The sequence below is a fragment of the Phoenix dactylifera genome, unplaced genomic scaffold (genome assembly GCF_009389715.1).
Source record: "Phoenix dactylifera cultivar Barhee BC4 unplaced genomic scaffold, palm_55x_up_171113_PBpolish2nd_filt_p 000928F, whole genome shotgun sequence".
In the NCBI taxonomy this organism is placed as follows: domain Eukaryota; kingdom Viridiplantae; phylum Streptophyta; class Magnoliopsida; order Arecales; family Arecaceae; genus Phoenix; species Phoenix dactylifera.
The window spans coordinates 96,839-168,927 of record NW_024068288.1 but is presented as its reverse complement, the minus strand read 5'-3'; the positions used below and the strand labels follow the sequence as shown (position 1 = coordinate 168,927).

The window sequence follows — 72,089 nt, the reverse complement described above, 5'->3', positions numbered from 1 at the left end:
GGACCCTATTTGGGCCGTACCCATTATGGGCCCAACTTGGGCTCAGTTCAGTTGTATGGGGCCCTATGGGGCCGTGTCCAATAGTATTTTAGATTTTGCTTCGCCCTGAAATTAACAAAGAAATTTATTATATCTAAACAGATGCACCTGATCTGTTTGTTTGAAGTAGGATTTAAGCAAGAAAAGGTAAGTAATTTAATACCTCAAAGTGTATTTTTCAAAGTATTTGATAAAATAATTATTAGTGATTGAATTTTGAGATATATTTTTTACCTATCAAAATGGGTCATGCATATTAAATATCATTTGAAATTTATGTTATATGTTATGAAATCTGAAAAATATGACTAGGCAAATGTTGAAAAATCTATTTTGTATACATATATGTATTCTCAGCATGGCTATGATCTGGCCCCGCCAATGGAGATTATTCGTTGGCCCTGTCTACTTGTATCTGTAAGAGACTGGTTTCGACACCATACTACTGGTGATTAGAATAGTAGTGTTTGGACACCGTACCACCGGTGTTTCATAATAGTGGTGTTTGGACACCGTACCACCGGTGTATAATAATAGTGGTGTTTGGCACTTTGTGTGACCCATGCCACTGAGTTTCGTGGCCATAACCTACATATGCTGGGATTTCTGTATCAGAGTTTTTGTGAAAATGATGATGAGTTTTGAAAAGAAAAAAAATGTATTTATCTGTTTTTTAATTTTCAATCATTATTTTGTGTTTTGATTAATTACCTGATATGCTTTGACCCCACTCTGGGGTATTATGTTGCTTACTGGGCTAGCGTAGCTCATTATCCTATTTTATTTGTTTTTCAGATCTAGAAGTTTGATCGCACGGTATTGGGGAGTGCGATAGATTTTGGGAGTTTTTGCTAAAATTAGAATTTTGATTAGTCAAGTTAAAATATTTGAACTACGTTGATATATGCAAATTTTGGAAACTTTGCAAGATTATTTTGTATATATATGTATATATATAATGCTTAAGCAATTTTTAAGCACTTGTGCTAGCTTTGATATGTTCCAGTGCCTTGCGCGCCCGTGCGGCCCGCCGCGCGGGCGTGCGGCATCTGCCGCGCTCCGGGCACGGGCTCGGGGCGTGACAGATAATGAAGCCAAGCGGAAGATAATGCTTTTGGAGATGGATTGACACAATATCTTCTCCTTGACTTGCACATGTGGAAGGATATCATGATGTGGTCGAGGAGATTTTTGCATAAATAAACCCAATATTTCATGCAAGAACAGCATTATACTGAGTATAATATTAGATTTTGGGTTGTAAGCGGAAATATACTGAGTATAATATTTGATTTTGGGTTGTAAGCCATTCCCATGTTTCCCCCTTCGATCTTCAGTAAGAGAATTTGGGAAGAAGATGGAAACTTCCAGTCGAAAGCTTTGCTTTATGCTCTTCATCATCTTGAACATCCTCTTAAATTTCTTATCTAACTCCTTGTTTTTGCTCCTCCTTGTTTTTCAAATGAAGAGAAATGACAAGCCATAACAGAGAAATGGAGATGATAATTTTATTGTAAGCCCACCAAAGATAGTTTAACATGATATTGAAATTTTCCATGAAAGAACTATAAGATCAAAATATTAAATTCTAATCTTGCGCAGGATGCATTCCTCCTTCTAAGCCATGAATTCATTTCAGGCCCTGCTCTATAAACGCCAGCCATACCTCCATATCTCCCAGACCTTGGTAGAAGCTCGGAAGAAGGCATGGCATGCACTAAACTCTCAGTTGTAATGCTTCTCCTGCTATCTGGTATTTATTTCATTCCCTTGGTAGTATGTGTATTTATGTGTGTGGACTAACTATAAGCCTAGAAACTAACTCATTTATTCCCTTGGTAGTATGTGTATTTATTGTTTGATGCCACAAAAAACATATAGCCTTGTTTTGGGAGGTGCAAATTAGCATGGGCACCGCGCCATGCAACTACTCCGTCGTGAAGACGTTGACAATGAGAAGCTGCCACCCAAGTGCAACTGCTGCAACCTTTTCGAAGATTGTACCCTCCACCTATAGGATGGGTCTCAAATATCTTGTTGAATTGGCCTTCAAAAGCTTAAGCTAATTAAATATCAGTAATATATGAAACATTTATCTAAATAAAGGATCTAAATATGGCCATGTACTATGATCACCATTATTAGTTGCCGGTGGAGCCAAGATTATTCCATAGAGATGCCAGAAATAAACTTGTAACATGTATTTTTCTTTTTATTTCAAAATTATATGCATATAAAATTGTAGTTTATATTTAAATTACTCAAAAGCTTAACATGGCATAATATCAATCAATTAGATTGATTTGTGAGAATAAAATTCTGGAATGGTGCTTGAAATTGATTGTCTAGGCCCAAAAAGAAAACTACAAGTGAGGCCTAGGGCTGGCCATGGAGAAATTATTAGGTGGATCGGATACATCATAGAACTAGGATGAAATCATCTTAGATAGATTCACTTCATCCTAAATCCATGATGCACCTAGTCCATCTAATAATTTCATCTGGCCACGATTGGAAAAAAATAAGCATGTTATGAGCTTCAGTTAAACTAAGGTTGAAAACCGAATAATAGATCAAACCTATTTCTAGAGTGGTACGTGTGTACTTTATGACTCATTTCAATCTATAGCTGAAGTCGCTAGCCATCAAATGAGACTGAAAATGATCGGCTATGCGGTCTATTTCAAATAAGAACTTGGCTGACTAGTACAATCCACATTACATGTACCAAAATATGGGGGTAATCCTCCAAACGAGGGATATCCCATGCAGTACATGTCGTGCCAAAGAGAGAAAGTAGAGCCAACTATGGGCCCAGATGATAAATTGCAAGCTCATGCAAACATCAGATGCTAAATGTAAACTTCATCGGATCAATCAGATGCAAATACATGAGGCATTACATGTTAAACCTCTAACATATATAAATACAGAGGAGCATTAATTTTGTAATTCCATTCAAGAAAAATGTTTCTCAAATGAACTAAATTGCCCTAGACAAAGATAAGGTTGATTTTGCTTTCTAAAAATAATTTGAGATAATACCGTAATCAAACATGAAATCATACGGCACGCAGTCAACCCTCCACCAAAGTCCACTATAGCTGCTGCATTCAAAGAAGAATGAAGAAGATGTCGATTTTGCTTTCTAAAGATTATCTAAGATGATACCAGAATCTTTCACAACATCATATACAATACAGTTAGATTTGGAAAAATCCACCACTCATCTCATTGAGGAAACTTGATGCTTTATCTTAGCCATCACTATTCACCATTGAATTTCCAAGATGAATTGTCAAATTTTTTGTGCCTCGGACATAGCACATTAATTATCCATTAGTGTTAGGACTAAGAACATAAAATCATATCAGGTATATAAATACATGCTGGACCTCCATCTTCAAAACAAGCTTACAAGAGATGGCATGCATTAAACTCTCAATTATGATGCTTCTCCTACTTTCTGCTATTACTCTCTTCTCATATGTGGGTATGTCTATAATTATACATGGACCGGCAAGAAACTAATCAATTTATTTTCTTTACATGCTTGGTGTTTGATGCTAAATGGCATGGTCTTGTTTGCCGAGCTGCAAAGCAACACCTGTAAAAATCCAGACCTCGCCCAAAATAGCCAGCCATAAGGTATTATTTGGGTTCCTTGACCCTGTATAAGTATCCAAGATCTATCGAGCGAATAACCAATGTGGGACTAAACACATGCATGCATGGATCCTTACATACTCCCCCTATTTAAGCCCTCATATCCTCGTCAGGCTAAAAGTTTAAATCTATTTAAATATAATCACAAACACCACGATCGTCTCATGGTCAACCTCAATAAAATCGTGCTGTAGTGTCTCCTAGTCTGCATAGATCATGGATCTCGTCTGCTCTAATACTGTCACGCCCCCGCCCCGAGATCGCGAGCCGGGGGTCGCGCCAACCGCCGCACACCCGTAGGAAACTCTCCCCACGAGCATGCAAGGCATCTAAACCAAACACCTCAATTATGTAATTCCAAAATAATTTAACTGAATAAATGCAATCTTATTCCATTGACTAACTCAAGTCATAAGGTCTCACAAGTCTAAATACGCAGCGGAATAATCATTTACCAACATGCAGAAACCTAGTTCTTAAATAATAAAAGTCCACCAATCATAATAAATGTCCATAGTAACAAATCAACTTAATTAACCCTAATCTAAGATAACTTGTGCCACAATCCTGCTAGGCGCTCTCCCAATTTGAATCCCCAATAGTCTAGTTCTCGGAATCTGTAAAACAACAAGAGATGGTATAATGAGCTAGACAGCCCAGTAAGTAATGAACACTCTAACTAGATAAATCAAGCAGTAATATGTGAAAAATAAATATAAATGCAGTTCCAAAGTACAAGTCAAATATGTCTTAAATTCATAAGATTCTTTTCACGGTTTCGAGATTCTTTCACATATTCAATTCATCTTCTCAATCCTGAACTATGACCACATGTTCCCTGTAGCAGGGTCATCAACACCGACTATTCTTCTTGCGGTGAGTCCTTCAGGACAATCAATTGCCAACGTATCTGCCCCCATTGGCGGGGTCCTCAACATAGCCAGGTCGAAGTTCAATTAGTCCTCTATTTCATAATTCAGTCATGAAAACATGCAGTGTCAAAACCAAATATTGTTCATATCTTATGTTATTTCAATTTATCAGATTCAACTCAACAGCCAGGAACTATGGCCACATGTTTCCTGTGGCAGGGTCATATCACCGACTATTCTTCTTGCGGTACCAATATATTAGTCCCCATTGACAGGGCTCGACTGCAAGTATGAATCTATCTCAAGTCATTATCTTTTCTTACATTATGTTCAGTGTTTCAAGCCGAAAAATACAATGTCAGATCAATTAAATACAATTCAACCAGAGGCAAATACGTCCAATCAGAGTCATACAATATTCTAAAATTATACATATAATCCTTGCATCAAATTCGTAATCGCAAATAATTCGATTCGTAAAACAGATATTTACTTTGCCGATAAATCTAGGAAAGAGGTTACATCACTTACCTTGCGAACGCGATCCACAATAAATCTAATTAATTCCGCAAATCCCTCGCAGAACCTAATATTCAAAAACCATTTTCTTCTTTTAAAATTCATCACAATATATATATACAAAGACTTAAATTTTTAATATCCTCCCATGGGTGGCCCTGCAGGAGTGCCTAGCACCCCGAGTGTGGGTTCATACCCGTAAACCACCCCCCTCTCTTATTCATTTTTTTTTTCTCCTTTCTTCTTTTCTCTCCCGACTCCCCTCTTCTCCTTCGGTGAAACAGGGGGTCCCCAAAATTTTCGTACCTGCAGTTTCAAAAAGTTGAGGGTATTTCTGCTTCATCTCATCTTCCAGTTCCCAGGTAGCTTCTCTTTCTGTATGATGGCTCCACTGCACCTTGACATAAGGTATAACACGGTGTCTCAAAACTTGATCTTTTCTGTCCACTATCCGCACTGGACGCTCTTTATATGATAGATCTTCTCTAACTTGTAACGGCTCAAGCTCCGTGGCACTACTTGGGTCTGGTATATATTTCTTCAATATTGAGACATGGAAAACATCGTGTACACCAGCCAGAGAAGGCGGCAAGGCAAGTCTATAAGCCACCTTACCAATTCTTTCTAAGATCTCGAACGGACCAACAAATCTGGGATTCAATTTTCCTCGAATACCGAATCTTGCAACTCCCTTTGTAGGTGATATTTTAAGAAATACATGGTCACCAACTTGAAATTCTAATTCTCGTCTTCAATTATCCGCATAACTCTTCTGTCTACTTTGTGCAGTCCGAAGGCGATCTCTGATTAGCTGAATTTTCTCAACTGTCTGTTGTATAAGTTCAGGGCTCAACAACCTTCGTTCACCAATATCATCCCAACAAATTGGCGAACGACATTTTCTTCCGTATAAGGCTTCATAAGGCGCCATCTGTATGCTACTCTGATAACTGTTGTTATATGCAAACTCTATCAGAGGTAGATGCTCATCCCAAGAACCCTTCATATCTATGACGCAAGCTCTCAACATATCCTCGAGAATCTGAATGGTCCTCTCAGACTGACCATCGGTCTAAGGGTGAAAGGCAGTACTAAAACATAATTTTGTCCCCAAAGCCTTATGCAAGCTTTTCCAAAATTGTGATACAAATCTAGTATCTCGATCCGACACAATGGATACTGGAATACCGTGCAGTCTCACAATTTTTTTAATGTATAATTTGGCTAGCCTTTCCAGACCGAACCCCACTTTGATAGGTAAAAAGTGTGCCGATTTGGTTAGCCTATCCACTATCACCCATACTGCATCATTAGAACTGGGAGTCTTTGGCAGTCCTGTTACAAAATCCATAGAAATTTGTTCCCACTTCCATATTGGAATGTCAAGAGGCTGAAGCGGTCCTGCAGGTCTTTGGTGTTCAGCTTTAACCTGCTGACATACTAGACATTGTGCCACGAATTGAGCAATTTCTCTTTTCATGTTGTTCCACCAATACAATTCCCTTAAATCTCTATACATCTTAGTTCCTCCTGGGTGCACTGTATATCCAGATTGATGGGCTTCTTTAAGAATTTCCTGTTTGATTTCTAAATCCATAGGTACACAAATTCTATTCCGATACCTCAAAGATCCGTCCTCATGAATCATGAATTCAGATATATCTCCTGCTTCTATCAACTTCCGAATCTTCAATAACTGCTGGTCATTACCCTGAGCTGTCTTGATCCTCTCTATGAGTGTCGGCTGAACCTGCACATAAGCCAATTGAGTCCTTGTGCCAGGTACTCGGATTTCTAGTTCAAGTTTCCTCACATCTTCCAAAATTTGTAGTTGGCTAGTAATCAAAGTAGCCATATTTCCTATTGACTTTCTGCTCAAGGCATTTGCAACAACGTTAGCTTTTCCAGGATGATAATTTATCGTTAAATCATAGTCCTTCAACAGTTCCAGCCATCTTCTTTGTCTCAAATTCAATTCCTTCTGGGTAAATATATATTTCAAACTTTTGTGATCTGTAAACACCTCGCATCGTACTCCGTAAAGATGATGTCTCCAAATCTTGAGAGCAAAAATCGCAGCTGCTAACTCCAAATCATGAGTAGGATAATTTTGCTCATAAGATTTTAATTGTCTAGAGGCATAGGCTACTACCTTACCATGCTGCATCAAAACACAGCCGAGTCCCTTCCTTGAAGCATCACTATAAATTGTGAATCCATCATCACCTGTAGGTATAGTAAGAATAGGTGCTGTAACCAATCGCCTCTTTAATTTCTGAAAGCCTCGTTCACATTCTTCAGTCCATTCAAACTTAACTCCTTTTTGAGTTAAACGAGTCAAAGGTATAGCTATAGAGGAAAATCCTTCCATAAATCGTCTATAATAGCCTGGCATTCCTAGAAAGCTGCGAATCTCAGAAACATTAGTAGGCCTGTTCCATTGTACTACAGCTTCCACTTTTGCTGGATCCACAGAAATCCCATCTCCGGATATGATATGCCCCAAAAACAATATCTCATTCAACCAAAACTCACACTTCTTTAATTTAGCATAGAGCTTCTCCCTTCTTAAGAGTTGAAGTACGCTTCGTAAATGTTCCTCATGTTCTTCTTTTCCTTTTGAATAAATTAAAATGTCATCAATGAACACCACCACAAATCGATCTAGAAAAGATTTAAATATTCTGTTCATTAAGTCCATGAAAGCTGCTGGGGCATTCGTCAATCCAAAAGGCATCACCAAGAATTCATAATGTCCATAACGAGTTCTGAATGCAGTCTTGGGTACATCTTCCGCTTTGATCTTTAGCTGATGATATCCTGTGCGGAGATCAATCTTAGAGAAAACATGTGCACCTTGCAACTGGTCAAATAAATCATCTATTCGAGGCAAAGGGTACTTGTTCTTTATAGTGACTTTATTCAATTCTCTATAGTCAATGCAGAGTCTCATGCTTCCATCTTTCTTTTTCACAAGAAGCACTGGAGCTCCCCAAGGTGACACACTAGGTCGTATAAAACCCTTGTCCAGTAAATCTTGCAACTGATCTTTCAATTCTTTTAATTCAGCTGGGGCCATTCGATAAGGAGCTTTAGAAATCGGACCTGAACCGGGTACAAGATCAATAGTGAATTCAATTTCTCTGTCCGGTGGCAATCCTGATAACTCCTCGGAAAAGACGTCCGAAAATTCATTCACTATAGGAATATCCTCTATCTTTAGTTCATCTTGTTGTATATCAATTACTGAGGCCAGATAACCTGTGCATCCTTTCCTTAACATTCGTCCAGCTTGCAAAGCCGAGATAATATGAGGAAAAGCAGTTCTCTGGTTCCCACAGAAACTGAATGCCGGTTCCTCCGAAATTTGGAAATTTACCCTCTTGCCATGACAGTCCACTGAGGCATGATAGGTAGCAAGCCAATTCATCCCCAGAATGACATCAAAATCCCGCATATCAAGTACAATTAGATCCACAGGTAACTCCCTATCTATTATTTCGATTTTGCATGCCTTGCATATAACATCAGTGCTCAACATACCACCTACTGGTGTCTCCACATAGAACTTAGTGGTCATAGATTCACACAATATATTATGTGTTTTGATAAAGCTTGAGGATATAAATGAATGTGTGGCACCCGGATCAAATAGGACATAAGCATAAATATCGAATACGGCAATAGTACCTGTCACCACTGCATTAGAAGCTTGTGCATCCTGCTGTGTAAGTGCGAACACCCTTCCTTGAGTCTTTGGCCTCTGGCTTCCTTCCATTGCCTGCGTAGATTTAATCTCGTTTCTTTGTGGGCAATCTGCAATTTTATGACCTTTCTGTCCGCAATGAAAACAAGAACCTGTAACCCAGGGACAATTTGCAAATTCATGATTACCGCCACATCTTGAACACTTTCCATTCTCATTTTTGGGATTTCTATCTTTATTTGGCTTCTGAGCTGGATTCTTGAAATTCTTGTTTCCCCCTTTAAATTCAGCAGGTCTGTTTCTTTTCTTTTGGTTTCTTTCTCTTTCAGCAAAAGCTTCGTTGACTTCCCTTTCAATGATTAAAGCTTTATTCACCACAGCTGCATAGGTAGTCAACTCATAAGGTACCACTTGCTTCCTAATTTCAGTCTTCAATCCCATCTCAAACTTGTGCACTCGGTCTTGCTCATCCTCTACCAATTTCGGAACAAATTTGGCTAGTTCTGTGAATTTGGCTTCATATTCGGCCACTGTCATGCCCCTTTGCTTCAAATGGATAAATTCTTGTTCCTTCTGTGTCCTGACACTCCGAGGAAAATATTTATCATAAAAGGCTTTTCGAAATTTATCCCAAGTGAGAGGTTCCCCATCATGCTCAAATTTATGCTCCAACATCTGCCACCAATTAAATGCTTCTCCCTGCAACATGTATGATGCAAACAGAATTTTTTCATCGTCCCGGCATCGTAAGACAGCAAATGCTTTTTCTATCTCCGTAAGCCAATTGTCTGCTTCCAAAGGTTCTGTAGTCCCCTGAAAAGCTGGAGGAGCCAGCCTCTTAAACTCAGCTATGCTGTTACGATGTTCACACTGTTCCCCTCGTCCTTGTTGAGGCTGTGTCTGGAGCAACTGTGCTTGTTGTTGGAGCAACTGCTGTTGCACCTGCTGTTGCATTTGCATGAGGCCCACCATGGTCTGCATAACTTGGCTTAAGCCCGGTTCCTGTCCCGTTTGAGGGCTCATGACTCCCTCCTGCTGAGGGATACTCGTAGCTCGTTGGGGTGTGCTGTCAGCGTGCCGGTTCGGTGTCTCATTCGTAGCACCAATAGTAGTCTTTTTCGCCCCGACGTTGAGGCATCCTGACCTATATGCATCAAATCACATCAAATTCATAAAAAGAAAGTTCACCGAATAATATATATATATATATATATTATATAAGAATAATCGTCACATTCTTTACATCTAACGTCCCAATGTCCCTAGTGTCTACCCACCTATACTCATATCGGGTATGATTCTTTGTCTTAGATTCTATCAAAGTCCGCTCTGATACCACTTAAGTTGTCACGCCCCCGCCCCGAGATCGCGAGCCGGGGGTCGCGCCAACCGCCGCACACCCGTAGGAAACTCTCCCCACGAGCATGCAAGGCATCTAAACCAAACACCTCAATTATGTAATTCCAAAATAATTTAACTGAATAAATGCAATCTTATTCCATTGACTAACTCAAGTCATAAGGTCTCACAAGTCTAAATACGCAGCGGAATAATCATTTACCAACATGCAGAAACCTAGTTCTTAAATAATAAAAGTCCACCAATCATAATAAATGTCCATAGTAACAAATCAACTTAATTAACCCTAATCTAAGATAACTTGTGCCACAATCCTGCTAGGCGCTCTTCCAATTTGAATCCCCAATAGTCTAGTTCTCGGAATCTGTAAAACAACAAGAGATGGTATAATGAGCTAGACAGCCCAGTAAGTAATGAACACTCTAACTAGATAAATCAAGCAGTAATATATGAAAAATAAATATAAATGCAGTTCCAAAGTACAAGTCAAATATGTCTTAAATTCATAAGATTCTTTTCACGGTTTCGAGATTCTTTCACATATTCAATTCATCTTCTCAATCCTGAACTATGACCACATGTTTCCTGTGGCAGGGTCATCAACATCGACTATTCTTCTTGCGGTGAGTCCTTCAGGACAATCAATTGCCAACGTATCTACCCCCATTGGCGGGGTCCTCAACATAGCCAGGTCGAAGTTCAATTAGTCCTCTATTTCATAATTCAGTCATGAAAACATGCAGTGTCAAAACCAAATATTGTTCATATCTTATGTTATTTCAATTTATCAGATTCAACTCAACAGCCAGGAACTATGGCCACATGTTCCCTGTGGCAGGGTCATATCACCGACTATTCTTCTTGCGGTACCAATATATTAGCCCCCATTGACAGGGTCCTCAACATAGCTCGACTGCAAGTATGAATCTATCTCAAGTCATTATCTTTTCTTACATTATGTTCAGTGTTTCAAGCCGAAAAATACAATGTCAGATCAATTAAATACAATTCAACTAGAAGCAAATACGTCCAATCAGAGTCATACAATATTCTAAAATTATACATATAATCCATGCATCAAATTCGTAATCGCAAATAATTCGATTCGTAAAACAGATATTTACTTTGCCGATAAATCTAGGAAAGAGGTTACATCACTTACCTTGCGAACGCGATCCACAATAAATCTAATTAATTCCGCAAATCCCTCGCAGAACCTAATATTCAAAAACCATTTTCTTCTTTTAAAATTCATCACAATATATATATACAAAGACTTAAATTTTTAATATCCTCCCTTGGGTGGCCCTGCAGGAGTGCCTAGCACCCCGAGTGCGGGTTCATACCCGTAAACCACCCCCCTCTCTTATTCTTTTTTTTTCTCCTTTCTTCTTTTCTCTCCCGACTCCCCTCTTCTCCTTCGGTGAAACAGGGGGTCCCGTGACCCCCCCTTCTTCTTTCCTTTTTTTTTTTTTTTCTTTTCCCTTCTTCTCCCGAATCCCCTCTTCTTCTTCGGCGAGACAGGGGACCCGTGAGCCCCCGCCCCCTCTTCTTCTTCCCTCTCGGTCGGACCCAAGGCAGCCGCGGTGGCTGGCCTTGGCAGCAGCAGGAGGTGGCGGAGCAAGCCCGGCCACCCCCGGCGACTGGCGGCGGCGAACACGCCGACGGCTAGGGCAGCCGTTTTGGAGCCAAATCCGGCGATCGGCCGGCCCCAACCCCCAACACATCATGGCCAAGCATCAAGCAAGGAGAAGGAGAAGTTTACCTTAGCCCCCGACGAAGATCCGGCGCCTCTATTCTCCGGCGGCAAGGAAGAAGGAGACCACCCGGTGTTGTGGCTCCTCTCTCTCTCTCTCTCTCTCTCTCTCTCTCTCTCTTCCTCTCTCTCGGTGGCCACACGAAGAAGAACCCCCCCCCTGCGTGCGGCGGCTCTCTCTTTCGGTAGGTTCAAAGGAGGAGAGGAAGGAGAAGGAAGCCCTAAAACAGGGCTCCTCCTTCTTCTTCGGGATGGAGGTTCCATCCCGCTGCGTTGCACGTGAGGCCAAGATTCGGGACTGGGCCGGTCGGGTGGACCGGGCCCAGTTCCGGGTTCTTACAAATACTATTTGTAACAATCTAGGACCTCATCCAAAATGGCTAGCCGGAAGATATTATTTGGGTTTCTTGATCGGTGTAAGTACTAAAGATCTATTCAGTGAAGTAGAACTAAACACACGTCTGTACGGATCCTTATAGCACCAGAGCCATGGCCTGCTCTCAATATTGCCCTGAAGTTGAGTATGTCACCTGCACTTCTTCTGGCGATAAGAAGCTGCCATCAAGGTGCAACTGCTGCAGTTCTCCCAAAGACTACACACTTCAGCTTTCGGATGGGACTCAGGTGTCATACTCTTGAGATGGCCTTCAAAAGCTTGTACAGGACATCAATTTAACTCTGATGTAAGGAAATAATTTAGATTCACATGGCTACGTACTACAATCGCCTTACAGGGTTTTGGGTGTATCATTGTCTATTATGTCCTTTGTGAACTTATATAAAGTTATCCTTTGCTCTTAAATTTCTTGCGGCTGAAGCTCAGGACCTAGCATGCGCTTATTACCTGGAGAATTTTCGTATTGAAAGTTTTTAATTACAGCCTCAGCACTTTTCTTTTTTTTTTTTTAATAAAATAGAGAACATTAGAGCAAAATATTGTTCTTTTGGATCATCACCACAATTTTGTGTGCGACCGTCTAACAAAGATATTGTATTAAACGATATAAAATAATAACTGTTATGCCGCTAAATTAAGAACAATCAGTTGTTGGAACCCAATTCTCACCATAAACATTGAAAGAGAGAACCACATGATATACAGCATTACTTAAATTTGTCTATTTTTGATCACTTGATGTTTGGAACAGAGATCTTCAAAATATTCTAAATAATTTAAAATGGTACATCATATCCAATAATTCCGATCATTAGCATTAAAGCCGCATCTTTCAAATTTAACTTTAAAATCTGATGGGTTAAAAATTTCATAGGCATTCAAAAAGACAGCTGAATAGTTATAAAACCTTACAGATTTATGCTTGTAAAATCATGCAGATCAATAAAGACATCTTGCAGCTGAACAGCTGAATAACTATAAACTCTGCTCACCAACTCGAGCGATTTTTTTTTTAAAAGGCCACCTGAATAAGTCACTGTGAAATAGGACATATTTGTCCTTTTTTTCTTCTAAAAATGGTCCATTTCTAAGTTGACCGGACATTATACCCCCGACTCAAATTAATGCGCACACAATCTAAATTGAAGCGCACACGGAAAAAAAAAAAAGAAAGCAACAAAATACACACTTCCACAATTCAAATCATTATCACCAGGAACAAATACTTAAATGCTTATGACAAGTCAAACCCTTAAAAGGTCAAAAAAAAAAAAAATCCTTAAAAGGTACAAAATATATCCCATAGATCCACTTATAAAATGAAGATATCCAGACCATTTGAGAGCACGAATAAATAAGATAAATCTTCTTTTTCCTGGGTAACTCAACAATAATAGCCTGATAAGTTCCAGTAGTTTGAAAATTCAGCAAGATAAGGAATTGCTTTCATCACTTCATCCGTCAGAAGCCGCTTCACAGCTCATCAGCATGTGTAGCAACGTGGGTTGGGTAGCTACAGAGCACATCAGCCCATGTGCTTTGCCCAACCGTGAGTTTTTTCACAACTGAGACCACCTCCTCAATGCTTACACGGATCTGTTCCTTGCTGTCCCTCTCACGTATGGTCACACTAGTAGCCGAATCAACAGTTATGGCAAAGGGGACACCAAGCTCATCCGTCCTGGCATAACGTTTCCCTATAGACGTGCCTGCAGAAAACACCAGCAAAATCGTAATTTATAAGCAGCTTAGTCTAATGCTGAATCATATGAACCACTAATCCACTGATGCGGACTTTCAAAGCTACAATTTCTGCATAGTGTTCTAGGTAAGTAGACAATCACAACAATCAGTATATTTAAATGTCATGCAATCATCTACCAAACTCTCAATCCACAAGGCAAGTTCTAGCGGCCTCACAGTAAGTTGATGATAAAACATTTGAGAACCTACCAGTAAGATTAATTGGGAAAAAAAAAACCTGTCTTAGAATCCATGGGAAGAGAAGTAACATTACCCACCACAGCCTATGAAATAATGGCATTCCAGAACTCTTGACTAAAACCGGAGTTTAGTTATTATCAGATGCTAATATTTTATAGGCATACCTGTAGCATCCAATTTATATGAGATCCCAGCCGCCATTAGTGATTCAGCTATGAGTTTGGCCACTTCATCAAACTGCTGAGACTTGATTAATGGGAAAACAGTACACTTAATCGGAGCCACTAGAGGAGGGAAGCAGAACACATTCAGCCGTTCATCCTCTGATCTGCCTGGTCTTATGTAGAAAGAATGCTCAAAGAGACAGTAGATTATTCGTCCAATACCAAAAGATGGCTCAATCACGGATGCGGTAAAATAACCCATTTGATGTTCCTTTCTTTCCATACTGATAGATACCATGTTTTTCTTTATCACTACCGATTTTCCAAGTGTACAGACTTGGAAGTCCACCTCTCCTTTATCATCAAAAGCTTCTTTCATTTCTAGTGCTTCTTTTTCACTCATGGCCTATCCAAAGAGCTTGTTAGAAGCTATAAATGAAAAGGATAAGTAATTAGCAGCATGGAATATGTGCAAAGGTTACCTCCAATGCTTCAACAACCATTCTTTGGTTCCCCTTAAATGCAAGATCTAGTTCTTCTTTTGATGGGGTAATAACTAGCTTCTGAAATTTATTTAAAAAATCAAACAATAAGCAAGTTGAAAATAGGAACGTCAGTATCTTCTGGACAATAGATAGAAAAAGTGCAACGTAACTTCTGCAGCAAAGTATGGAGGTCAGTGATTTGCCATTCCAAATGTGGAATTAGACATTAAAAAAAAAAGTGGAAAAGAAAATCCTACCTCCACCTCTCTAGGTTCTGAGGACTTCGCACAGGCAAACAGAGGGACACAACTTTTCTCCTGTTGAACAACATAATAAAATCATCATACTTCACAATCAATCTACAAAGCTTTAATCAGCCGATAGATAAAAACTAGAATAAATAATCGATAAGAAGAGCGAAAGCTCTGGCGAAAGAATGGCATGCATAAGCATAAGAAGATTGTGTTTCTATGCAACTAAAAGTAAACAATAGCTAAGATGGCTCTCTCAGGTAAGGCTGGACAAGACATGAAAATAACAATCAACTTTTGAAAAGAGGCACAGCCATGAGCTTGTAATGTTCTAAAGAAGCAAATCTGAAGGCCATTTACAGAGGTTGAGCAAGCCGTTGAAACCCAGCTGCTGATGTTCATAGTTAAGAGAGGAAACAAAAAATACCAAAGAGAAAGTGGAGTAGATAGCATGTTTAAGATTTATCATATTTTTCTAGCAAAAAAAAAAGATTTATCACAATTTCTTCGACAGTTTAATTTCCTCTCCTCACTCTCAATGCCACACCCTAGATACCGCTTCTTGACCCTATCTCATTTCAATTATAAGATATATAACTAACAAGTGAAGCCTAATAGCAGGTCAGGTACAGGTCCCATAATAAATGAGTTGGTATGGGTTTATTGTTTTCAAACGTTGTGGGTTGTATGGGCTGAGAGTTTTAATGACGATCCAAATTCAATCCAATCACAAATCAACCAGACCCAATGCATTGCTAACTAGTCCTCTCGCTTGTTTAAAAGAAGAATAGTTTTGTAAGAGGTGCATAAGATTATAATTTGTCACAATCAGAACTCATCACGGCATTCTTAAGCGCAAACAGGTCTTGATTACATACCGAATGAGCTCGTAAATCATAAGCAGATCTATCAGCAATCCCAACACATTCAATCCAGCCATAGGAGCATTCTATTTCCGCATCCCAACAGTCTGCAGCATAGTGAGCCATCTCATTTGGCAGATGCTGCCTGAAGCGCAATCTATCTTTGTCAATTCCCAGACGAGTCAAGAAAAGATACACCCGTCCTATGAAATAACCAAGTGTCTCATTGTTGATTATTCCCTACAAAAAGAAATTAAAACAATATTTAAAAGAAACTAAACCAAATGAAGAATAGAGATGTCAAAATAAAATAAAGGTAAAGGAAGAAACGATCAGCACAAAGGTGATAATAAGGTAGCCAAAGAAACCAACCTTTGAAACAGCTTCACTAAGGATCATTGACTTGGCTGATTTCCCAGCTAGTTGCTCCTCCCTGGGGAACATCAAAAGCTCCAGGTTGGCAACATGAACAAACTTCGGGTGGGATTTGTCCTCAGGATCCACAAAGTGCTCTATCTCAGCTAGTGTGAACTCACGGACTCTTAAAAGACCTTGACGAGGTGAAATCTACTCATCATAGAAAATAAGTTATGTCAGACCGACAGTTGAACATGAAACAAAGGCCTGTAAGTCTGTAACATGAACAAGAAGTATAGGAGACAGAACGCTCATGGTTTCTACTAGCATAACTTTTGAATTAAGAGAATAGCATCAAATATATTTAATTATTCGCCCAAATTACTGCATTTATTTTCCTTCAACTGAAAAAAGCACAAAATCATCTCATACTCTGACAAAATATCAAAAATCAAAATGGGAGAAACAAGATCTGATGAATAATAAAGCGAAGCCTTGCCACAAAAAAAAAACGAATTCACTTTTCCAACGTTACAGAGGGAACATGTCTATTTTAGCAAATGAGGAAACAGTGCAATCATTCATTCAGTTCTTTAAACTGACAGTTATATCACCAGAATCGAGATAAAAAATGCATTAAATTTTCAACCAATCCTCAGCTAATTCAGTAAAATTTGATAATGATTGTTTACGCCAAGAACTTTTGGTGGGAAGCTTAAATCAAGAACTAGGTTGGTTTGTCATCAAAACTCAGTTGCCTACTACATTAACAACGTGCTCCACAACAAAGTTAGCACAATGTTTGCCATTTGATCTAATTATTTTTCCTTCATAATTCAGTTGTGTACCTCATCCATACTGTCAAGTAGTTAATTTCCCAACCATTTACAAGCATTGCTGTTTCCCTGTACTGCTTCTTCCAGTTGTGCAGCAGCAATATCACAAGTACAAAAAATTTAGAAATGAAGCACCCCAGAGCAAAATTCTTGCAATTAAAAATTCATAGAACAAGAATGTCTCTACAGAAGATTGTTTATGAAGATATGGCAAATGGTGAACCTTCAAACCTGCAATTGAAGGTGCACCATATCCTAAGAATCTCGTCGAGAAGGTTTCAAGCATTGATGATCCAACGCTGGAGCAGCTTCCAAACAATCAAGAGATGAGTAGCAATCTCTCAAGGGTTGTGACCATATTACAGCATTTTGACGATCTATTTCTTGTTGATTTTGTGTATTAATGAAAGAATACCATCAATCAGATGATCAAAAGCTTTATGGCTGAAGATCCAAGGGCACCGAAACAACCAGTTGAGAATACAATCACAAGAAAATTTAATATTAATTTCCATCATCGAGTCTTGGAGATGCAGAGATGAATCAAAAGTGTCAAAGCAACATCAAGATCTCGAGCATGACATCCATGCAGTGGAAACAAATCATAAAGTCAAGGGCCTAGATCAGGCAGCAAATTTTTCCATTATGATGATCTAAACCCTCATCCAACTACTTGGAGCATCAATGGACATATTGGAGCATCAAAATTATTTAATGGTCCAAAATTAATCGTGTATCAAGTTTCTATTTGTTTAACATTTAATTACAAAAATGGATATGAGATTAAATTGGCCCTTAAATTACTTGACCTACAAGTTACTTGGGTTCTAAGTTCCATGTTTTGTAATATATGTGATTGGTGGGTCCTTGCATGTCTTTTTTATTAGGTTACTTCATCCCCAAGTCACACAGTGTATCGGCAAATAAAAGGGTGGTCATGAGTTGTATTGTATGAGTTTGTGAAAGTGATTTCTCTCCTCTCTCTCTCTCTCTCTCTCTCTCTCGCCCTACCTCTAGTGTCTTTTATTCCCCTCTCCCTATTCATCTCTCAACTCCTTTACTTCTCATGTATTTCCCTTCTTCAAAAACCTGTGAATATATGTATTATTGCCTGAATTAAATTTCAAGTCAACATCAAACCTTCTCCTTTAATCCTAAAACCCCTAGAAACTTTTTTTTCTAACAACAAACACTATCCCTAAACCCTAGGATGGACCTAGAAAGCTTCCCTCTTTCCTTCAATCCATTAAAGTGTTCATTCTGCCCAGTTTTCTGCAATAGAACAGCAAGGCAACAAATTAGCTATTCCCCAATTCCTCCCACCATGCTATTGCAGGTCATCCCCTAAGTTGTCCTACATCAGTACGCATACAAAGCAATATCTCACTTCACATATGCATTCGAAGTTTCGAACTATTCTTTTATTAGAAACCACAAACCCAGGTTCTATCTTTCACAAGTTAAATGACCAAGAAAGCCAAGCGATCTATAAATTCAAGCTAAAGCAATACAAATATGTAGTGCTATATCTTTTTCTTATTTATGTGCTGGGTAGCATCCAAATTTTACAAATCAAAATGTCTTGAAAATGTTGTTTATTACTGATGAGTGGTAATACAAAATATTTCTTGTACTACTGAATGCGTGTTAAAATGCTATTTTACCAAATATAATGCAAAATGAAAAATCCAATGACATAAATGAAGTAGATAGACTAGAGAAAGATTGTCTGTTGTACTAAGTGGAGCTGCCTATTCAGCCACCTAGGCTCTAGGGCTAAGCTATTACCTAGGGTCACTTGGACAGTTTGACAATCCGGATTTCCTAACTTTGATGGAAAGGCAAAAAAGTAGTCATGAAAATAAATTAAAAGAAAATTAAAATACAGTAAAATAGGAAGAGCACAAGAAGAGACAACAGTGATCACCCTAGGCCGTATGGCTAAACTATCACCTATTGCCTAGGCCGTATGGCTAAACTATCACCTATTGCTTGGCCAGTTAAACAACCATGATTGCTTAACTTTTATGAAAAAAGCAATACATCTATGGAAATAAATTGCAAATTAAAAAAAATGAGAAGAGATTGTAAACCAAGGTGCCGAATTTAATAACTACAAGTTGCAGCCAATTTGTTTTCAAATTTGTAAGTTGTCCTTCTCATATAAGGCCCTGTTTGGGAGAGCTTTTGGAGGGCCAGAAAGCCCTCCAAAAGTACTTTTAGATGAAAAAATGTGTTTGGTAAATTTTTCAAAAAGCTGTTTCAGCTTTTGCGGGAAACTGTAAACAGCTTTTGGGAGGAAGCTCCAATTTGGAGCTTTTGGGAGGAAGCTGTTTCAGAGAGAGAGGTCCACGGTGCCTCCCCTTACAGAGAGAGGATCTCTCTCTGTTACAGAGAGAGAGGATCTCCCTCTATAACACAGAGAGATCCTCTCTCTGTACGCTTAATGATCTCGCGGTCCACGGTGGACCGCGAGATCCTCTCTCTGTTGCAGGGAGGGAGTTCTGGTGGACGGCGAGCTCTTTTCCCTCTTTGTTACAGAGGGAGAGAGAGAAAGAACAGAGAGAGAAATCTCTGTTACAAAGAGAGATTTCCCTCTGTGGTTCGGGTGGACCAAATTTTTCCTCTCTGGTTCGGGTGGACCAAGTTTTTCCTCTCTGTTACAGAGAGAAAGATAGATTTGTATTTAGAATTTTAATGGAGTTTGGTAATATTATTGTTGCCTTCTAACTTATGATTGGATCATTCTCTGTCAGGTACTGTCACCTAGTGGCTCAGAAATTTGCAATCTCCATTGCACTTTGAAGTTTTAAGAAGTAAGAATACTCCTTTTATCCTTAATTAGCCAAAATATTTTTTGCTTATACTTTTGACTTAAAATCCAAATTACTACTTACATTGTCATTCTTCAACAAAATTCACTGCTAGTGATTCCAAGAATGGACATTTGATGAATATTGAAGCATGTTTTAATTAAAAGATCTTACACCTTATTGTCATTTTAGTGGTGCATACTATTGTTACTAATACTTCCAATATTGCCAAGAAGATATTGGGTACTCAACATCGTATTTGGCTAATATTGGGAACTTGACAATGTAATATGTTTTGAGTTTTTACACAGCAGCCCAACATAGAAAAGTTCTGGCTGGTTTTATATAACATGTACATGGCTTGGGTTGGTCATATTGTACCCATCAAACATGCAATGCATTCATAAAGATTTGTTTATTATAAATTGGCTGAATAGTGTGGGGTAGATTATGAATCTTATGTTTTTTCATATTATTAAAATTCTCATGATGTGGGCACCTCAAAATCCTCTTAGAATACCTCCTTGCAGTACAGGAGGTACTGCATTTAAATCCCCCACTGGTTCCCTAGAGATCCAATGAAGAATAATGTTGGTGGCTAGTTCTTGTTGGCCTGAGCGTAGTTAGTGCAAGCAACAAAGTGCAGTTAGGCACAGGTTTACATAATGCAGCACAATGTATGGCTTCACGCAATTTATAAACAAAATGAATTTTAGAGCAAACGTTATTTTCCTGCCTTTGGTTTCCTATTAATCTGATCTTATTTCCAATAGAAAGAGAGTCCTACAAGATCTGGAAGTTGAAATTTAAAAAGAAAGGAGATCATGGTACGTAGGCAAATTTTTCCTGAGATCATGGCAAAAATGCTGCTACCTAGTTAGGAATGGGAAGAGTAAGTTTATACATGGTAATGGCAATTTCTTTATTTAGTATCATAATAGCCATCCATCAAATCCTTGATTCTATCAAATAATTGACATTCATTAGACATAGAGTTCTATTAAGAAGACTAGCTTGACCAAATACAGAGAAAGTATACAATAAAGAGTACATGGGTCTTCTAAGACTAGCCTCAAAATGGTCAAGAACATAGACGAAACCAGTAAAGCCTGAGATCCATTTAAGAACTGTGCAAGCTGGTGAAAATGCTTATAGTCATGGAATGCCGTACCGGCCCGTACCGGCCGGTACCGGAACCACAAGAAAACCGGTATCTCCGGTTTTCTTGTGCGAACCGGCCGGTACCGCTTGGTACCGGCCTCGTACCGGTGCGAACCGGCCGGTTCGCACCGGTACGAATTTTTTTTTTTATGAACCACAGCGCGAGGCGCTGTGGTTTTTGGCTCGTGGTACCGGCCGGTACTGTACCGATACCGGCCGGTACGTACCGGACCGGGCCGGTACGTACCGGACCGGGCCGGTACCGTACCGGTCCGGCCCGCCACCGGTACGCCGACCGGTACCGGTACGGCGGACCTTACTTATAGTTCTATCAAATAATTGCCTCTTATTGCATGCCTTGTCTAATATCTCATTGTTTTTCTAATATGCTTTACAAGGTGTTTTATTCATATGGATGAAATCATGACTTATGATTGACAAAATGTTTCATGTCTTTGTTGTTGCATTGTAAGAAGAACAAATGTCTAAGAAGAGCCAACATACCCTTGCTGGTCCATCAACCCAAGATGAGAAGAAGAGGAAGGCCATTTGGAATGAAAAATTGATAGAGGAGTTTATCGATATATGTATTGGTGAAGTTGAAGCTGGTAATCGCCCAGGAACACATTTCAATAGGTTAGGGTGGGCCATTATAATTAAGAAATTCTATGAGAAGACAAGAAATCAATATGACTACAAAAAATTTAAAAATAAGTGGGATAATCTGAAAGCAAATTGGAGCATTTGGATGAAATTGGTGGGAAAGGAAACAGGGCTTGGATGGGATCCTGTTAGAAATACAATAGATGCACCAGATGCATGGTGGGAAAAAAAAATGCAGGCACATGTACCACTAGTTTAATATTTGTAAGATTTTTTATACTAACCTATAAACTACTATTGACAACTATATGTTGTTAACTTGCAGGAGATTCCTGATGCAGCTAAGTTTCGAGAACGTGGTCTACAACATGCCATAAAATTGGATAGGTTATTTAGAGGTACTAGTGCCACTGGGGAGGGGGCCTGGGCACCAGCTTTACTGGTGCAGGAGGATGTTGAGGACGCAATTGAAGTATATGAGAGGTTGGATGGGGTTAATAATGATACATTTGAGGGCTTAGGTGACTCAGATGAGGACCATCATATGATTGCATATAAAATTGATGATGTTCCCACTGAGAATTTTAATGTTAACCTTACTCTTGCATCTGATGCTATCCAAGAGAGAGGAAAGAAAAGAGTTAGCTCTACTTTGCATGAAAAGAAATGCAAGAAGGTTGGGGGTGCTGCACGACTATCTCAGCAATTGAGTCGTCTTATTGATGCAGTGGAGAAGAAAAGTACAGTGCCATCCAAGATGATTGATAAACCTGGACGTAGTATCGATGAGGTGATGGACGTAGTGCATATGATGCCTGAGATGGTAGCACAACCTGAACTGCTTTTGATTGCTGCTGAGGTGCTCCTTAAAAGAGAACATCGAGAGATGTTTATGGCACTCCGAGATACCAATCTTCGAATTGAATGGCTCAAGCGAATGTCAAACTTACATAAGTAGTTGTTGACGTACTATTATGGCAATATGTTTTGTAGTTTTAATTATGAACTTCTATTATAGAATGATGATGGACTATATGTAGTTGTGGTATCTCTTGGATAATGTATCATGGATGCTATTGATTTTATGGATATTATAGATGTTATGATTTTGTGATATTATATGTATTTGCATTATATGTTTATATATCATTTGTTTTATTTGCTACAGATGTTTTATTTTTTGCATAATATGTTTTCTACAGGTATGGGCAGCATTGACAATAGTTCTGAGGAGAATTATTCTAGTGAAGATGAGATAGTTGATGATGATAATTATATTATTCTACTAACTGCAACTGTTGGTATGGTTACTGAATATTACACAAAATATATTGAAAAGGAGCCTTGTAGGACCTCTTATCAAACCGGATACAAGTTTGTATCAGAAATTTTAAATGGCAATCCATATAGATGCCAACAACAATTTCGAATGGAAAAACATGTATTTATTAATCTGTGCATGGAATTGAAAATCAAATATGGTTTAAAGGCTTCTAGATATATTCCTGTTGAGGAGCTGGTGTCTATGTTTTTGATGATTCTAGGACATGGGTTTGGGAATAGGATGGTTCGAGAAAGATTTCAACATTCTGGAGAAACAGTTAGTAGATATTTCACTCATGTTTTAAATGCTGTTTTAAGGATGTCCAAGGATATTATTAGCCCGCTGGATAAAGAGTTCAAAAATATTCCAAGTAAAATCCGCAATGATCATCGTTGGTGGCCTTATTTTAAGGACTGCATTGGAGCAATTGATGGCACCCATATACCAGTGAAAATTTCTCCATCCAAACAAGTACCATATATTGGCCGAAAAGGGATTCCTACACAAAATGTTATGGCTTGTGATTTTGACATGCGTTTCACTTTTGTTTGTGCTGGATGGGAAGGTACTGCTCATGATACTCGTATTTTTTTAGATGCTATACACAGTAAAGAGCTCCAATTTCCACACCCACCTAGAGGTATGCATTTTAATTAAATATATTATAATATAGACGTATGCATATTAATTAAATATATTATAATCACAAGTATACTTTTTTAACTTTCATTAAATATATTAAAATACTAACTCATATATATATATATATGCAGGTAAATATTATTTGGTGGATGCAGGATATCCTCACATGTTGGGATATATGGGGCTTTACAAAAGGGAGAGGTATCATTTACCAGATTTTCGACGTGGAAGTCAACCAAGGGGTATGCATGAAATCTTTAATCATGCACATTCCTCCCTGAGATGCACTATTGAGAGGACATTCAGATGCTGGAAAAGTAGATGGAGAATGTTGAGTACCATGCCCAACTTTTCTTATCATAAACAAGTCCAAATTGTGGTGGCTTCCATGGCTATTCATAATTTTATTAGAAATCATGCAATCAAAAATTTGGAGTTTCAGCCTTATGATGATAATGAGGATCTACTCCCTTCTGATTGTTTAGAGATTAATGAACCACAGGAAGAACTGAGTGCAGAGCAAAGCCAAATATTGGGTAACCGTGAGATGGATATTCTACGTGATCATATTGCTTCTCAACTTATAGCTCGTTGACTTCTGAGTGCAGTGCAATTCCACATGTTTTGTTTTGTATTTGACCAAACGTGAATGTTCGTTGTATTTTTGTTGCTACTACGTCAACAATGTAAAAAAGTATGAACAAGGTAAAGTTAGAGAGGATGGATATTAACTATGTGCTAAGATATATGTATACCATGCTAGATTAATTGTGTTCATCTGGTCATGGATATTATGAAAAATTAATTTATACTAATAATTATAATATTTTATACCTTTATTATTGTATTATACTATAAATATTATATTATATTACATTACATTATAATGCATTAATATGTTATTTTAAATAATTTAATATTATGTTATATTATGAGAAATTAATTTATACTAATAATTATAATATTTTATACTTTTATTATTGTATTATACTATAAATATAATATATATTACATTACATCATAATACATTAATATGTTTTGTTAAATAATTTAATATTATGTTATATTACCAAATATTAATTTACTCTAATAATTATATTACTATTATGCTATATTAACATACTATTATTTTATATTACAATAATATTATACTATATCGTATATTTATGTATTAATTTATGTTATGTTTTATTATGTTCTGTTGTATAATACTATGCAATGTCCTTTATGGTAATTTTGTCATACAAAAGTACTTTCTCAGTTTGTTTACCAAACACAAAACAAAGTACCACAGCACTTTACGAATGTAGTTACCAAACAGCAAACAGCTTTTTATAACAGCTCTACTTCAGACAGCTCTACTTCCAACAACTCTACTTCCAACAGCTCTACTGCCAACAGCTCCCCCAAACAGGGCCTAAGTCGTACAAAAGCTCGAAATATCATTTCTGTATGTATGATTGAGAGAGCACTTATGCTAACTGTGATGTAACTTTGAGAGAAGAAATTAAGATATAGCACATTAGTTGACCATCTAGCTAGATAACATCGAAGATCAAGGACATAAAGGTGATACATTAAGGCTCGTATTTTCTAAAAAAGGGTGTTCATAACTAGCCACCATATAACACTAGACTCTTCTTTTTGTGGCATTTTCAATTTTGGTGGAAAAGGTGCGCTGATAGCAAATGAACAGGTGTACAATCGGAGAAACATGGAGGAAAGAGCATAACCAAATTTGGACTCTCGGACAGCCTACAATCACGTATAAATCGATGATGATTTGTCACTGCTACTTTAAATTATGAGTCTACATACCCATTGGAAGAGATGGCTAAAGTCATCCTTCCAATCCACTAGTACTCATTGTGTCAAGGGTTACTCCTTTTGGTTCAAAGCAATCATAACAAGAACCACTATTCCCATCATCATTAAGTTGATTAGAGATTTCTTCAGCCACACAATAATTAGAAAAAAAAGAAATTGGGTGGATAAAATAGTTTCACATAGAAATTACACTAACATATCATGAATTCAACAATAATACCAGATTATTTTGAGGAAAAAATCACTTCAAGGCATTGTCATATACTGCAAAGTCATTCCTACACAGAAGTGACTTATCAAACACTAAATCATAAGATTACATGTTGCCAATCTAGTGGTATGAAATCTACTAATGTCTGTCAATGTTGTAATTGACACCCTTCAGTCATTCAAATCGGCATCCCTCTTCAAGTCAAGAAGGAAGAAGGATCACCTTACATGAGGAACCAAGATGAAAATCACTAAATTGAACTCATCTCATGAAAAGGGAATTCATTTAAGATGATATTAGTTATAAAAGCATCGTGCCAATCAAATAGCACCCTTCATGCCTCATTTTCACCCAAGATTTTAAGTTTCTGCCAGAATGGATTGCTTTAGGCCAAGATCATATTGAAACCGGCCTCCAACTTCCATTTTCAATCAACTTCAAAGCTTCTGCCTGATGTTGGCCAAAACTAAAGATAGCAATAGAATTTTTTTAAAAGTTATATGTTAGTGTTTCCAATAATAGAAAGGTCATTTTTTATTTATTTAAGTATATAGGCTATATAACATCAATTTTCAATACTTTTTCTTTTCTTTCCTTGAGTTAAAAGAGATATAAATTTAACCCTTGATAGATTAAAACATCCAAGAAACTCTTATTATACTACTAAATCTAAGGCCCAATCCAACGAAATTGAGCATGTCTATCATTGAAGCAAGCAATCAGGTCTATATAATTCAAGGCATACTCTATAAACAAATTGGAGCATCAACATAAGCATATTGAATGATTACCAAATGCCATCAAAATTTGATAACCAATGCCATCTCTCTATTGATTTTATCCAATTCAACAAGAGGCGAGAGTCATCAATCAAAAAAAAACTAAAAGGCCACATGGCTATGGAATTCAGGAGCATGTAATCGAGAGAGAGCCTCTAAGGTTCTACAAGATTTGGAAAGAGATTGGATAAAATAGGACTTTAACATGGTTTAAATTAGGGGACAATATTAATCTTTAAGGAAAGTTTCTTAGAGCAACTAGATAAACTAGAACACAATCCCCATAAAGTACACTAAGAACCTTATGTATAATTTTGCAAGTTGCTTAAATTTGAATTTTCAATGGTGCGCTTGCAGACTGATTTCGTAACAACTAAATATTTCATATGATACAAAACAAATTAGCCTATCCCTATAGGTTAACTGCACTGAAGCCATATTTTGCATCTAATTAGGTTAAGCCAACAACTTAATTATCCCAAATTTCCAATTCATGTTAAGTCTTTCTGAATGCTATGGTTCAAGTCAATAATTTGATTGGATGAGGCCCTAAAATTCATGGTGTCAACTCGTGTTAAGTTCACATATGCCAATACTAGGGCCTGAGCAAACAGCAATGAAAGAGTTATCTTTACTTAACTTGGGATACTCAACCCATAGAATAGACAAGTCAATTAGATGAGACCTAGTATGCGATCAAGCATTAAAGAAATGCATCCACTTTCTAATAGCAAAAAGAAAAGAAATACATCCACCAAGAATCATTGTTAGTGCATGTATACTAAAACACCAACTTTTAACATGTATAAAATCACTAACAAGATAATGCAGCTCAGATCTTCATTACACATGGCAGTTTTGCACGATATGATCTTCTATGCCTAAATGCACAATTTTATATCCACAGTAAAGGAAGAAAATGGAAGCAAACAAACCTCATTTCTAAATGCCTGCCCAATCTGAGCTGCTGCAAATGGAAGCTTCTCGCCATTGTAATTGTACAATTCCTCAAAATCCACGAAGATACCCTGTGCTGTTTCTGGCCTCAAATACCTACAATCCACAGATAATCGAACGGCAACTAAATACCATACACCAATCGCTGCTAATTAAGTACATAGCATGTGCAAATTATCTCACCCAGGAAGCATGCCCGATGGGCCAATCGAAGTCTGAAACATGAGATTGAAGGGGTATGGATCAGAGATGTGGTTCCCGGTATCAGGTGATCTGATATCATACTCCTTCAGCTTCGCCCCTATCTCTTCAGCAGAAAGATCGTCCAACACCGTGATGACATGCTTGAACTCTGCAGCCTTATTAGGCGATAATGTGAGGTCCTTCTCGAGCTTTCCCTTGCAATAGTCCTTGAGTAAGTGATCGGCACGGTAGCACATCCCAGTCTTCTCATCCTTCACCATCAGGTCAGTGAATTTATCCACATGACCAGATGCCTTCAAGATTATCTCTGGCGTGAGACAGGGACACCATACCTCCGACATGCGCTCCGCCGAAACAAAGTGCTAAAGAAAACAGATCAAACATATTATTGTAGCATTCTGTGTACTAGCAGTTATGTTTTGCCTTCAAAATAAAACAGTGTACAAACATATAATTAAGCATTCGATCCATGAGAAAAATATATTCTCTTTTCAAAATTAAGCAGCATAAAACGAACAACTCAGCATTCAAACTACGAGGAAAAGGATGCAGCGAGCAGTATATACCAGCAAAAAGAATCAAATGTAAAGATAAATTCCCAAATAATGATCACCATTGTCGCTGAATGTAAGAGTTTAAATATCGTTACAAGCTTCGACTGATGCAATCTTAAATATAAAGAAAAAAAAATCTAATTATCAGGTACTAGTTATAGAAATTTGTTTAAAAGTTAAGTATCACCTATAAGCATTTTAGACACACGATGGGGGGAACTTGTTTTCTCATTTGTGGGTAAAAATTTCAAGAAACAAGTTTAACATAACCGTATCGAATCCATAGGGGAACAAGACGTCTTGATGGCGTTACCTGGCGCCAAAAGGCAAGGACGTTGGACTTAACGGCGCACCCAGGAGGCCCATAGTCGTAGAGGCCGGCGACGCCGCCGTAGATCTTGAAGGAGGGGATGTAGAAGAGCCTCCTCTCGAGCGTGTTCACGACGGCCTGCCGAAATGCCTCCTTGTTGCTGCCGTTGCCAATGAAGGCGGACTGGAGTCGCTTTGCGGCGACACCGTGCTCCACCTTGAGGGCCTTGTGGGCCTCGACGGTTATGGCGAAGGGGACACCAAGCGTATCCGTCCTGGCATAATGTTTTCCTATAGACATGCCTGCAAAATACACCAGCAAAATCGTAATTTATAAGCAGCTTAGTCTGAAGCTGAATCATATGAACCATTAATCCATCGATGTGGACTTTAAAATCTATTGTTTCTGTATAGCGTTCTAGTTAAATAGACTTGTATATTTCATCGCATCAGCATAATCATAACAATCGGTATATTTAAGTGTCATGCAACCATCTACTAAACTACCGATCCACAAACCAAGTTCTAGATATCTAAGAGTAAGTTGATGATAAAACATTTGAGAACCTAACAATAGGATTAATTGAAAAAAAAGACTATTTTAGAATCCATGTGAAGAGAAGTAACATTACCCGCCACAACCTATGAAATAATGGCATTCCAGATTTCTGACTAAAACCGGAGTTCAAATATTTATCAGATGCTGATATTTTACAGGCATACCTGTAACATCTAATTTATGTAAGATCCCAGCCTTCTTTAGTGATTTAGCCATGAGTTTGGCCGCTCCATCAAACTGCTGATACTTGATTGCTGGATAAATGGTGCGCTTAATAGGAGGGATGCATAACACATTTAGCTGTTCATTCTCTGAATAGCTTCGTCTTCTGTAGAAAGAATGCTCAAAGAGACAGTAGATTATTCGTCCAATACCAAAAGATGGTTCGATAACAAACGGGGTAAAAAGCCTTTGATGTTCCTTCTTTCTTTCCATACTAATAGATACCATGTTTTGCTTTAGAAGCACAGATTTTCCAAGTGTACAGACTTGGAAGTCCACCTCTCCTTTATTATCCAAAGCTTCCTTCATTACCAGTGCTTCTTTTTCACTCATGGCCTATCCAAAGAGCTTGTTAGAAGCTATAAATGAAAAGGCTAAGTAATTAGCAGCATGGAATATGTGCAAAGGTTACCTCCAATGCTTCAACCACCATTCTTTGGTTACCCTTAAATGCACGACCTAGTTCTCTTTTTAATGGGGTAATAACCAGCTTCTGAAAATTATTTAAAAAAATCAAACAATAAGCAAGTCGAAAATAGGAAAGTCAGTATCTTCTGGACAATAGATAAAAAAAAGTGCAACATAACTTCGGCGGCAAAGTATGGAGGCCAGTGATTTGCCCTTCCACATGTGAAATTAGACACATAAAAAAAAGTGGCAAAGAAAATCTTACCTCCACCTCTCTAGGTTCTGAGAACTTCTCATGAGCAACCAAAGGGACACCACTTTTCTCCTGTTGAATAGCATAATAAAATTATCATACTTCAACATCAATCTACGAAGCTTTAATCAGCCGATAGATAAAAACTCGAATAAATAGCCGATAAGAAGAGTTTTAGCGAAAGCTCTGGCAAAAGAATGGCATGCATAATCATAAGAGGATTGTCTTTCTATGCAACTAAAAGTAAACAATAGCTAAGATGGGTATCTCAGATAAGGCTGTCCAAGACATGAAAATAACAATCAACTTTTGAAAAGAGGCACAAAGCCATGAGCTTGTGATGTTCTAAAGAAGCAAATCTAAAGGCCATTTACATATGAAGCAAACTAGTAGAAAAATTGCAAACTAGTGTAAAAAGGGCACCATTATATATTGGTCTTAGATAACAGAAGGTTTGGTTTCTTATTCAACATTGTTTTCCATTTACTCTTCATACGTGTGGCAGTTTCTGATGAAGACCAACCAACACCTGCCCCAACTTGCCCAAAATAAACAGGATTGGTTTTCAGCCCCAGATCCAACAGGTTAACAGAGGTTAAGCAAGCCCTTGAAACCCAGTTGTGGATGTTCATAGTTAAGAGAGGAAACAAAAAGTACTGAAGAGAAAGTGGAGTAGACAGCATGTTCAAGATTCATCACATTTTCTTCAACAGTTTAATTTCCTCTTCTCACTCTCAATGCCACACCCTAGATACCTCTTCTTGACCTATCTCATTTCAATTATAAGATATATAACTAACAAGTGAAGTCTAATAGCAGGTCAGGTACAAGGTCCCATAATAAATGAGTTGGTATGGGTTTATTCGTTTCAAACATTGTGAGTTGTATGGGCTGAGAGTTTTGATGACGATCCAAATCCAATCCAATCACAAATCAACCAGACCCAAATGCACTGCTAACTAATCCTCTCACTTGTTAAAAGAAGAATAGTTTTGCAAGAGTTGCATAAGATTATAATTTGTCACAATCAGAACTCATCACAACATTCTTAACTGCAAACAAGCCTGGATTACATACCGAATGAGCTCGTAAATCATAATCAGATCTATCAGCAATCCCAACACATTCAATCCAGCCATCAGAGCATTCTATTTCCGCATCCCAACAGTCTACAGCATAGTGAGCCATCTCATTTGGCAGATGCTGCCTAAAGCGCAATCTATCTTTGTCAATTCCCAGACGAGTCAAGAAAAGATACACCCGTCCTATGAAGTAACCAAGTGTCTCATTGTTGATTATTCCCTACAAAAAGAAATTAAAACAATGTTTAAAAGAAACTAAACCAAATGAAGAATAGAGATGTCAAAATAAAATAAAGGTAAAGGAAGAAACGATCAGCACAAAGGTGATAATAAGGTAGCCAAAGAAACCAACCTTTGAAACAGCTTCACCAAGGATCATTGACTTGGCTGATTTCCCTGCTAGTTGCTCCTCCCTGGGGAACATCAAAAGCTCCAGGTTGGCAACATGAACAAACTTCGGGTGGGATTTGTCCTCAGGATCCACAAAGTGCTCTATCTCAGCTAGTGTGAACTCACGGGCTCTTAAAAGACCTTGGCGAGGTGAAATCTACTCATCATAGAAAATAAGTTATGTCAGACCGACAGTTGAACATAAAACAAAGGCTTGTAACACAAAAAAGAAATATAGAAGACAGAACACCCATGGTTTCTACTAGCATAACTTTTGAATTAAGAGAACAACATCAAATATCTTTAATTATTCGCCCAAATTATTGCATTTATATTCCTTCAACTGAAAAAAGCACAAAATCATCTCATACTGAGACAAAATATCAAAAATCAATAAGGGAGAAACAAGATCTGGTGAATAATAAAGTGAATCCTTGCCACCAAAAAAAAAGAACTTACTTTTCCAATGTTACAGAGGGAATATGTCTATTTTAGAAAATGAAGAAACAATGCAACCATTCATTCAGTTCTTTAAACTGACAGCTTTATCACCAGAAAGGAGATAAAAAATGCATTAAATTTTCAACCAATCCTCAGCTAATTCAGTAAAATTTGATAATGTTATTTACGCCAAGATTAGCCTAATCCTATAGGTTAAATGCGCTGAAGCCATATTTTGTATCTAATTAAGTTAAGCCAGCAACTTAACTATCCCAAATTCCCAATTCATGTTAAGTATTTCTGCATGCTATGGTTCAAGTCAATAATTTGATTGGATGAGGCTCTCAAATTCATGGTATCAACTTGTGTTAAGTTCACATATGCCAATCCAAGGACCTCAACAAACAGCAATGAAGGAGTTATCTTTATCTAACTTGGGATGCTCAGCCCATAGAATAGACAAATCAATTAGATCAGAACTAGTATGCGATCAAGCATTAAAGAAATGTATCCACTTTCTCTTAGCAAAAAGAAAAGAAATACATCCACCAAGAATCATTGTGAATGCATGTATACTAAAACACCAACTTTTAACACATATAAAATTTCTAACAAGATAATGCAGCTCAGATCTTCATTACACATGGCAGTTTTGCACGATGTAATCTTCTATGCCTAAAGGCACAATTTTATACCCACAGTAAAGGAAGAAAATGGAAGCAAACAAACCTCATTTCTAAATGCCTGCCCAATCTGAGCTACTGCAAATGGAAGCTTGTAGCCATTGTAATAGTACAGGTCCCTAAAATCCACAAAAATACCTTGTGCTGTTTCTGGCCTCATATACCTACAATCCACAAATAATCGAACAGCAACTAAATACCAGACACCAATCGCTGCTAATTAAGTACATATCATGTGCAAATTAACTCACCCAGGAAGCATGCCAGATGGGCCAATCGAAGTCTGAAACATGAGATTGAAGGGGTATGGATCAGAGATGTGGTTCCCGGTATCAGGTGATCTGACATCATACTCCTTCAGCTTCGCCCCTAGCTCTTCAGCAGAAAGATTGTCCAACACTGAGATGACATGCTTGAACTCTGCAGCCTTATCAGGTGACAATGTTAGGTCCCTCTCGAGCTTCCCCTTGCAATAGTCCTTGAGTAAGTGATCAGCGCGGTAGCACGTCCCAGTCTTCTCATCCTTCACCATCAGGTCAGTGAATTTATCCACATGACCAGATGCCTTCAACACTATCTCTGGCGTGACACAGGGACAATCCATCTCCAACATGTTCTCCGCCAAAACAAAGTGCTAAAGAAAACAGATCGAACATATTATTGTAGCATTCTGTGTACTAGCAGATATGTTTTGCCTTCAAATTAAAACAGTGTTAAAACATATAATTACGCATTCGATCCATTAGAAATAATATGCTCTTTTCAAAATTAAACAGCATATAACGAACAACTCAGCATTCAAACTACGAGGAAAAAGATGCAGCGAGCAGTATATGCTAGCACGAAGAATCAAATGTAAAGATAAATTCCCAAACAATGTTCACCATTGTCGCTGAATGTAAGAGTTTAAATATCGTTGCAAGCCTCGACTGATGCAATATTAAATATAAAGAAAAAAAATCTAACTATCAGGTACTAGCTATAAAAATTTGTTTAAAAGGTACGTATCGCCTATAAGCATTTTAGACACATGATGGGAGGAACTTGATTTCTCATTTGTGGGTTAAAATCCCAAGAAATTAGTTTAACGAAACCGCAACGAGAATCCATAGGGGAACAAGACGTCCTGAAATTTATCTATTTTTTACAGAATCGCTCCACTAGAGAATCTTAGTAGAACTGGATCGGATCGACTTGCTGGAGCTTCATTCTCCAAAGTACAATTTTGTAAAAGCTCTGCTACTCAACGGTTAAGGTTTTGACGGCGTTACCTGGCGCCAAAAGGCAAGGACGTTGGATATGATGTCGCACCCAGGGGGCCCGTAGTCGTAGAGGCCGGCGACGCCGCGGTAGATCTTAAAGGAGGGGATGTAGAAGCGCCACTTCTCGAGCGTGTTCACGACGGCCTGCTTGAACGCCTCCTTGTTGCTGCCGTCGCCCTTGCTGCGGACGGCGGTCTGGAGTCGCTTCGCGGCGGCGTCGATCTCGTCCTTGGAGACGCCGGGGCGGAACTTGAGGGCCCGTACGCCCTTGGACTGGGCGTCGACGGCGGTCTGCTTCTCGGCAAGGGCCCGCCGGAGGTAATCCTCGAAAGAGGCCATGGGCGAGGGGCTCGGCGCGGCGGAGAGGAGGCGGCGGCGGAGGATGAGGGGGAGGAGGGTTTTGGATGGGATTAGGGATCTGGAAAAGGTGGGGAACGATAGGGTTTTTTATGGTTTTTGAGTGGACCATAAAGGGTAGAGGAGAGACTTGCGTGGAAAAAGCCTTCGGTTGCAAGCCAAGATGACTCAGTTTGCTTGTTGTTTGTTTTCATTATCAAAAAAAACATAGGTTGAGCTGCAAGGAAGTGAGATTGATCAATGAGAATTAATTTATTATAATAATACTAATGATGTATAATCACTTTATATTATATTTTATAATTTGTATTCATGATAATATAATGTTACTTTTAAAATAATTTTGTAATATAAAATAATGTCTTTTTTTTTTTGTGGGTTGGTTGCTTAAACTGCTCTCACATGAGCACAGCCAGCTACATTACATCACTCTCAAGAAGACTACATAAAGCAAAGGAACTTAAGATTGCTGGGTCCAAAGAAACTCTCTAGAATGCCTAGCAGTGAAAGAGGCAACCCAATGAGCAGCGAAAGAGGCGACACAATCAGCAGCTTGGTTTGCCTCCCGGAGGACGTGCCTGACCTGAATAGCCCGGCACTCTCATAGCATCCGCCGCATGTCGCACAGAAACGGGTGTTCCACCTCCTCCCGTCTCTCCGCATGAAGGTGATCAATCAAGACGGCAGATCCCCCTCCAGAATAATCCCGTCGAATTCTAATACATGTATCGCATGAGATAATCCCTCCCATGCAGCTCTAAGCTCTACCCCAAATGCCGAGGCCTCAAAGGAACGACATCCCCCCACAGCAACCAGTCTGGCACTACGATCTCTGATCACAAATGGTACACCTGCCCAATCTCCACTGGCGGGCATGCTCCTATCGAAATTACCTTAAGATAGCCGGGGAGTGGAGGCTCCCAAGAGAGAATAATAAACTTGGGCGCTATGGAAGCGGAGGGGGGATCCCAGATGTCCCAAGCCATCACCGGTGAATTCTGCTCGAATGACTCACAGACCTCCATAGCCTGATGGAGAGCCCGTTCAACAGCAGACCTCAAAGGGCCCCTTCTGTTCTCAAAGACTCTGATAGTCACATCATTATTTTCACTATCAACACAATTATACCATATTATAAGGTATATAATGTCTTAAACATATATTCAATGTCAAAGTGTTTGTAAATTGTGCATTGGGAAGAATGCAGTAAGTATTGCACCGGGGTCCGAAGAGCGGGGGTGTGAGCGGGTGTGAGTGGGTGGAGCTTTAAGATTCGCGAACCGTTTCGGAGTCACAGGGACCTTTTGCCGAACGGTAGGTGGGTGTGCGACATGGCGGAGCCCGGAGTTGGTCCAGCGGCGACGCCGACGCCGGGGAAGACAGGTGGGGTTCGCCTACCGATCCCTGAGGAGGAAGTGAAGGCTCCCACTTGGTCAGAAGTGGCGAAGGGAGCTCCCAGGCAGCCGGTGTGGTCGACTCATCGGATTTCTCCAAGGGAGTTACAGGCGATGCAGAGAAAGTATCCGGAGGTATTGGAGGTTCCGGCAGAGGAGTTGGAGGGGACGAGGTCGGAGTGGCGGAACACCACAGTTATAGTCCGGAGTATGGGGAGGAGTGTTCCGGCAGTCTGGGTAGCGAAGGAGATCCGTCGGGTGGGTAAGTTGAAGTATAATGTTGAGTGTTTTCCGTTGGTGGATGGCTTCATTGCGGTGAGGTTTGCCAACGAAGAAGACCGGGAGGCTGCTCTATTGAATGGTCCATGGGTGGTCGCCGGGCAGCTGCTCGCAATGGAACGGTGGCGGCCCAACTTTGTTCCGGGAGCTGCTGGGTTAGGCCGAGTGGTTGTGTGGCTACGTCTTTCGGGGCTCCCTCTGGATTACTGGAAAGGGTCTACCCTGTTTCGGATTGCGGCGAGGGCCGGTGAACCCTTGGCAATGGACAGCTTCACGGAGGGGGGGGGGCGATTTGGTTTTGCAAGGGTTAAAATAGCGCTGGACTGCTCCGCCCCGCTGAAGCCGGGGATCTTTTTGAAGGGGAGCTCGGAGAGGACTGAGGATAAGTTTTGGCAAGGTTTTCTATATGAAAACCTACCGGCTCCCTGTTCTAAATGTGGTAGGATTGGGCATCAAATGCAGGGGTGTGTTCCCATGTCACCGGCGATGGGGGGGAGGTGTGGAAGGAAGCTCAAGCACTGGGAAGGAAACGGCTGGGGAGAGCCGTTCGGAGGTTCCGGCGAAGGCGGTTGGGGAAGGAGATGATGTGGGAGAGCAGGGTGTCTTTGGCCCCTGGCTGGTCACGAACCGCCTCCGCTTTCAGCGGCCGGCTAATGAATCCAGGTGGGGGAAGGAGGCAGCCAAGCAGAAGGGGAGGTCGGATTCGGTGTCGTCGCCCGGGCGAGCTACCCCAAAGGCCACCGGAGATACGCCGGCTTCTACCTCTACATCGCCGATTGATCTCGAGGGATGGCAGAAGCCTTCCAAGGTCGCCCGGCGGCGGACGCTTGAGAAGGACATCGTGGCTGCCGGAGCCGGGGCAACTGGGGAGGGACCGAGTCAACTCGGTCATAGCTCTGAGCCGCGAACCGAGTCGGGAAGCAAATTGGGCTCGAGTGGGGCCAGTTCCTCAACGGGCCAGGCTGAAGGGCCCAAGTGGGAGAAGGCTGGAGGACCGGGCCCAAGCCTTTTGAAGCGGGCGAGAGCCCCTGTGGGAGGCCGGGCCCAGGTTGGTGGGGGGCAGCAGCGGCCATCATCGGGGCTTTTGAGGAGGACGGAGGGATTCCGATGGTGGCGGAGCCGGAGTTCACCTCCGCCTCAGTCAGCGGTGCGCAACCGACCCCCCAGGGTGGACCAGGAGCTCCGGGTAGCGGGGGGAGTGATGCGTGCTGGAGGTGGGACGACGCTCGGACGGAAGCCGACGCGGACAAAGACGGGTGCGACGATGGAATCGGCGGAGCTGGAGCCGGCGGTGACGATCGGTGCACCCTCGGAGCAGATAGAAGGGGATTGTGGGAAGGAGACTGGTTCTGGTGACGGTCTGGTTGGAGCGGCTGCAGGGGGTTTCGGGGAAGACACTGTTGACAGACCGTGCCATTTGGCACGGGCCAACAGTGACCCGAACCTTGTGGCTAATCTCTTTCAGGGGGGGAGTTCAAGCATGATGGTGGTTCCCTGGGTGCTGGAGGCTTGTTGGGAGATGGCAATGAGTATGGCCTTGTGACTACGGCTCAGACAGACACCAAGGGGAAGCATAAGCAGGCTGTGGTCCAATTGATGGCCTCTATCAAGGGGGTGAGCACCAAGGGTTCTGTGAGGAAAGAGCAGTTGGAAGATGAGGCAGCATGTAGTAGTGGCTTCGGGGAAGTAAGCCACGCCAATCTGTCGGGTGATTTATGAAGACTCTCTTTTGGAACTGTCGTGGAGCGGGGAAGCCGTCCTTTACCCCAGCATTTCATAGGTTGATGTACCAATACAGGCCTGATATTTGTGTCCTCCTCGAGACCCGATTATCTGGGAGGAGTCTTGAGAAGGCAAGGAGGGCAGTTCCGAGAGGATGGGGATTCTATGCTGTCGAATCTCAGGGGCTTTCTGGCGGTATCATTGTCACTTGGGCTCAGGGGTGTTGTCAAATGGACATATTCAATGTTTGCAATCAAGAGGTAATCATGGTTATCTCGGAAGGGGGTAGAAGCCCGTGGGTTTTGGCAGCGGTGTATGCAAGTACAGAGTATAGGGTGAGGCGGAACTTGTGGGTGGAGGCCACTCAGTTGATCAGTCAAGGATATCCAATGTTAATGGCAGGTGACTTTAATTGCATTGTGGATCCTCAGGAGAAGAGAGGTGGGAAGCCTTTTTCTTGTGATAGAAAGGTTAAGGAGTTTCAGGACTTTCTCATGATGAATGGTTTGGTTGACTTGGGTTTTTCTGGCCCAAAGTTCACATGGTGTAATAATCAGCAGGGACAGGCCAGAGTATGGGAGCGGCTTGACAGAGCCTGTGCTACTGCGGGGTGGGTCCAGTGTTTTCCGGATTACCAGGTCAGTCATTTGCCGAGGATTGCTTCGGACCACTGTCCACTATTGGTGAGCACTGATGCACCTGTACTAGTTCGCCCTCCTTTCAGGTTCGAGAAGATTTGGCTCAGTTATCCTAGATCCTGGGAGATGGTGCGGGAGGCTTGGAGGGTACCTGTTAGGGGAGATGCTATGTACCGAGTATCTCGTAGACTGGAGATGACGAGGAGACGGCTGCGGAGGTGGAACCGTGAGGAGGTGGGGAATATTTTTAGGAGGGTGGAGGATCTAGAGGGGGCGATTGCCAGGTTACAGTTTCAGGAGGCCCAGGGAGGAGGTTTATCGGAGGAGGAGGTGGGGGAGCTTAGATCTCACTTGGCATTGCATAATTCTTTACTCAGACAGCAGGAGGTATTTTGGAGACAGAAGTCAAGGATACGGTGGATATTGGAGGGAGATCGGAACACCAGATACTTTCATCAGGCGACAGTTATCAGAAGGCACCAGAATAGGGTCAGAGCCATCAGGGGTGAGGATGGGCAGATGACGGAGGATCCTGTTCAGATTAGTCGGATTGTGGAGAGTTTTTTCAGAGCGCGATGGACTGAGCAGTTAGGGGGTGGGAGCACAGAGGACATACCGGTGCCTTTAGCTGGGGTGACGGAGGAGGAGACTGCAGCATTGATCAGGCCGGTACTGGAGAGGGAGGTTAGGGAGGCGGTCTGGTCCCTTGAGGGGGATAAGGCCCCGGGGCCAGATGGCTTTCCTCCGTTATTTTTTCAGAGGTACTGGATGATAGTCGGACATGATGTGACGGCGGCCATACAGCAGTTCTTTGATGTATCTGCGATGCCCACTGAGTGGCAGCGGACCTTTATCACACTGATACCGAAACGGCAGGACGCCTCGGAGCCGGGCCATTTTCGCCCGATTAGCCTGTGCACGACCTTGTACAAGGCGACGGCGAAGATTCTTGCTGTTAGGTTGAGGGAGATTCTACCGAGGTTGATCAGTCCGGAGCAGAGTGCATTCTTGAGAGGGCGGAGTATCTCAGATAATGTGATGATTGCCCAGGAGTTTATGTTTGACCTGCATAGAGCCCCGATGAGGAGGAGCTTGATGGGGATCAAGCTCGATATGGAGAGGGCCTACGACAGGATGTGCTGGGATTTTTTGCAGCAATCTATGCAGGGGTTTGGCTTCCCCGAGATATGGATTAGCTGGGTTATGGGATGTGTGAGGGCTCCCTCATTCGCCATTTTGGTGAATGGCTCGCCATCCCGATTTTTTGAGCCGGCCGGAGGGTTGCGACAGGGTTGCCCCCTCTCACCATTACTGTTTATTATGTGTGCGGATGCGCTGTCTAGAGCGCTCAGACAGGCGATGGTCACTCAGGAGATAGAGGTTTACAGGCCGGCGGAGGGAGCTCCTCCATTGTCTCACCTTCTTTTTGCTGATGATTGCGTATTACTTGCCCGGGCTACGAGGCGGACCGCGGAGGCTCTTCGAAGGATTCTATGCCACTACTGCGAGGTATCGGGACAGAGAGTTAATTTGGGGAAGTCTACTGTATGCTTTAGCCCGAGGATCAGGCCGGCAGAGAGGACCTCTATCTTGGAGATTTTGGAGGTGGGTGAGCAGGAGGGTATGCTGAGGTATCTGGGGGTTCCGATTTCTGGCCGGCGGTTGCGGAGCAGGGACTGCCTCTCACCGAGCTCAGTATTAGACACAGACTGGAGGGATGGCAGATGCACACTCTTTCCATGATGGGGAGGATCACATTGGTTCGGTCAGTTCTTTCTTCAATTCCCATCTACTTTTTGTCCAATTCCTTTATTCCGGTGTCTCTTGTGAGGACCTTGGAGCGGACTTTTAGAAACTTTATCTGGGGTGGGAATAGGGGCAGAGGTGGTGTTCATCTGGTGGCATAGGAGGTGGTGTGTCAGCCGATTAGGTTCGGTGGGTTGGGGGTGTTGTCTTTGATGGATAGGAGAGAGGCTTTAGCGGCTCGACATGCAGCGAGGTTTGTGCTAGAGCCTGATAGCATGTGGTCCTCGTTGATGAGGGCCAAATATGGAGCTCTGATACCTGGAGTGCGCGGAGGCCGATTACATTCGCCGGTGTGGAGGGAGATGTGTGCTAGGGCCGCGCTGGTGCTTCCGGAGATGAGATGGGCCATTGGTGATGGGCGGTCTATAGATGTTTTGGAGGACAGGTGGGTGACTGAGCAGCCGATCAGCCGTATTCCGACTTTGGTGGATTCGGCGAGGATTGCTGGATTTAGGGTTAGTGATCTGATTTACCGAGAGGGGGGCTGCTGGAGGGAGGGATTGATTCGGGAGGTGTTTGGGGAGGAGTTGGCAGTGACGATCATGGACCTTCCGATTCCTTTGCAGGAGATGCCAGATAGATTAGTCTGGTGGCCGACGGGTCGAGCGCAGGTGCGAGCCAGGGATCTCCACACTTTGATGAGCAGGGTGTCAGACAGGCAGATTGAGGGCAGATGGATATGGCGGCTACGATGTCACCCGCGGGTAGCGCTCTTCTTCTGGAAGGTGGCATGGGGATGCTTACCGACCAGGGGTATGCTAGCCGGACGGGGCATGCAGATTTCTCAGTGCTGTGAGCGGTGTTCAGGTATCGAGGAGACCATTGACCATGTTTTGCTGCAGTGCCCCAGGGCTAGAGAGATATGGAGTAGGTCTCCTGTTATGTTACCCCTTTCAGTGGAGTCGGCCCAGGACCTGATGCATGTGTTGAGAGCCTCTACGCGGAGGCCTTGTTCTGTTGAGGCGGGTATTATGATGGCACACTTGACTTATCATATATGGTTGGATAGGAATGCTGGTCTATTTGAGGGTAGGAGGTGGTCCGCGAGGATGGTGGTGGATCGAGCTATGATACATGCAGGGGAGATGGTCGCGACTACTGCGTGGTTCACTTCTGGAATGGCTAGGGACATCTGGGGTATCCTTCCCGCTGCTACAGCGCCCAGGTTCGCTCTTGTTTCTTGGGTACCCCCCACCCCTTGGTCATTTCAAGGTGAATTTTGAAGGTAGTTGCTCGGTGGATGGTGTCTCTGGAGGTGTGGGTTTTGTGATCAGAGACGAGAGGGGCAGACTGATAGCCGCCGGTGGTCGTCGCATCCCAGGGCTTACTATTGTTGGAGCAGAGCTGAGAGCTGCTTGGGAGGGCTTATCTTATGCGAGGATGATCCTCGGCGCCGCCCGGGTGCATCTAGAGGGTGATTCTTCGGTGGTGATCGATTGGATCCAGGGTGTGGATAGGTTCGGTGATGGTCATCCACTCATTTGTGAGACTAGGAGTTTGGCTCAGGAGATGGGTGATTTTCATGTTACACATGTGTATCGGGAGGCGAACAGAGCTGCTGACTGGGTCGCCTCTTACGTAGCTAGGCATTCCGGAGCGTTTCTTTGGACTTCAGCAGCTGATAGTCCCACTCCGTTGTTATCTTTACTTTCTTTTGATATGGCTGGATGTACTCAAGTTAGAGTAATATAAACTGCTGTTTTTACCAAAAAAAAAAGAATGCAGTATTTTTTGGGAAACGCGACACCCTTCGATGTTGAACCATCGGAGCACAACTTTACAAGTGACCACCATAAGCTTGAAGACGAGTTTAGGCTCAAAAAGGCTCCACCCACCACCAGTAACGCTCAACAAGTCAGCCAATAACATTGGTGGAGTGATCATTGGCTCTGGCGCGGCGTTGACGTTTCTGAAGAGGGAGGCATTAAGTATGTTGGTTCCAGATCTTAAAAAGGTGATAGATTTAGACCGCACGGCAAGCGACAAAGCTCTAAATTACAACGATGTGTTGTGCTTCCTTGGGAGCAGGGAGAACTTGGTGGAAGAAATATTTACGGCTCCAAAGCTATAACACTCCAAACTAACCTGCATGATAAAAGATGCAAGAAAATTTTATTTGCCCGCTTTTGCCATCTGTTCCAAACTTTAATATCACAACCTCTCCCAATCCCTCCAGCATGGAGATTGGCCACTAGAGGCTGCTGTGGTGGTCGCACCCATTGAGAAGGTTTCCTCCATCTCCTGGTGTGTGTGTGTAAGCTGCACCTTAGACTAGACAATCTGCAGTCCTTCATTCGCCTCAACAAGACGGTCGGCTCTTGTAGCCAACAAAATTAGCGTCGATGAGACATCATTGATATTTCTACGAATGTCATTGTCGGTGATGGGAGCCAACATGGATCGTCCTACTCCAGCGTGGAACCATCCGATTTCTGCCGAGCGGGCCAGACCTCAGAGCCAAGCAGGCCAGGCCTCGGCCCCGCCAAGAGTCAGGCCGACTTCGGACTCCGCCAAAAGCTGACCTGACTTCGGCCAGAGGCTGGGTTGACCACAACGCCCGCCGAGCCGACCTCGCCGAGCACATACCGCCGCCATAGCCCTGCTCCGAGTTCGAGGCGCCCTGCAGTGTCGACCAAGAGCCGAAGAGGCCTCGTTGACCACAGGCAGTTCCCTGTCCAAGTTCGGAATTCCAGGTAGGTTGAGTTCCACAGCAACCAAAGAGGCGTAACCATCTCTTTCTTTCCCTAGCTACTCTTTTTTTAAAAAAGAATAGCCTTTCATTATCTTTATTTTCTAAAGGAAAAAAAAATTCTCGAAAGAAGTGATCCTAAGAAGTAGGTGGAGAAAACCCCAACGAGCTCTGTATTCATAGAGATAGATTTTAAGGATCCAAACCGGAAAACAACACTTTAAGGAGGACTAGGATAGGCATTTCAATTTGCCACATCTATCAGGTATTCTTTTTCTTTTTTAATTGAAAGGGAGGTAGAAGCCACCCGCATTTTATTAATTGTCAATAAATACAAAAGCCTGGTGCTGCCAAGAGGAGGCAGCAATCAAAAGTGGCTCTGTTGTGTTGCAAACAGAGGAGATGCTGACAAAAATTCAGAGTTCGAAGCAAGATGCTTCAGCACTCTGACATCAAGCTCCTCTTCACTTAGTAAGGCTACAGAGGAGAAAAGAGTATGACAAAATAAAGTAGATACTCCAGCTTCTCAGAGTTAGATGGAATTTGGCAACTTTAATTCTGAAATCATCCAGCAACATTCGTTTTTGTTTGTATTGAGTAATTGTAGGTTGTCTTCCTCCGTCACACCAAAAGACTTCTCAAACACCATTCTATTTTAACTTTTGAGTAATTGAATTTTCTTTGTATTAATTATTGAGCAACTCTATAATAGATATTCTTGATATGAACCTAAGGCCCTGTTTGGGGGAGTTCTAGAGGGCCAAAAAGCACTTTCTGGCCCTCCAAAAGTACTTTTAGATAAAAAATGATATTTGATAAAATTTTTGAAAAGCTATTTCAGTTTTTGCGGGAAGCTGAAAACAGCTTTTGGGAGAAAGCTCCAATTTGGAGCTTTTCGAAAATTATGATTTCAGCTTGTCAGAAAGCTGTATTTTTGACAAAAATGCCCATACGAAAATATAATTATTACATAGTTTGTCCTTTTATAAACCTAAAAATCTGCTGGAGCCAAGAACCCTAGCCATTGGACTCCCTTCCGCAAGAAATATTGTTAGAGAGATAAATGGCCATTCGGAGGATGAAAAATTAATTTACACTAATAATTAAAATATTTTATACCTTTATTATTGTATTATACTATAAATATTATATTATATTACATTACATCATAATACATTAATATGTTATTTTAAATAAGTTAATATTATGTTAAAATTAATTTATACTAATGATTTTAATATTTTATACCTTTATTATTGTATTATACTATAAATATAATATATATTACATTATATCTTAATACATTAATATGTTATGTTAAATAATTTAATATTATGTTATATTATCAAAAATTAATTTACTCTAATAATTATATTACTATTGTGCTATATTATAATAATATTATTTTATATTACAATAATATTATACTATATCTTATATTTATGTATTAATATATGTTATGTTTTATTGTATTCTGTTGTATAATACTATGTAGTTATGCTTTTTTCTCCATAAAAGACAGGTTCTGCATAGATTATACATTGACTAGGTTTTACTTCAAATATATATATATATATATATATATATATATATATATATATATATATATATATATATATATATATATATATATATATATATATATATTGAAGAGGTGTGTTTGTCTCTATTTAAGCATCCTGGGTGGCTAGGGATCACAATCATTAGTAATATGGATGGTGCAAATTGCAAAGCCTGTAAATTAGTGATCGGATTGAGACGGTCTTTTGAGCCATATAGCAGCGGAATTAAAAGTTGGTGAAGGCACAACACCACCGTCCCTTAAAGCGGAGCTCCGGAATGTCGTTTTCCAAAGAAAATCCCAGCTACGTCAGATGAGGCTAGCCCCCACGGTCTCCTTATAAGACGTCACAGCACCGAGTGAGATGGCTCTTCATCTCGGGAAGAGATCACCTCCCCGGTGGTTTTTGACTTCATGCTATATGATCTGGCAGTGCATATATTTAGGCACTGGATCATGCAAATAGAGTTGATTCTCCACCTACTTGAACTTGAAGTATAGCTAACAAATACCTAGCCTAGATTTATCTTATCTTCAAATGGTCTCTTATATATTTAGGCACTGGATCGGCTTATGATGGATGAAGTGATTAAAGCGATCTCTTTTCTTCAAAAACAAGATTTATTTGTGCTCTCAAATGGTCTGCACATCTTCATTTCATAAGTAGATCTAGAGGTGCAAATGGGTCGGGTCGGATCCTAAGCGACCTCGACCCGACTCGGTTTTTATTCAGATCCTAATTTTGGATCCATATCTGACCCGGTTGAAGAACGGGTCGGATCTAGTCCGATTCGGGTCGGGTCGGATCTAGTGTGGTTCGGGTCGGGTCTGGAAAATAGACCCAAAAAAAAATCTCTTGGGCCCACAAGAGAGAGAGAGAGAGAGAGAGAGAGAGAGAGAGAGAGAGAGAGAGAGGACTGCTGGTTTGAGTTGGAAATTAAGGTGGCTTGTCTAAGGACCAGAAATGATGCCAAAGTAGGTGGCTTTAGCAGCACTGAGTTGGTGGTAATGGAAACAGAAAAAGAGAAACAAAATTAGGATAAAGGGAAGGTGGTACTATTGGTCGTTTTTAAGTGAATTTATGGCGGGTTTTCAAGGCAGATAGGAGCTCCACGCAGCTGTGCTCTGCTTCAGAATCTCTTGGGCCCAGAAGAGAGAGAGAGAGAGAGGACTGCTGGTTTGAGTTGGAAAGAAGGTGGCTTGTCTAAGGACCAGAAATGATGCTAAGTAGGTGGCTCATTTTTTTTGGGCAAAAAGTAGGTGGCTTTAACAGCACTGAGTTGGTGGCGATGGAAACAGAAAAAGTGAAACAAAATCAGGATAAAGGGATGGTGGTACTATTGGTCGTTTTTAAGTGAATTTATGGCGGGTTTTCAAGGCAGACAGGAGCTCCACCCAGCTGTGCTCTGCTTCAGAATCTCTTGGTTCCAGAAGAGAGAGAGAGAGAGAGGACTGCTGGTTTGAGTTGGAAGGAAGGTGGCTTGTCTAAGGACCAGAAATGATGCTAAGTAGGTGGCTTTAACAGCACTGAGTTGGTGGCGATGGAAACAGAAAAAGTGAAACAAAATCAGGATCAAGGGATGGTGGTACTATTGGTCGTTTTTAAGTGAATTTATGGCGGGTTTTCAAGGCAGACAGGAGCTCCACCCAGCTGTGCTCTGCTTCAGAATCTCTTGGTTCCAGAAGAGAGAGAGAGAGAGAGAGAGAGAGGACCGCTGGTTTGAGTTGGAAAGAAGGTGGCTTGTCTAAGGACCAGAAATGATGCTAAGTAGTTGGCTTTAGCAGCCAATGCTCACCAATTTGTTATGGTGGGCTTCTTCCAAAAAAAAAAATCATTATCACCAGGAACATGTTTAAAGCATGTACAAAACAATTCATCACAACATATTTATGGGTACATTATAAATAAATAAATAAAATCGTTATGGTCTTAATGGGAAAATGGTGCATTAAATAGGAGCCACTAGAGGAGGGAAGCGGAACACATTCAGCTGTTCATCCTCTGATTTGTCCAATACCAAAAGATGGCTCGATTAGAAGGGGTAAAAAAAAACCCTTTGATGTTCCGTCTGGCTAGATAAAAGAGAGCACTGGAAATGAAAAAAGCTTTGGATTATAGAGGAGAGCTCTTGCATTTATGCCATGTTTTTTCTTATAACTACAGATTTTCCAAGACACATGTTTTTTCTTATAAGTACAGATTTTCCAAGTCTTGGAAAATCTGTAGTTATGAGATAAAACACGGTATAAATGCAAGAGCTCTTCTTCATCATCCAAAGTTTTTTTCACTTCCAGTGTTTCTTTATCTTTATCAGTTACTAGCTATAAAAATTTGTTTAAAAGGTAAGTATCGCCTAATTTGTAGCATACCAAGAGTGTCTGATTTGTAAACAGGTCCTTTCAGCCAGTGTTTAATTAATCAATTCCCTCTCCCATGCAGCATACAAGTTAAATGATTTGGCACATGCAAGATTGGTTAAGGTGTTACATGATTAAGCCTCGTTACGAAAACATCATGATGGTGTTTTTGTATTTTCAGGATGAATATAGGTGGATACAATTTAATGTTGTCCAGAAGATTAGTGAAGCTCTGGAATATTGTGGTGCAAATCATCTTGATGCCTCTATACCTTTTAAGAGTATTTTTGAGCTTAATTATCTTTCAGAATATAATTGATGGGAATGTTCTAGGCAATACTTGCAAAGAAAGTACTATATTTAGTTTAATAGTAAAAGTTGATGAATTCTGATGAGATTTGGTTGACATTTCTGATTTGTTGTCGGTGCTCATTTCATTATCAAAAAGTGGTTCTTCGTCATATCATGTGAAACATCAGTATCTACTTCATTTCTCTTTCATTTCTATGCCTGAATCCTAAGCACGGTTGGTTTGTTTGCATATATCCCTATTTTGATGTAGCCAACTAATTCTTTCATCTTACTCGTTGGCCCAAAAGAAGATCATACTCCTGAGGCACATCTAAGATGAAGCTGATGACACTCTACCATCTTGTCAATAATTTGATGGGTTTGATGTTAGCTGGCCCATCATGTGCTGAATGTTATTAAAACATCTATTTGTTTACACTATCAACTTCCAGCTTTTGTTTGAATATAGATGTATAAACAATAGCATACAAATTTTGTGTTCCTGTGTAAGGTTCTGTACAGTAATTGCTGAAGTTAGAAGTTCTATCTCTTCCTCTAAAAGCTGTTAAAGAGGTAATTTAGGATCCTGAGTATTTGGCTTCAAGTGCAATCGTTTTATTTATTTGATGTAATTATTTAATTGGTTGGGCTTGATCCTTATATTGTGTGTTTTTTTTCTGGATATATCGGGAAAATATAGGTATGGGAGCATTTTGCTGTTGTCCGTGTTCAGAGGATTTCGAAGAATATGCCCATCCAAGCAATCCCATGTATAGGCACTGCAAATGCTTAAGATACTTCTTTCATCAGCTGTTCGGTGGGGTAACGTTATAAAATCCCAGGTTTTGTTTACATTTCAGGTTTTATTATACATCAACTTCCCATAATTTTTATTTTAGCTTTGTGCCAATCATATTTTCCATTTGGACCATTTCTGATTATGGTGCACCTATCTAAATATGATGTCATATATAGCTGACCTGCTGGTAGAATCTACAGTCTCTTTGCGATCAGTCCTAAAAGAAACCTGTGTTTATGTGGGAAATTCTTGTCTGTGAACATGCTTGTGTGTTTTCCATGTTGATGTTTCTACTTCCCATCCGTGGTGCCTTCTCTGAATCATTTTGACCCTTCATTAATTATTGTCTCCAGCATGATATGAAGGTCAAACACAGATGAATAACGAAGCAAAACAGTATGGTCAAAGGGCTAATTGCTATTGACTGATGGTGAACGAATTAGTAACATTTTGTCTACAGATAAATGTGACTCTTTCTCTCTAGGCAAATTATGAATGCTGTGTTGATGGACTATAACTGCATACTTTGTCAATTATGCAATCTGATATATTTGGAATGCCATTGCTATTATATTATATTGGTCCACCCGGTTTGGCATCATCAGTAAATGTCAGTATATGGGAGTACCACACTTTATGAATCCATTTTCCATGTCAAGCAGATTATAAGTTCTCCATAGAGCTATATTCTGAAGGTTATCTTTGTAAATCCTGTTTCTAATTCTCTCTCTTTTCTGCCATACATTTGGCAGTAACTATTTTCTCACTCAATTTCATTTCCCTTGTAGTATAGCGCAATGTTTCGAAGATTGGAGGTGCAGACAGTTGCTTTCCCTGTTCGAGCAGTAACTCCATTGACATCAACAGGCATTGGAACCACTTCAGCTGACAGTTCATTGTCTGAGACCTACCACCTTGTCCCTCAGCCTCCACCTTATGATACAGATCCTAGATTATCTCATTCCCAATGTGATGGGTTCGTCTTAAGGAGGGACAAGTCTACGAGCCACTTACAGGAAGAATCACAGACCCGTCGAAGAAAAGGAAGTAGCTCTGCAGTGGAACATTTAGGTTCCATTAAAAAACGGAACAGTGTAGAAAAAGAGGAAGAAAAACCTAGCCATTCTAAATCAGAGAAAAATCTATATGCAAAAGCTTATAGTACTGGTTATGTGATAGCGAATTCAGAGGATGAAGATGTTTGCCCTACATGTCTTGATGGTAACCCGATTTCTCTTTTGTTTTCATGATCATATTGTTATGGTTTTTTTTTTCTTTTTTCTTTATAACTAAAAACAAAATGTGTTGCTTCAATAGGTTGTCTGAAATGCCTTAATATGAGTTCTAATGGGAAAGCCCTTCATGTTATTCAATTTATGGATCTTTGATGAGGAATTGTAGTTTTTTTGTCATCTTTCCTTTGTAGATTCTTTAATTTATTTACTTTCCTTCTCATTTTACAGAGTATACTCCTGAAAATCCAAAAATTGTGACAAATTGCTCTCATCATTTTTATCTGAGCTGTATATATGAATGGATGGAAAGAAGTGATAGTTGTCCAATTTGTGGCAAGGTATCTAATGATGTTTTTTTTTCCTCTATATATATTCTTACGTAATATATTTGTTCATATTTGTTCATTGATTGACAGTTTTAGGCCAGTAATACTGGATATAATATGTTTACTTGTTTCTCATTTATTTTCTAGAATTCTCAGAAATTGCATGCAAAGTGTTCAAAGTTTGTTAAATTAATGGCCGTAAAGTTCTTTCCTCTGATTGATTCTTGTATCATTTTCCTTCTTTTTTAACTATATCTGTTAATATGTTTACCTATTGCTTCAGCCTATTGCTAAATTATGGAATAGATAGAACACATTCAGGATCAGTAGAGGTTCAATATCCACCATTGAATTTCCATGATGAATCGTCGAACTTTTTGTGCCTCAGACATGGCAAATTAATCATCCGTTAGTGTTAGGACTAAGAACATAAATTCATACCAGGCTTATAAATACCAGCCTGACCTCCATCTACCAGGTCTGAAAGCAAGCTTAGAAGAGACGACCAGCACCAAACTCTCAGTTATGATGCTTCTCCTACTTTCTGGTACTACTCTCATCTCATATGCGGGTATGTCAATCATTATACATGGACCGGCTAGAAACTAATCAGTTTATTTTCTTTACATGCTTGGTGTTTGATGCTAAGAGGCATGGTCTTGCTCGCCGAGCTGCAAAGCGGCACCAGAGCCATGGCCTGCCCTCAATATTGCCTTGAAGTTGAGTATGTCACCCGCACATCTTCCGGCTATAAGAAGCTGCCGTCAAAAGCTTGTGCAGGATATCAATTTAACTTTGATGTAAGGAAATAATTTAGATTCATATGGCTACGTACAACAATCACCTTACAGGGTTTTGGGTGTATCATTGCCTATTATGCAGCCTTTGTGGCCTTATATAAAGTTATCCTTTGCTTTTAAATTTCTCTTGGTTGCAGATGAGGACCTAGCCTGCGCTTATTAACTGGGAGATTTTCGTATCGGAAGTTTTTAATTTCAGCCTCAGCACTTTTCCTTTTTTTTTTTTTTTTTGTGGATAAAACAGAGAACATTAAAGCAAAATATTACTCTCTTAGATCATCACCACAATTTTGTGTGCAACCGTTTAACAAATATAATAGCCTAATAAGTTCCAGTAGTTTGAAAATTCAGCAAGATAAGGAATTGCTTTCATCACTTCATCCGTCAGAAGCCGCTTCACAACTCATCAGCATGTGTAGCAACGTGGGTTGGGTATCTACAGAGCACATCAGCCCATGTGCTTTGCCCAACCGTGACTTTTTTCACAACTGAGACCACCTCCTCAATGCTTACACGGATCTGCTCCTTGCTGTCCCTCTGACGCATGGTCACACTAGCAGTCGAATCGACAGTTATGGCGTAGGGGACACCAAGCTCATCCGATTTGGCATAACGTTTCCCTATAGACTTGCCTGTAGAAAACACCAGCAAAATCGTAATTTATAAGCAGCTTACTTTAAAAGCTATTGTTTCTGTATAGTGTTTCTAGTTAAGTAGACTTGTATATTTCATTGCATCAGCACAATCACAACAATCAGTATATTTAAATGTCATGCAATCATCTACTAAACTGTCGATCCACAAACCAAGTTCTAGCTGTCTAGGAGCAAATTGATGATAAAACATTTTAGAACCTAACAATAGGATTAGTTAGCAAAAAAAGAAAGATTGTTTTAGAATCCATGGAAAGAGAAGTAACATTACCTGCCACAACCTATGAAATAATGGCATTCCAGAATTCTGACTAAAACCGGAGTTCAGTTATTATCAGATGCTGATATTTTAAAGGCGTACCTATAACATCTAATTCATGTGAGATATTAGCCACCTTTAGTGATTTAGCTATGAGGTTGGCCACTTCAACAAACTGTTGAGACTTGATTAATGGGAAAACCGTGCACTTAATTGGAGCCACTAGAGGAGGGAAGCGGAACACATTCCACTGTACATCCCCTGATTTGCTTGGTCTTGTGTAGAAAGAATGCTCAAAGAGACAGTAGATTATTCGTCCAATAACAAAAGATGGCGTGATGACTGAAAGGTTATAAAAATCCATCTGATGTTCCTCCTTTCTTTCCATACTGATAGATACCATGTTTTTCTTGATCCTTACAGATTTTCCAAGTGTACAAACTTGGAAGTCCACCTCTCCTTTATCATCCAGAGCTTCTTTCATTTCCAGTGCTTCTTTTTCGCTCATGGCCTATCCAAAGAGCTTGTCAGAAGCTATAAATGAAAAGGCAAAGTAATTAGCAGCATGGAATATGTGCAAAGGTTACCTCCAATGCTTCAACCACCATTCTTTCGTTACCCTTAAATGCAAGACCTAGTTCCTCTTCTGATGGGGTAATAACCAGCTTCTGAAATTTATTTAAAAAATCAAACAATAAGCAAGTTGAAAATAGGAACGTCAGTATCTTCCGGACAATAGATAGAAAAAGTGCAACACAACTTCTACAGCAAAGTATGGAGGTCAGTGATTTGCCATTCCACATGCGGAATTAAACATTAAAAAAAAAAGTGGGAAAGAAAATCCCACCTCCACCTCTCTAGGTTCTGAGACACGACTTTTCTCCTGTTGAACAACATAATAAAATCATCATACTTCAACATTAATCTACGAAGTTTTAATCAGCCGATAGATAAAAACTTGAATAAGTAGTCGATAAGAAGAGCTTTAGCTAAAGCTCTGACAAAAGAGTGGCATGCATAAACATAAGAAGATTGTGTTTCTATGCAACTAAAAGTAAACAATAGCTAAGATGAAGCTGGACAAGACATGAAAATAACAATCAACTTTTGAAAAGAAGCACAAAGCCATGAGCTTGTAATGTTCTAAAGAAGCAAATCTGAAGGCCATTTACATATGAAGCAAACTAGTAGAAAAATTGCAAACTAGTGTAAAAAGGGCACCATTATATATTGGTCTTAGATAACAGAAGGTTTGGTTTCTTATTCGACATTGTTTTCCATTTACTCTTCATAGGTGTGGCAGTTTCTGATGAAGACCAACCAACACCTGCCCCAACTTGCCCAAAATAAACAGGTTTGGTTTTCAGCCTCAGATCCAACAGGTTAACAGAGGTTGAGCAAGCCCTTGAAACCCAGCTGCGGATGTTCATAGTTAAGAGAGGAAACAAAAAATACTGAAGAGAAAGTGGAGTAGACAGCATGTTCAAGATTTATCACATTTTCTTCAACACCTTAATTTCCTCTCCTCACTCTCAATGCCACACCCTAGATACCTCTTCTTGACCCCATCTCATTTCAGTTATAAGATACATAACTAACAAGTGAAGCCTAATAGCATGTCAGGTACAGGTCCCATGATAAATGAGTTGGTATGGGTTTATTGATGGAATTGATTAAGTTAATGAATTGTAAATCATACCTTGATTCGCTAAATCCATCTTTAATTGCGCTCTGGGCTTTGAAATGCGTGCGCAGCCTTGATCACCGGTGATCTGAACAAAGGTTAGCGAGTAATCTTCTGGAGAGAGAGCACTTAATGCGTGTATTAGAGAAGGGGTCTGACAGGCTATTTATAGCCCTCTCCAGGGACCAAACGCTGCAGGTGGTTACACCCGTGAAGAGTCACCCCCCATCAAGGTAACCCTTCACTGCTGTGAAAATACCTTAATGCCCTTGTGATTATCAGGATTTACGAAATTCAAGGGACACTTGTCAAGATGTGGGTTCTAATTAAACGGGATCAGGGTTTAATTAAATAGGATCCAACATTCTCCCACTTGGACCATATTGACGCCATTTGTCAATGTGGGCCACAACTTGACGGGATCCCAACATTCTCCCACTTGGACCATATTGACAAGTAAAATATCTTTAGCACTTGAATTTTATAATCTTTATACGTGTATTTCTTTTATTCTGATATCAAGTCGGGCAAACTGTATGTTTGACTACTTTGAGAATAATAATACGAACCATGGCGGAAATAACACCTATTTGATCGGCGTATAACCTTCCATGATCACTATATTACTAAACCATCATAACCAAACCCTTATGAATGAACTTCTCATAAAATTCATTCTTTGGTCACAATTTCTGCTACCATAGTATGCATAAACCATATGAATTCATTAAAGCAGAAAATACAATATATGTGATTTACAACCATCAAAAATGTGCACAATAATACATCAATTAATTTATACAGAAAAGGCCCATTTGACCAACATGCTCCTTGTGCAATCCCGGAGCTATTGCTTTGGTCAAAGGATCTGCTAACATAAGCACAGTATTGATGTATTGAACTGAAACTTTATGGTCTTCACATTTTTCCTTTATAACAAGATATTTCACCTCCATGTGCTTATTTCCATTGGATATCTTGTTATTCTTTATTGAGGAAACTGCTGCTAAATTATCACAATATAACTTTATGGGCCGTGAAATAGTGTCCACGATCTGTAGGCCTGCGATAAAGTTCCTCAACCAAATAGCTTGTGTAACTGCATCATAGCATGCTAATAACTCAGCCTCCATTGTTGAAGCAGCTGTCATCTTTTGCTTCGAACTCTTCCACGAGACTGCACCACCAGCTAGTAGAAAGATATAACCTGATGTTGATTTTCTACTATCTGGACATCCCGCAAAGTCTGAGTCTGAGTATCCAACTATCTCCAAAAGATCGGATTTGTTGTATGTGAGCATATGATCTTGAGTTCCTTGAAGATATCTCAATACTTTCTTTGCAGCTCTCCAATGTTCCATTCCTGGATTAGCTTGAAATCTCCCCAGTAATCCCACAACATATGCTATATCAGGTCTGGTACAGACTTGAGCATACATTAAAGTCCCAATTAGTGAAGCATATGGAAAAGCTTTCATATGCTCCCTTTCAATTTCATTCCTCGGAGATTGTGATTGGCTCAACTTTTCACCTTTAGTAATAGGCACTGGGCTTGGTTTGGAATTTTCCATACCAAATCTCTCCAACATTTTCTTAATGTAGGCTTTTTGAGATAGACAAACTTTTTCCTTAGATCTATCTCTATGAACCTCAATGCCGATGACATATGAGGCTTCACCCATATCCTTCATATCAAAATTACTGGAGAGAAATTGCTTAGTCTCCATAAGCAATGCCAAATCACTACTAGCAAGCAAAATGTCATCTACATATAGGACTAGAAAAATAAATCGACTCCCACTGATCTTAAGATAAATACATCTATCAACAACGTTTTCTACAAAACCAAATGTAGAAATGACGTTATTGAACTTAAAATACCACTGTCGGGATGATTGCTTGAGTCCATATATAGACTTATTTAGCTTGCAAACTTTTTGACTCTGACCTTCTGAAACAAAACCTTCAGGTTGTTTCATGTAAACTTCTTCCTCTAAATCTCCATTAAGAAATGCAGTTCTCACATCCATTTGGTGCAGCTCTAAGTCAAAATGAGCCACCAAAGCCATAATTATCCTTAAAGAATCCTTCTTTGAAACTGGAGAGAAGGTTTCATGATAATCAATACCCTCCTTTTGAGTAAATCCTTTGGCAACAAGTCTGGCCTTATGTCGCTCTACCTTGCCTTTGGAGTCTCTTTTGGTTTTAAAAACCCATTTGCAGCGTACTGCAGTAGCTCCAGGAGATAGTTCAACTAGATTCCAAACATTATTTTTAGCCATAGAATCTATTTCATCTTTCATAGCATCTAGCCATTTGGAGGAATTTACTGAACTTATGGTGTTGCCCAAGGTGACAATCCAAGAGGGGGGGGGGGGTGAATTGGTTTCTTTTAAACTTTTGGTGCTTTTAAAAACTTTCTTAATTAAGTGTGGTGGATGCTTTCTTAAGCTATTTGAGTGAGTTAAGCTAATGCAATAATAGAAGGTAAAGCAAGAGAAAATAGAGACACAAGCACAATACAAACACCACAATATATAGTGGTTCGGTGCTCTCCTTAGCACCTACGTCCACTCCCCAAGCGTACCCTTGGGATTTCACTATAATCACACGGATTACAGTTGGATTGTTTTCCGGGCTCACAATCCAAAAACCTAGTTGGTTTTACGGGCTCACCAACGAACCTATACACTTGGTTTTGCGGGCTCACCAAGAACCTTGTTGGTTTTGCGGGCTCACCAACGAACCTATACAACTTTGGTTTTACGGGTTCACCAAAAACCTTTGTTGGTTTTGCGGGCTTACCAACGAACCTTTACAAAGTGTTTAAGCAAATGAAAATAAAAGATTTAACTCCTAAATGAGCATATAAGACAATATGAACAACAAAGAAGAGTTTAGAAGGAAGTTATCGCTTTGAAGTTGCTTTGCTCTTCTTTGTCAAGGAAGCTTCACTCTTCAATGGGGGAAGGAGCTCTTGATGCCTCTTTGAATGTGCTCAATCCTTTCCTTTGATTCTTGGATGAAGCTTCTTGATGAAGGAGATTAGGGCTCTTTTGTATTCTTGTGTATTCTTTTATAAACCTCTCAAAAGATTATTTTCTCTGATGAATAGTGCCCTTTAAATAGCCTCCCACCTTCTTTGGTCAAGCCCCATCCGTCAGATTTGAAAAACTAGCCGTTACAAGCCTTGGAAAGGACAAAAAGTACATCTGCAGAACTAGCCGTTACTGTTCAGCCCGTGGTTGGGTCGGCTCATCCTGTCCTTGGGTCGACCCAACTTGACCTTGGGTCGACTCAAACATTCCTTGGGTCGACCCTCTCAGAGAATACAGAAACATGAATTTCAAACTTCCTTCACTTGGGTCGACCCAACCATTCTTTGGGTCGACTCAAAGTCTGCTTGGGTCGACTCAACTTCTTCTTGGGTCGACCCTCTCAGTATTCCTAGAAGATCAATTTTTGTCTGTCTTTCTGTCTTCAATTTGGGTCGACCCTCTCAGAGTTTGGGTCGACTCAAAGTTTACTTGGGTCGACTCAACTTCTTCTTGGGTCGACCCTCTCAGTAATTCCAGAGAACCGATTTCTGTCTGTCTTTCTGTCTTGCCTTTGGGTCGACCCTCTCAGGGTTTGGGTCGACTCAAGCTTGGGTCGACTCAACCACTGTGTGGGTCGACCCTCTCAGTAAATCCAGAGAGCATTTTTCCTTGGCATTTTGAGGTTCTTTGGAGGTTGGGTCGACTCATGCTTACCTTGGGTCGACCCAACTCACTATTCATTTGTGCTGTTTTTGTAGGAGTGTGCCAGATGATTCCTTTAAGTGCCGGGGTCGTCCCAATCAACCTATGGGTCGACTCAATTCACACTTTGCTGCATTCTCAAGATTAGATCCATCCAAATGAACAAGATCATATATATATTTTCAATTAAGCATATGAACTGAGAGTAATGAACTTATAAATGAAGTATCAATTTAACTTATAGCATGCTTTGGACAATTGTTTGTTAATCATCAAAATAACACTATCATCCTCAATCTCCCCCTTTTTGATGATTACAAAATAAAGAGTATAAGCCTATTGATACTTGTCTTTCAAATCAGTTTATAAAAGGGATTGAATTTCAGAATTTCAGCTTTTCATATATATAAGTGAAATCTCCCCCTATATCATTCAAATGTTGCCAATTTGACTTTTTGAATTGCTCCCCCTTTCATTTATAATTCATTAGCAATGAAACTTCAAAAATTTGAGATAAAATGTGAGTTTCAGCTTATGTATCGGGGTGCGAGAGGTGCGTGCCAAATTCTGAATTTTGATGGGAATTTTTGATTTAGTCAATTTCATTGTTACAAATTGCTCCCCCTTAGATATATAATCTTTCTTATATGATTTTCAATTTGTTTAGCCCATTTATTTCTCTTTTCTTTTCATAACTTCTTTACTCACTCTTTCTCATAAATGAAATACTCTTTCTTTTCTTAGAGTGAATACTTTATCTTTTCGTCTCCCCCTTTATACTCTTCCTTCTCTTCTCCTTTATATACTCCTTTATATACTGTTTCCTCTTCTCCCTTTATATACTACCCTTTCCTTCATAACTTCTTTTATATACTCTTTCCTCTTCTCTTCTCCCCCTTTTTGTCATCATCAAAAACATAGATATGGGAAAAGATGCAATAACGAAAAAGCTTTAGATTTCATTGATCAAAATAGGAACATTTTTCATACATTAATTCCCAAAATAAGTACAATGTTCCTCAATCAAGAATTAAAGATATGACGGAAAAGCAAGATACATAAGGAAAAAAGCAAGATACATATAAGAAAAGGCAAGATACATTTGAGAACTAGATTTCTAGCCTAGGCTCTAAGTATAGATGCTAAGATCAGCCTAGGGAGAATCTAATGGCTGGGATCTAGTCCTCATCCGCCTAGCATAAGTAGCGAGGGGAGGTCGAGCCTGGTGAGACTGGGTCTGGCGTGGAGCACGTCGAGCTGGATGACTCTGTGCCGATATCTCTGACTCAGCAGCCTGTGGCACAGAAGTCCCATGTGTCTCTCTCTCTCTCCTGAGTGCTCCAATCTGCTGCCTCAGATCACTGATATCAGCAGACATGACATCCAAGCGGGCGTCCAATCGGCTCGTGAGCCCGTCAGTAATAGTCCTCGCCTGAGCTGTCATAAGCTCTGTCATCCTGCCCCAGAAATCGTCCGTATCTGTCGGAGGAGCAGATGACGATGGTCCAGCCTCTGAGGGTGCAGTAGGATGATCTATAGGCTCCTCATCCTCACCCTCTGGTGCCTCTCCCTCTGGTGCCTCACCCTGAATGCCTGCACCAGTATGAATCCACTGCCCGTTCACTTTCTCATAACCCATGCGTATGAGTGACCGTGCAGTGTACGTGTCTGTGGGTTGCAGGTTCTTGAATGCTTCCTCCTCGAGAGGTAACCCATGCTGACGAAAGATCAATGTAAGTATCATACCATAAGGTAATGATACCCTGTTGCTGCTTATTACTTTTCTCATTTGTTTCAATATCATGGCCGGAAGATTTAGGGGAATCCCCCGAATCATATACTCCATCACTGCAAGATCTCTCTCTGAGATGAGATCAAATCTCCCGGTCTTTGGAAATAAAATCCTATTTATCATGTTGAGCAACAACCTCATTTCGGCAGAAAGAGAACTAGCAATTACCTTCTGAGAGAAATCGAAGTTCTCATTCTCCATAATCAACTGTAGAGCTCTCATCTTGTTGTCTGACTTTTCCGGAGTAGCTCCTGTGCAAGGTAGGTGTAGAAGCTCACTCAAGCTCTCCTCGGATACACGGATCCGAACCCCTCTAACATCCGAAACAAGCCCTCCCATACCAGTCTTGAGGAAGGCGTAGAACTCTTGGACTAACCCGGGGTAAATCACCACATCAAGGGAGCAAAGATACTCCCATCCTTGTCTTTGGATCCATTCCCAAATTCGAAATCCTTCTTGGTTGAAAAACTTCGAATGGATCCTTCTTCCGGTAGTAACCGGCCTCCCCGCAAATCTTGCAAGAAGCACTGAGGGGGAAGGAGGAGGAGGGACCTCCGCACGTGCCTCACGTGGTGGAGACACGGGAGAAGGCTCGGTAGGGCGCCTTTCCTCTTGTTGAACTCGGCTCACTCTTCCGGATCTTTTGGCTACGGCTCGTTTGGGACCCATTTCTCCAAGATCTTAAAGAAATCTACTGTTTGGAGGAGTTTGGTGGAGATTGGAGAGTGGGGACCAAGCTTTTTGGAAGAAGACAAAGGGCAAACAGTGCCCTAGATGTGCTCTCGGGCCCCCTTTTAACAGTGGGGTCCCGACGTTGGGTCGACTCAAGAATTTTCTTGGGTCGACTCAACGTTGGGTCGACCCATGTTCTGGGTTGGGTCGACCCAAGTGCAGAAATTTGTTTTCTCTTCCTTTTTGCTTCTAAAAAGTTTTTCTTGCTTCCAATTCTTATAAGCTCTTTATGGAACAATGATACATGAGTAAGGAATCTATAGATAACAAGTTTGACTCATGTTTCATGGGATTTTTGAAGTTAGAGGAATGTATCATGAGACTACTAACTTCCTTCCATATTCATTCAATAAAAGGATCACATATACCTAATTCCCTTCTGAGCATACAGAATCTATCTTCACTCAGTGGTTTTGTGAATATATCGGCCAATTGTTTTTCCGTGCATATATGCTCAATGCATACATTTCCATTTTGCACATGATCCCTAATGAAATGGTACCTTATTTCTATGTGTTTGGCCTTAGAGTGCTGAACTGGGTTTTTAGTGAGATTGATAGCACTCGTATTATCACACTTGATAGGAATATTATCTAGTTTAACTCCATAATCCTCTAGTTGTTGCTTGAGCCATAATACTTGAGCACAGCAACTACCAGCAGCTATGTATTCAGCTTCGGCTGTGGATAGTGCTACTGAATTCTGCTTTTTACTAAACCATGATACTAAATTGTTTCCTAAGAATTGGCATGTGCCACTTGTGCTCTTTCTATCTAATTTGCATCCGGCAAAATCTGCATCTGAGTATGCAAGCAAATCTAGACATGAGTCTCTCGAGTACCATAATCCAATGGTGGTGGTTCCTCTTAAATATCTAAGGATCCTCTTAACTGCACTTAAATGTGACTCCTTAGGATCCGATTGATATCTAGCACATATCCCTACACTAAAAACAATGTCGGGTCTACTAGCCGTAAGGTAGAGCAAGGATCCAATTAGTCCTCTATAGAGCTTAATATCCACACTTTTTCCTTTTTCATCTTTGTCTAGCTTACTAGTGGGATTCATTGGAGTGCCAATTCCCTTATGATTTTCATTACCAAACTTCTTCAATATTTCCCTTGTATACTTAGTTTGATGAATGAAAATCCCTTCTTTGGTTTATTTGATTTGTAATCCTAAAAAGAAACTTAGTTCTCCCATCAAACTCATCTCAAATTCTCCATGCATTAAGTTAGCAAATTCTTTGCATAGAGTATCGTTAGTGGCACCAAAGATTATGTCATCTACATATATTTGTACCACTAATAGATTTTTGTCCTTTTTCTTGAGAAATAGAGTTTTATCTACATTTCCTCTACAGAAATCATTATCAATCAGAAATTTACTTAGCCTATCATACCAAGCCCTAGGTGCTTGCTTTAAACCATATAATGCCTTATGTAATTTAAACACATGATTTGGCAATTCATGATTTTCAAATCCTGGAGGTTGTTCTACATATACTTCCTCCTCAATAATGCCATTTAAGAATGCACTCTTCACATCCATTTGATATAACTTAAAGTCCATAAAACAAGCAAATGCTAGAAGTAATCTAATAGCTTCTAATCTAGCTACAGGAGCAAATGTCTCATCATAATCTATTCCTTCTTCCTGATTATATCCCTTAGCTACGAGTCTAGCCTTATTTCTTGTAACTACTCCATTTTCATCTAATTTATTTCTAAATACCCATTTTGTTCCAATTACTGAATTATGCTTTGGTCTTTCAGTTAATGTCCATACATTACTTCTTTTAAATTGATTTAATTCCTGTTGCATGGCATTTATCCAGTTAGTGTCTTTTTCAGCTTCTTCATATGTTTTAGGTTCTAATTGTGAAACAAAAGCAAGATAATCATTTAAATTTCTAAGAGAGGATCGAGTTCTTACCCCTTGAGATGGATCACCAATAATTAAGTCTTGGGGATGTCCATGTACATACCTCCATTCTTTTGGCATGTCTTGGGGTTGTGGTGGCACGCAATCCTCTCCTTTATCTTGATTTGGTGCGTCATCAATTTTTAACTTCTCAAAGTCGATAATTCCTGTATCATCATCAATAGAGTTTTCTTTCCTAGCAGACTCACTATCAGACTCATCAAATATGATATTTACCGACTCTTCCACTACTAAGGTTCTTTTATTGAATACTCTGTATGCCTTGCTAGATGTGGAGTATCCTAAGAAGATACCTTCATCTGACTTGGCATCAAATTTGCTTAAGTCCTCTTTGCCATTATTTAAAATAAAACATCTACATCCAAACACTTTAAAATATTTTGCAGTTGGTTTCTTATTCTTCCAAAGTTCATAAGGAGTTTTCTTAGTTATAGGTCGTATTAAAACTCGATTTAGGATATGGCAAGAGGTGTTTATAGCTTCAGCCCAAAAGTACTTTGGAAGATTTGACTCGCACAACATTGTGCGTGCCATTTCCGCCAATGTCCTATTTTTCCTTTCAACAACCCCATTTTGTTGAGGCGTTCTAGGTGCTGAAAATTGATGTGATATTCCATTGTTAGTGCAAAATTCCTCGAAGTGTTGATTTTCAAATTCCGTGCCATGATCACTTCGAATTGCTATCAATGTGAATTTCTTTTCATTTATTATTTTATTATATAGTTTTAAAAATTCTGAAAATGCTTCATTTTTATGTGCCAAAAATGAAACCCATGTATACCTTGAAAAATCATCAACAATAACTAGTCCATATTTCTTTCCTCCTAGACTTGTAGTTCTAGTAGGTCCGAATAAATCCATATGTATGAGTTCAAATGGTCTAGTTGTTGATACTACATTCTTCGATTTAAAGGATGATCTAGTTTGTTTTCCTAATGAACATGGTCTACATATTTTGTCTTTTTCAAAAATCAATTTTGGCACATCCTTTATTAATTCCTTCTTAACTAGTTTTGATATTAATTCCATACTAGCATGTCCTAGTCTTCTATGCCAAAGCCAACTAGTTTCATTCTTCTTTTCTTCATTAGTCATTAAACATAAACCATTTTTCTTACCTAATTCATGAAGATCTACTAAATAAATGTTTCTTTGCCTTTGTCCTACAAGTACAATGCTATTATCCTTAGGATTTGTGATAATGCATACAGATGCTTCAAATGTAACTTTAAATCCTTTATCACAAAATTGACTTATACTAAGAAGATTATGTTTCAAACCTTTAACCAATAAAACATTTTCTATAAAAATAGATGGAGCAATGAAAATTTTACCCTTTCCAATGATATGACCTTTACCATTGTCTCCATAGGTAACTACTCCACCTTTCTTTGGTTCCAAAGTGACAAACTGATCTTCGTCACCGGTCATGTGTCTTGAACAGCCACTATCAAGATACCATCGTTTTTCTATTTTATCAGCTGTAAGACACACCTGCAATCAAGATCAAGATGAAACTTTAGGTACCCAAACTAAGTTGGGTCCTTTAGGGTTAGTACTCCATGTTCCTTTTGGAACCCAAACTTTCTTAACCTTTTGTTTATTACTTGATTTGCTTTGACTAGATTTTCTAAAGTTACACTCATATGCTCTATGTCCTATCTTATTGCAACAATAACAAGTAACATTTTTATTTTTAGCTTTCACAAAAATATTCTTTAAGAATTTTTGTTTTGTATTTGTTCTATAACCTAAACCAGCCTTATTATATACAGCTCTTTGACTATCAAGTATCAAATTCAATTTAGTAGAGCTAAGAGTAAATTTATCTACCAAGGATTTATACTTTTCAGCATCTTCTTTTAACTTAATATTTTCAGCAATTAGATTTTCGGTTTCATTTTCAAATTTCCTACTTAACGTTTCATAGTTATTAGACAATTTTATTTTATCTTTAATAAGAGATTGATTTTCTTCTTTTAGAGCTCTATTTCTATTAATTACTTTCTTATGTTCTTCCATGAGTTCTAAGAAAGCATCATGTAATTCATCAACAGTAAAATCACAGTCAAGTTCAGAATCTACCTCATCGTCATTGGCCATATGACATATTTGTGCCGTGTCTTGATGATCTTCATCCTCTGAACTTGATTCCTCACTCTCACTCCAATCAGCCATAAAATTTTTCTTCTTCAATTTTCTTGCTATCCACTTCATATCTGGGCAATCTATCTTATAATGCCCGGGTTTATTACACTCATAGCAAATAGGGGTTTCTTTCTCTTTTTCTTTATCCTTACCCTTTTCTTTATCCTTACCCCTCTCTTTGCTTGAATTTCCTTTAGAGAAGGGCTTCTTTCTATGGAATCTATTTTTACCTCTCATGAATTTTCTGAATTTCCTCCCAAGCACTGCCATCCCTTCCTCATCAATATCTTCATCATCATCTGAATCTTCTGATTCAGATTGTTGTCTAGGGGTGGTAGTCTTTAGGGCTATGGGCTTTCTTCTCTTGACCTCATCTTCTGAGTTTTGCCTCATGGTCAACTCATGGGTCATGAGTGACCCTAGAAGCTCCTCTAGCTGCAGTGCGTTGAGGTCCTTTGCTTCTTGTATGGCGGTTACCTTGGCCTCCCAATTCCTTGGTAGAGACCTGAGAATTTTTCGCACCAAATCAGAGTTAGAATAAGATTTTCCTAAACTTTTAAGCCCATTTATAATATCAGTAAAACGAGTAAACATATCAGTTATGGACTCGGTAGAATCCATTTTAAACAATTCATATTTATGTACTAATATGTTTATCTTTGATTCCTTGACTTGGTTGGTCCCTTCATGTGTGACCTCAAGTCTATCCCAAATTTCTTTGGCAGTGGAGCAAGTGGATATTCTATTGAATTCGTTTACATCTAAAGAGCAATAAAGTATGTTTATTGCTTTTGCATTTAATTGTGCAAGTCTTCTATCATTTTCATTCCAATCCATTTCTGGTTTAGGAATGATAGTGCCTTCTACATTGAGTGTGGGTGTGTGAGGTCCTCTAGTGATTATTTGCCATACCTCATAATCTGAAGCTTGAATGAATATCCTCATTCTAGCTTTCCAATATGCATAGTTTGTGCCATTAAATAGAGGTGGTCTATTTGTGGATTGCCCCTCACTCATTGCACCTCCCACTTGGGTTGCCATGATCTTTAACTCTTGATGGTTAGATCAATGAGCACTATTAGAGCACCTCGCTCTGATACCACTTGTTGCCCAAGGTGACAATCCAAGAGGGGGGGGGGGGTGAATTGGTTTCTTTTAAACTTTTGGTGCTTTTAAAAACTTTCTTAATTAAGTGTGGTGGATGCTTTCTTAAGCTATTTGAGTGAGTTAAGCTAATGCAATAATAGAAGGTAAAGCAAGAGAAAATAGAGACACAAGCACAATACAAACACCACAATATATAGTGGTTCGGTGCTCTCCTTAGCACCTACGTCCACTCCCCAAGCGTACCCTTGGGATTTCACTATAATCACACGGATTACAGTTGGATTGTTTTCCGGGCTCACAATCCAAAAACCTAGTTGGTTTTACGGGCTCACCAACGAACCTATACACTTGGTTTTGCGGGCTCACCAAGAACCTTGTTGGTTTTGCGGGCTCACCAACGAACCTATACAACTTTGGTTTTACGGGTTCACCAAAAACCTTTGTTGGTTTTGCGGGCTTACCAACGAACCTTTACAAAGTGTTTAAGCAAATGAAAATAAAAGATTTAACTCCTAAATGAGTATATAAGACAATATGAACAACAAAGAAGAGTTTAGAAGGAAGTTATCGCTTTGAAGTTGCTTTGCTCTTCTTTGTCAAGGAAGCTTCACTCTTCAATGGGGGAAGGAGCTCTTGATGCCTCTTTGAATGTGCTCAATCCTTTCCTTTGATTCTTGGATGAAGCTTCTTGATGAAGGAGATTAGGGCTCTTTTGTATTCTTGTGTATTCTTTTATAAACCTCTCAAAAGATTATTTTCTCTGATGAATAGTGCCCTTTAAATAGCCTCCCACCTTCTTTGGTCAAGCCCCATCCGTCAGATTTGAAAAACTAGCCGTTACAAGCCTTGGAAAGGACAAAAAGTACATCTGCAGAACTAGCCGTTACTGTTCAGCCCGTGGTTGGGTCGGCTCATCCTGTCCTTGGGTCGACCCAACTTGACCTTGGGTCGACTCAAACATTCCTTGGGTCGACCCTCTCAGAGAACACAGAAACATGAATTTCAAACTTCCTTCACTTGGGTCGACCCAACCATTCTTTGGGTCGACTCAAAGTCTGCTTGGGTCGACTCAACTTCTTCTTGGGTCGACCCTCTCAGTATTCCCAGAAGATCAATTTTTGTCTGTCTTTCTGTCTTCAATTTGGGTCGACCCTCTCAGAGTTTGGGTCGACTCAAAGTTTACTTGGGTCGACTCAACTTCTTCTTGGGTCGACCCTCTCAGTAATTCCAGAGAACCGATTTCTGTCTGTCTTTCTGTCTTGCCTTTGGGTCGACCCTCTCAGGGTTTGGGTCGACTCAAGCTTGGGTCGACTCAACCACTGTGTGGGTCGACCCTCTCAGTAAATCCAGAGAGCATTTTTCCTTGGCATTTTGAGGTTCTTTGGAGGTTGGGTCGACTCATGCTTACCTTGGGTCGACCCAACTCACTGTTCATTTGTGCTGTTTTTGCAGGAGTGTGCCAGATGATTCCTTTAAGTGCCGGGGTCGTCCCAATCAACCTATGGGTCGACTCAATTCACACTTTGCTGCATTCTCAAGATTAGATCCATCCAAATGAACAAGATCATATATATATTTTCAATTAAGCATATGAACTGAGAGTAATGAACTTATAAATGAAGTATCAATTTAACTTATAGCATGCTTTGGACAATTGTTTGTTAATCATCAAAATAACACTATCATCCTCATATGGCTTGTGAGAAATTTATTGGATCATCTATATTTCCAATGTCATAATCATTTTCTTGAAGGTATACTATATAATCTGGTGGAATTGGAGATCTCCTTACCCTTGATGACCTTCTTAAAGTTGCTTCTTGATCCACTGGTACTATAGGTGGAGGAGCAACATTCTCAGTGATAACTGGTACAGATTCAAGTGGAATATCAATAGTAGACTCATCCTCCTCCAAATCATTATCAATGATAGGTAGGGGAATCATTGGCTGCTTATTTGAATCTTGCACACCATACGGAGTTTGCTGTTCCTCAAAATTAATTTCTTGAGGTTTTATACTCCCACTGATTTGGTCATTTTCAAGGAATCTAGCATTTCTTGTCTCTACAATCCTCAAAGTATGATTAGGACAATAAAATCTGTATCCCTTGGACTTTTCTGGATAACCAATAAAATAACAACTAATGGTTCTAAAGTCCAACTTTTTCTCTTGTGGGTTGTACACCTTTGCCTCAGCTTGACACCCCCAAATGTGTAGATGTCTTAAACTAGGTTTCCTACCTGTCCAAACTTCATAGGGTGTTTTTGAGAGAGCTTTAGTAGGAACCCTGTTTAGAATATACGCAGCGGTTTTTAAGGCATCACCCCACAGAGAAATTGGGAGAGTTGAGTGACTAATCATACTTCTTACCATCTCCATTAATGTTCGGTTTCTTCTTTCCGCAACTCCATTTTGATCAGGAGTACCAGGCATAGTATATTGTGCAACTATACCTTGCTCTTGAAGAAATCGAGCAAATGGACCTAAATGTTGTCCAGTTTCAGTATACCTACCGTAGTATTCACCACCTCTATCTGATCTCACAACTTTAATCTTTTTATCAAGTTGTAACTCTACCTCTGTTTTGAAAAGCTTAAAGGCATTTAATGCCTCAGCCTTGTCATACAACAAGTAGAGATACCCATAGCGTGAGTAATCATCAATAAAGGTGATAAAATACTTATGACCAGTAAAACATGGGATCGAAAAGGGCCTACATATATCTGTATGTATGAGATCCAATAAATTTGTACTTCTAATGGCACCTTTCTTAAACTTGTTAGTCTGCTTTCCCTTGATGCAGTCTAAACAAGTTTCAAAATCACCATAGTCAAGAGTTGGTAAAATTTCATCATTTACTAATCTCTTGATTCTTTTTATGGAGATATGTCCTAATCTTCGGTGCCATAACATAGAGGAATTTTCATTTATCATGCTACGTTTTAATCCATAATGTTCTTTATTTTGCAGGGATAAAAGGGACAGTTCAAAGGATGTATCAAGGTCTAATTTGAATAAACCATCCTCTAACAAGCAATTACCAACAATAATATTATTCAAAGAAAGGTTTACAAATGACCGTCCAAATGAAACGGTATATCCAAAGGAAACAAGTTTTGAAATAGATATTAGGTTTCTAGAAAATCCAGGTACATAAAAGGTATTTTCTAGGTACAAAATATGGCCAGTCTTTAAGGTCAATTTGAACGTTCCAACAGCTTCCACATGTGAACGCATCTTATTTCCCATTATGATGCTTCGCTCACTTTCCGTTGGAATTCTTTTGTTCAACAATCCCTGCAAAGTTTTACATATATGGATAGTAGCACTAGAGTCAATCCACCATGTGTTATGAGGTACATCAATAAAATTTGATTCATAACACACTAAGGAAAGAAAAGTACATTTCTTTTCGAGCCATTTCTTGTACTTGATGCAGTCCTTTTTCAAATGTCCCTGTTTCTTACAGAAGAAGCACTTTATTTGCCTTTTGTCAGTCACTTTGGCTGACACTTTCATTTTCTTCTTCTTAACAGGAATATGATGACTGGTACTGCCGACCTCTTTATGTCCTTTTCCCTTATGAGAGGTGAGATAAACACTCTCTTGCCTCTCTTGTTTTATTCTCTGCTCCTCATCAACACACATGGCTAGAAGTTGATTCATAGTCCATTTTTCTGTATGTGTGTTGTATGAGATCTTAAATGGTGCATACTCCATAGGCAGAGAATTAAGGACAAAGTGTACAAGAAAAGTTTCTGACATGTCTACTTCCAATGATTTTAATTGGGCAGCGATGTCACGTAATTCCATAATGTGCTCGCGTATGCCACCATTATCATTATACTTTAAGGAAGCAAACCTTGATATTAAGGTGCTGGCTAGGGCTTTCTTTGAACTCACAAATTGCTCTTCTACTGCTGTTAAGAATTCTTTTGCAGTTTTGCAATCTGGAATTGAGCCCCTTATCTTTCTGGAGATATGATTTTGTATGAGTAAAAGACTTAAGCGGTTTGACCGCTCCCACCTTTCATACAACTTTTTCTCCTCTGGCGTAGTTTTCTCCGTGGGGACAGGTGGCATGTCCTCACGAAGTGCCAGATCAATATCCATTTACCCTAAAGTAAATGTCAGCCTTTCTTTCCATTTCGAGAAATTTGAACCATTAAGTATTGGGATGCATGATGTAGATTGTGAAAAAACTGTCGGAAACAAAGCTGCAAAACATATGCTTACTATCAATATGCATGCCATAATTACGCTAAAACCTTATCTAAATCACTAACCCATATTAGCAATTTAGTGAGTAAATCAAAATTAACTTTACATGATTTACCCCTTTACGATAAAACTAATGTATTAAGTATGATATTTAATGAACTTTATATATCTAGTTGAAAAATCCAAAGAATAACAGCCAGATCAGCTCCAGATCGGTGGTGGAGCACTAGGCTCACTTAAGTACCAGCCTTTCTTAGGCACGTATGCCTTTTTGACAAGCTTTTCTTAGACACCGTTATTCAATGGATAAAATTTTACTAGATATTGTTCAATGTTAATGAAGAATTCAAGGCCTTTGGGCAACAAGATTTCATCATAAATATCATACTAATAACATTATTTCATCCCATCATTAACTTTGTATAATGATTTCCCTTTGGGGCCGGTTCATTATATATGATGCAACTATTCAATTTCATGAGATGATGATAAAAAGACTCTTTATTGATTAAATTAAACTAAAGCATTTTAAAATTTATGGGATGCTTAGGCTCGTCACCACAAATATGCAAAAAATTTAATCATTTATATGTCTTTTCCTACATAAGATGCTTTGGCTCGTCTCATGCATATATCATTCTTTTATCATGAAAAATATGAATAATTTAAATAATCATGTATCATCATAAGAAAGAATCTAAATTGATTATTTATGTAATAAATTCATTACAGGGACCAATATGTAATAATCGGTGTACTGTTCTGTAATAAATCCTAAGTACAGGGATCAAATAAATATATTTTAGGACCTTTCTGTAATTTATCTTTCGGCTGGGGACCATAGATGAATTTCGGAATTCCCTTGTTCAGAATAACATATTGTCAGGGGTTTCTGTGCAAAACTCACAGTTTAGTCAAAAGGATTCGGGTTTCGGGTTGCGGGGCGAAGCCCAATAACCCGAAACCTGTTAATCCCTTCACCCTTTTTTTTTTTTTTTAAATTAACCGGATTCGGGTTGTGGGTTTAGAAAACCCGAAACCCGTTAATCCCTTCACTGTTCATCTTCCCCAAATCGTGATAGGAAAACAGGGAAGAGCCAAACCGGCAAGCCATCCTCTCCCAAACGACGCCGGTGGCTGCCGGTTGCTCACGCCTCCGACCGCCAAAACGACGCCGGCGGTCCGTTGGCCTCTCCGGCCACATGGGAGGGCTAAGGGAAACGACGGTGTGAAGACCCGTCCCCTTTACACGGCGGCGCGGCCACTAGCCGGCCCATGCAGCCACCAATGGCTTCCCCGGCCACTTCATGGGAGGAGGGTACGGCGGCAGAAGACGGAGCGCCGCTGTCCTTTCTCCCTTCTCTCTTCCCCCTTTTTTTTTTTTTTCTTCTTCGCCCGCGGTGGCCATGGCGGCCACGGCAGGTTGCAGCCGCTGCCGGCTCGCCGGGGGGCGGGTCGCAGCGGCAGCCGGGGAGTCGGGCCGCTGGACAGTGGCCCTGTTGGCCACCAGTTGGACGGGGAAAAGATGGACCGGTGGCCATGGCCCTGTTCGCAGCGGCGGCCATGGCAGCGGCTCTCCCTTCCTTATTTTCTTGAGTAAAAAATGGAAGATGGGAAAGATGGAAGAGTTTAGTCCCACATCGCCCAGATGAAAAGATTTCATTTCTTTAAGTAATATGGGCAAAAAATTTCATTCCGAAAGAAGCTTTTAGTCCCACATCGGAAAGCCAAAATTCTTTCATATGTGTAAATAACATCGGGGTCCTAGGCATTTCTAACCAGCGAACCAAACGGGTATGATTTATTTTGGAATTGATTAAGTTAATGAATTGTAAATCATACCTTGATTCGCTAAATCCATCTTTAATTGCGCTCTGGGCTTTGAAATGCGTGCGCAGCCTTGATCACCGGTGATCTGAACAAAGGTTAGCAAGTAATCTTCTGGAGAGAGAGCACTTAATGCGTGTATTAGAGAAGGGGTCTGACAGGCTATTTATAGCCCTCTTCAGGGACCAAACGCTGCAGGTGGTTACACCCGTGAAGAGTCACCCCCCATCAAGGTAATCCTTCACTGCTGTGAAAATACCTTAATGCCCTTGTGATTATCAGGATTTACGAAATTCAAGGGACACTTGTCAAGATGTGGGTTCTAATTAAACGGGATCAGGTTTAATTAAATAGGATCCAACATTTATTCTTTTCAAACGTTGTGGGTTGTATGCGCTGAGAGTTTTGATGACGACCCAAATTCAATCCAATCACAAATCAACCTGACCCAATGCATTGCTAACTAGTCCTCTCACGTGTTTAAAAGAAGAATAGTTTTGTAAGAGGTGCATAAGATTATAATTTGTCACAATCAGAACTCATCACGGCATTCTTAGGTGCAAACAGGTCTTGATTACGTACCAAATGAGCTAGTAAATCATAAGCAGACCTATCAGCAATCCCAACACATTCAATCCAACCATAGGAGCATTCTATTTCCGCATCCCAACAGTCTGCAGCATACTGAGCCATCTCATTTGGCAGACGCTGCCTGAAGCGCAATCTACCTTTGTCAATTCCCAGACGAGTCAAGAAAAGATACACGCGTCCTATGAAGTAACCAAGTGTCTCATTGTTGATTGTTGCCTATAAAAAGAAATTAAAACAATGTTTAAAGGAAACTAAACCAAATGAAGAATAGAGATGTCAAAATAAAATAAAGGTAAAGGAAGAAACGATCAGCACAAAGGTGATAATAAGGTAGTCAAAGAAACCAACCTCTGAAACAGCTTTACCAAGGATCATTGACTTGACTGATTTCCCTGCTAGTTGCTCCTCCCTAGGGAACATCAAAAACTCCAGGCCGGCAACATCAACAAACTTTGGGTGGGATTTGTCCTCATGATCAACAAAGTGCTCTATCTCAGCTAGTGTGAAATCGCCGTCTCTGAAAAGACCTTGGCAAGGTGAAATCTACTCATCATAGAAAATAAGTTATGTCAGACCGACAGTTGAACATGAAATAAAGGAATGTAAGTCTGTAACATGAACAAGAAGTATAGGAGATACAACGCTCATGGTTTCTACTATAGAGATAGCCTGCCTAGACATCAACTGAGCCACAGAGCGAAATTGGTGCAACTTTCGGTGATCTTCGTCCTATTGAGCTCGAATGTCCCTAGGAGCCAACGTCTAATTGATTTTAATTAAAGTAATAGCTATGTGAGAATTGATTCACCTAATTTGGGCAAGAATCTGGTGATGAAATCCAGTTCGTATCTTGTTGGGGTGATTTTCCTTACTATGTGCGTGATATATTAAGTGGTGTGTCAAGCAATCATACACGCCTTACTCAAATTAAATCAAACAATCACAACAAGGATTCAAATGCATGAACAACCTAAGTAATATCTATTCGAGCATTCGTAGTTTAAAGAGGGCGACAGACTAGACACACATATGCCGAGACGTATGTGCCGAGCTTCCCCACTATGTTTGCAAGATGATGCGCGAAAAGACAGGAGAGGTTTAGAGGTTACCAAGCAAAAATTGCAGCAAGCTAATTGATCAAACCTCTTCAGTACGTAATGGCGAGCGAGCTGACGGAAGTGTGGTAACCCCGAGGGGGCTGTTTGCCAGTTTCTTTCGCACTTAGATCTCCGCCCA

General features: G+C 40.1%; 3 protein-coding genes and 1 long non-coding RNA gene across 5 annotated transcripts in view; 2 read left to right on the top strand and 2 right to left on the bottom strand.

The window, feature by feature from the left end:
• LOC113461514 overlaps positions 1–2,288 on the top strand; it is a 9,149-nt gene extending 6,861 nt beyond the window's left edge. The window contains exons 3-4 of one of the 2 annotated variants that reach the window (XR_003383793.2): positions 1,679–1,792; positions 1,882–2,288. This is a non-coding gene — a long non-coding RNA (uncharacterized LOC113461514). Of the gene's footprint in view, positions 1–1,678 lie in introns of both variants that reach the window. The other variant, XR_003383792.2, reaches the window with a different exon arrangement.
• An 11,187-nt stretch (positions 2,289–13,475) lies between these two features.
• Positions 13,476–34,371, bottom strand: LOC103699017 (glycine--tRNA ligase, mitochondrial 1-like). Its single transcript, XM_039120974.1, has 17 exons — positions 33,908–34,371; positions 32,888–33,270; positions 32,683–32,800; positions 31,475–31,669; positions 31,118–31,342; positions 30,053–30,112; positions 29,792–29,872; positions 29,322–29,715; positions 28,603–28,901; positions 27,715–28,097; positions 27,510–27,627; positions 16,394–16,588; positions 16,037–16,261; positions 15,165–15,224; positions 14,905–14,985; positions 14,423–14,828; positions 13,476–14,023 (listed from the first exon to the last, which is right to left on the bottom strand). The coding sequence occupies exons 1-17, from the start codon at positions 34,235–34,237 to the stop codon at positions 13,788–13,790; spliced, it is 3,789 nt and encodes a 1,262-aa protein (XP_038976902.1). The 5' UTR covers positions 34,238–34,371; the 3' UTR covers positions 13,476–13,787.
• A 12,234-nt stretch (positions 34,372–46,605) lies between these two features.
• On the top strand, positions 46,606–50,274 carry LOC103699434 (E3 ubiquitin-protein ligase At3g02290-like). The gene is made up of 6 exons (XM_039120973.1): positions 46,606–47,566; positions 47,694–47,815; positions 48,581–49,013; positions 49,256–49,365; positions 49,832–49,900; positions 50,003–50,274. Exons 2-5 carry the CDS (start codon positions 47,696–47,698, stop codon positions 49,835–49,837), a joined length of 669 nt encoding a protein of 222 aa, XP_038976901.1. The 5' UTR covers positions 46,606–47,566; positions 47,694–47,695; the 3' UTR covers positions 49,838–49,900; positions 50,003–50,274.
• Positions 50,275–50,403: 129 nt separating this feature from the next.
• Positions 50,404–71,501, bottom strand: LOC120107620 (glycine--tRNA ligase, mitochondrial 1-like). Its single transcript, XM_039120972.1, has 7 exons — positions 71,493–71,501; positions 71,202–71,396; positions 70,845–71,069; positions 51,913–51,948; positions 51,653–51,733; positions 51,168–51,576; positions 50,404–50,785 (listed from the first exon to the last, which is right to left on the bottom strand). Exons 1-7 carry the CDS (start codon positions 71,499–71,501, stop codon positions 50,550–50,552), a joined length of 1,191 nt encoding a protein of 396 aa, XP_038976900.1. The 3' UTR covers positions 50,404–50,549.
• Positions 71,502–72,089: the final 588 nt, after the last annotated feature.

What these genes read in the sequence shown, in the direction of transcription:
- LOC103699017 (XM_039120974.1), bottom strand. Translation starts at nt 34,237, where the DNA reads ATGGCCTCTTTCGAGGATTACCTCCGGCGGGCCCTTGCCGAGAAGCAG. An exon ending in TTGGTGAAGCTGTTTCAAAG is followed by an intron (nt 31,343 to 31,474) that starts GTTGGTTTCTTT and finishes TTCTTTTTGTAG; the next exon opens with GGAATAATCAACAATGAGAC. An exon ending in TCCTTGCCTTTTGGCGCCAG is followed by an intron (nt 28,098 to 28,602) that starts GTAACGCCATCA and finishes TGTTTTCTTTAG; the next exon opens with CACTTTGTTTCGGCGGAGCG.
- LOC120107620 (XM_039120972.1), bottom strand. An exon ending in TTGGTAAAGCTGTTTCAGAG is followed by an intron (nt 71,070 to 71,201) that starts GTTGGTTTCTTT and finishes TTCTTTTTATAG; the next exon opens with GCAACAATCAACAATGAGAC. An exon ending in ATGATTTACTAGCTCATTTG is followed by an intron (nt 51,949 to 70,844) that starts GTACGTAATCAA and finishes GTTGTTCAACAG; the next exon opens with GAGAAAAGTCGTGTCTCAGA.
- LOC103699434 (XM_039120973.1), top strand. Translation starts at nt 47,696, where the DNA reads ATGGGAGCATTTTGCTGTTGTCCGTGTTCAGAGGATTTCGAAGAATAT. An exon ending in TTCATCAGCTGTTCGGTGGG is followed by an intron (nt 47,816 to 48,580) that starts GTAACGTTATAA and finishes TTTCCCTTGTAG; the next exon opens with TATAGCGCAATGTTTCGAAG. An exon ending in TTGCCCTACATGTCTTGATG is followed by an intron (nt 49,014 to 49,255) that starts GTAACCCGATTT and finishes CTCATTTTACAG; the next exon opens with AGTATACTCCTGAAAATCCA.